We start from the raw sequence: 60948 nt of genomic DNA, 5'->3' as shown, positions 1-60948 counted from the left end.
TCAAAAAAATGGGGAGTTGGTTATCTGGGTGTAATGACTCAGCTCTTTGAGCCTGTGTGCCCTTCTCCACTGATGTATATGTTAGCCAAGGAGATGATGCTCATGGTCTCTGGTCTAGGAAACTTCTTGCTTGGCTCCAGGTAATGTTGGAGATATGCTGCTAATTTCTCCCTTAAAGACTCTGCTAGTTCTTGGTTACAAATGGAATGTTCTTTCTGTTAGCATTATTTTTTTTTCCATACAGGGGATAAAATACCTTGGTTGATGTCAGCTTTTTTAGTTAGTGACCTGCCAGCCTTGCCCTGATGGAACCATCCCCAGCCAGACTGCCATAATCACCTAGTGACAAACTCTTAGGGAACTGTTCTGGATGGCTCATTGAGATACACACACACTAGCTTAATGCTCTGAAAGGAACTTTCCCCACATGTTCTTCAATCACCTTCCTTCATCCCAATGTTATAAAAGTCAATCTGAGATTAAAATAAAAGAAAGCCAGGTTTTAATAGACTCATACACCTATATACAGCAGTGAAACAGAATGCTCCCCTTACCACCTTTAATGACTGTGGAGGGGAAATGACTGAGAGGGAGTAAGAAATAGAAAAGTTGATTTGGAGATTGGGAGTCAGAAAAGATAAAGGATTCAGGAATAAAGACAGAGAAAAATAAGAAGTGCTTCCAACAAGTTTTGACCTGTTAACTATTCCTATGTTCTCTTTATGAATGTGGTGTTGGCCTTGTGATGGACTCAAGTAAAGATCCTGGATTCTGACCTAATGAATGTTGATGTTTTGATGAGAGAGGCATGGAAGATTTAGAACATGGAATGCTGTTAAGGAGGGAGAATCAGGTGAGTTACCACAATGGAGAACCATAGAACCTGCTGGGCAGGGTGGAGAACTTCACAATTTTGGTAAGGGCCGAGCCCTTTGTAAATGGCGACGATTTCCTACCACACTGCATTTCTCTAGTGATTACATTTTCTAATCTACTTCCTCTAGTAAAATATAAATTCTAGATGGAATTCTCTCCTGCAAAGAGAAAAGGCAATGTTTATAGAAGTATATATTTAAATTCAACAAGACACAAGGAATTTAAAGGGCCCAATCCAGTTCCAATCCCAATGAATCAACCGTGGAAATGCATTTTTCATTAATTGAGCTTTGTCTTTTCCTTAATCCAATTGACATACCGGGATACCTTGGTATATATTCCATATTTGCCTTTCATTGCACATTCTTCACCCCAGCTAATAATGCCAGTTAAGAAACTGGTCCCTTCCACTTCAGTAACATGGGGTCCCCCACTATCTCCTTGACATGAATCTCTACCTCCATCATGGAAGCCAGCACAGAACATGTTATTATAGATGGTGAACTTTGTGGACCGAAGGCATGTGGCTCTGTCAACAAGTGGAACTCTAAGATACTGAAGAATTGAAGCTGATCTCCCTCTATTGAAGATTCTTCCCCAGCCACTCACGTAGCCAGATCCAAATTTGAGGAAGATATTTGTGTATTCCCTGTTGGCAATGCAAATAGGTGTTACGTAGCTGTTTAGTATTAAGGGTTCATCCAGTTCCAGAAGGGCAATGTCATGGTTGTACTTATTAATAGTTGCATTGTAGTTGTGGTGAGGAATAACTCGAATCACATTTCGCTTTTGCTCTGTATCTTCTTTCTCTTCAATGTTATATTCACCTATTGAAATAAATTTCATTTTCAGTCACGACTTTCATAGAAACAGATTTTCCATGTGTCTACTTGGTATCACTGAAAACTGGCAACCAAGTCTCAAAATGTTACCAAATCTTACATGTTTGGTGGGGAAATTGATACCACAATAAATAATTGCATCCTATTGAGATGAGTGCTTTACGTATTCATCAAAAGAACTGTGGGGCTTGAAGGATAGAGCAAGTTCCGAAATTATATTTCCTCTACCACTGGCTCAACTTAATTAGTAACAATCCTATTGGATCTTAGTAAAATATGATGTATCAATCACATAGAAGGTTTAGCAATTGTATAGATTATTATCCTTTTGTTTATTTACCTGCAACAACCTCAATTTTAACACCAGGCTCAATACAGTGGGCAGCAGTTACAACCCATTTTTCATTGATGATGGAGCCACCACAGAAGGCATTCATTTTACCATTCAAAAGGACCTGTGGAAACAAATTAAGAATCTTACTCCACAATATATTTGTTCCAGAACAAAATAAATACATGTGCTATTAACAGGAGTAGGCAGAAACTTGGCTTGTAGGCACTGGCAGAAATGGCGAATTTCTGCAAGGTGTCACCTTTGTGGATGAATTAGTGTTTCTGAAACTCAAACCAAAAAGCTATTTCTGTAACTATCTTGAGGAAAATGCACAATGAGAGACAGGAGAGATTTGGGGCCTTCGAGTTCCTTTCCCAGGTGAGTCAGATTTTCGGATGGCACAATTGCTTCATGGGATACAGCATGTATTTTAGGAAACACTGACAACTCCTCCAGATGAATAGGGACATTGAGTCTCCTGTCTCTGTGTGTGGAGATCTCTTTGCTATAAATCATTTGAAAAAGAAAAGATGATATATTCTTCCAGGAGTTCTTTCAAGCCCCTTCCAAACTGGAATAGTATGAGCTAGACTTAATGCCTCTATCAGGGCTGTGCATAAAGCCACCTAAGCGGTGGGGCACAGCAGGACTCGAAAGCTCCTTCCATTCTTTCCTATCCATACCCCACCCTGCCTGGCTGAATATGTAATCTGCCTTTGTCTTAAAAGGTCTAGTTAGCTGTGCTTTATTTTATTTGGGGGCAAAGTGGGCAAAGATATCCATTCATTCATCTGTATATTTGCTGCACAATCACAGAGGACAACGACTATTTCCAGCACCTTAAGGTCTAGATCTAGTTAGAGAATTTCAGGTCCAATGTAAGTGAGGGCCTTTCTCCATCTAAATTTTCCCAAGAAAGCTGAGATATGTGAACACTAGAGGGCACACTCAACATTCAGTAAACTCTTCAGGAGCCCATGAGCTCTTTGTGAATGGATGCACTATTCCTAAGGCACTGGTAGCCCTAGGCATAAAATCATTCATAAACCAGGGAAAGCAGATGGTCAACTCCTTTATGTGTGGGTCAGAGATAGTCCCTGGGGCATGTTCTTTTGAAAGTTCTTCCAGTCCTGAATTCAACTTACTGAACACCTACTATGTCCTAGACTAGACACTGAAGCACTAGCCTCTCACTGTGAGAGCTATAGGGATAGCTCATAATAGGCTTCATGATCTTTTCCAAACTCTGGCTCTCCCTTTCTGTTGCTTTTTATCTTAAAATCTGTAAAACTACTGAAAAACCTCAAATAATAATATAATAAACATCAGTGTGTCCACCACCCAGATTTAACAATTATTCTAATTTTTTGAATATATATTGAGTGCTTATTTGGGGCCAATCCTTGTACTGTTTTGTATACATTTTATATCAAAACATAACATCCTCAAAGAAAGGCAGTAATAAAAAATGCTATCTCACAGGGTTATTTTGAAGATTAAAGGAGATAAGTTGTGTACATTGCCCAGCACTTTGGCCAGTATACAGATAATACATGTTAACTATAGTAATATATCCATCCATAGATGTGCAAATTAAGGTTTAGAGATATATATTAACTCCCCTCAAGTTAGCTAGTGGGATATAGAACCAAGTCTGCCTGACTCCAGTATTTGTACCTCTGAGCATCCAGTATCTCTTTAAATGTGGTCTATGGACCAAGGCAGGAGAATCACCTGGAGTGCTTGTAAAGTGCAGATTTGCAGGCTTATTGAGACTTAAAATATTTACTGCTAGGGGCTGGGGAAAATGAAGCTCTCTAGCATATTCTTACGTACGATTAAGTTAGACAAGTGTATTGCACTACTGAATCAGAATTCCCAAGGCTTGGTAATCTTTGTTTTAATAATGCTCACCCCATTGTATCAACATAATTTTTTTTGTGGGGGGACGGGTATCAATGAGAAACGGAAATGTGAAGTCTTTTGTTCCAAAGCCAGGAAAAAAGTGTCACTGAAGATACTAAAATACAAAATTTTTATTTTCTTCAGTGATCTTTCTTGAAATGTTTATTTATTTTTCTTTTTTTAGCTTGATATTTAATATCATGCTCCCTTTGGCATGGGGATATTTGCTAGGAGAGTGTAGACCTTTACAGGTGCCCAGGGGTGGCACTCTACAGTTCAGCACACACACCCACAAGACTCCCTGTCTGCCAGCCACAGGTCCCTGGACTCTATCATGGGAGGGTAAGTCAATCTTTCTTTGCCAGGGGGCCTACGGTACTACTGGTTTCCTATTGCAGCAATCAAGGCAGAGAGATAATTCCCAAGGGATTGCAACATTCATGTCAGGATGTACCCAAAAGGGAAACTTGCAAGAGGCTTGCCCCAAGCATTAATCCTTTAATTGTTCTGTAGCCCATTTCTGGTCCAGAGATGCCTATGGCCATGCATGTCCCTTCCCCAGATAGCACAGAGCGTGTGCACCTGACCTCAATCCTCCTTGTGTCTGGGCCCAGGTCCTTGCCAGGGGAGAAGGGTGGCAACAGTAGTTGGGTAGAGACAAGGAGGAGGTGTATGTCTGGGCACCAGAGGTTGGGGGTGGCAGTGGTCATTGGGCAGGTGTGGAAGGGAGAGGCAGGGCTGGCTAAGGCACCAGGGGTAGAGGAGAAGGAGGTGAAGAAACTCTCTAGGAAGTGGTGAGAGGTGGAACTGCTTGGTAATCAAGCAGTTGGTAATCCCAAGTTCCAAGGCCCCAGTGCATGCTCTGTTGTCTCATCAGACTTCAGTTACACAGCACAAATGTAATGTATTAAACTCTAGATATGCCACCCTTCTCAGTATAGAGCCTTCTGTAAGCATGCTGGTTATAAGACCATGTGTGAACTCTGACCCCCAAGTGATTATTACCACCAAGAAAATGTGGGCAACATGATTCTATAATGGACGTGATGATTACAACTGAATGCATCCATTCAAGCAGGTGGAAATAAGAGTTTACCAGCCTGGATATCACATTGTTTCCCCTCCAGCCACTGTTTGAGGCAGGGCAGGGGTTTGTTTGTGGAAGCTGGGCATCTCTCAGTTTAGTGGGCTACTTAGGTCAGACTGAATGAATCCACAGCCTCTGGATACAGAGACTGTGATGTAGTTTGTCTGACTTCTGCCAAAGACTTGCTGCCTGATGTTTCTATTGCTTTCCAGTGGATGTCTGAGAAATATGGTTGTTCTTTTAAGCCCAAAGAGAATTCTTTGCCAATCCCTGATTGGTGTTAGAAATTTTAGCAAACATCTTTGCCAAAAAAAGACTTTAAATATATATTTTTGCATTTAAAGATATTACAATTGGTATGGTTTTGGAATGCTTTCTTGGCTACCCCTGGATCAAATCTATATAAATATTAGATATTTGGGGGATGAGCTTTGTACTTGGCCAAGGACAAGTTCATATTAAGACACCACTTCAGAGAATGATGGAGGAAATGGGAAGGCATATGTTGTGAGCAAGATACCTGAGTTCTGATCTGTTAAACATTTTCATGGTAGCCACAGCCTAACATGAGCCTGTTTTTCCTTTTTTGGACACACACACACACACACACACACACACACACATCAAACACAACTACATTCATCTACAAAATACATACTCACAAAATTGCACTTATACTCTTCATGAAAATGCCAGTCCAGAGTACCAGTGGTTGCCCTGTTGTTCTCTTTCCAAGTGTTAATTCCAACCTAGCCTTTCCCTGTGATTTCAGCAAAACTTTTATTCTCCTTCTGTCACTCACTCCAACTTTCCAATAACACCTTTTCTGTATCTTTACTCTCATATACAAAGTAAAACCATTTCTACATGACCTATAACTTGCTATGCCTGCAGGCATGATTTAGTCAACCCATGGCCCTATGTCATTTTACTGGGCATAGAGGGGATACTCACTTTGGTTTTTAGTGGTTAACTTGAAATATGACATTATTTCAAATATACCATTATTTCAATTAGTTAATATTGAAATATATTTCATCAAACAGTCTTAGAGTATAATAATCTAAATATTCTGTCCCAACTAGCTTTGTGGGGCCTGGTGTGATTATATATATCATGTTTCTATTTATCACCTGAGCTAGGAATAATACAGGGTCATCTTTTTTTCAAGAGACTATCTTTCTATTTTCATGTAACATACCCCTCCACACAAAAAAAGCTGTGATTAATGCAAATGGTAACTCCACCTGCTATCTGCTACTGACTTGTGTCCTATTTGAATCATTGTAGCTAGCAGTATAGGGCAAGAGTGCAGGCAAATTTAAAGATAGCTGAAAGCCAGAGCTGAGGAAAATGTTAACATGCTTTAAAGATTTAGGCTAAGAATAGAATAAAGAATGGACAAACTGCTTCTTCAGACATTTTCTATAGGTTAAAATAGTTAAATATTAGGAAATGCATATGATACAACATAATATGAGGACAGCTTAGTCACTTGGCTTCCATATTATTCCTTTTTCTTTCAATGTGGTAGAATGATCTTTAGACTATTAAATGTGGAATAAATATGCCTCATACAGAACTGAGGCTTATGATAAAACAGAAAATAGACCAGGTACTTCACCTACAGAACTAATCAGATCTTAACCCAAAGCAGTTCTTGGGTCAGTTTGTGCATGCTCAGAATTGTCAGGTGGCAGGATCATGGGCTTGGGACCAAAACCAAATTAAAGCTCTAGAATCCCTGAAAAACATGTCACTCCTTCAAACCTGTCTCTCCGTCTGTATGTATATACACACTTATATATGCACATATGTATATATGAAATATATACACATATGTATGTGTTTTGCAGTGCTGGGGATAAAACCCAGGGTCTCTAACATGCTAGGCAAGTGCCCTACCACTGAGCCACATCTCCTGCCTCAAACCTCTAAGCTTTTTTGTTTGTTACAAGAGGTTGAACCCAGAGGCACTTAACCACTGAGCCACAACCCCAGATCTTTTTAGAGAAGGGGTCTCGGTAATTTTCTGAGGACCTCAGTAAGTTGCTGAGGCTAGCTTCGAACTCGCGATCCTCCTACCTCAGCCTCCTGAGACTCTGGGATTAGCAGCGTGCACAGCCGCATTCCGCTCAAACGTCTCAGTTTTGCGCTGTTGATGAAACCAATGTGGTAATATAGGCGTTGTAATTTCCCTGTTCTCTATAATGTTCAAAGATTTTCTTCCCTTTGTAACTTGGGAAATTCAAGTCTTGTTTTAGTTCCCCATTCCATGAGATATGGTAACTCTAAGAAAATCTCCTTTCTGTTTCCATGTAGGGCACTTAACCTTTTACTTTCTTTCTTCTTCTTAAGTGTCCCTTCTGGGGCCTGCATTCTGCCCCTCCCAGCCCAAGCCAGCTGGGGGCGGAGGAGAAAGAAGGAAGAAGACCCCAGCTGTGACTCCTCCCCCGCCCCCCCCACCCTGCCCAGCCTAACAACTCTCCGAGGGGGAAGCGCCCGAAGCACTTGCGCCTCTGCCATTCGGGCTCAGCCCAGAATGGGGCGCGCTGCACCGCTCTAGAACCGTTGGGGGCTGCTGGGAGGCGACCATGTCCTGCGACGCAGCTGGGTTGGCACATTCCTCTGGCCCAGCAGACTGACGTGGAAGCCAGAGAGTGAGGTAAAAAATGAGCGCTAGCGCGAACAGGCTACGGTTGGGACGGCGTCCCTGCCGTCCCTGCCGTCCCTCAGCCTGCTCTGTCTCCCGCCAGGTGAACCAAGTCCTATGAACTCCCGGGGCCACGCAGCGGCTGCTGTCTGTTCCCAGGAACAGAACACCTTTTCCCGTAGGCAGTTCCACAAATATTTGTTCTACCCACGTTTCCTCCCAAAGCCACCCAGCCTACCACCCAGCAGTGGCCGGAATCTGCCTGCAAACTTCCCGCTAAGACCGCAGGGTGACCCCCCGCCCCGTGGGTCTCGGTGACAGCTCACCGACACCTTTTTCTTTTTGACAGACTAAAAAAAGCTTTCTCAGTCCATTCAAACTGTTCATTACTCCTGGTGAAAGTGAACTCTATGTCCTTCTTTGTGGGATTTCTTCACCCTGAGTGATCACTTTATCCCTCACCCCTGCCAATTTGAAAGATGAAAGAATCAATTCTGAATAGAAAGGCTTTTATGAAACATCAGCACTTCCAAACACACTCTTTTCCAGATGATATTCTAAGTAGTATTTCATATTTCAGAGCCAGAAGTATAATATGGTGGCCACTGAAACCCCAGCTGTTGTTTCCTTTCTCTTGGTCTTTAAAATTTTTTTTTAGATGTTGATTATTTTATTCATTTATTGTGGTGCTGAAAATTGAACCTAGTGCCTCACACAAGCTATCACAGTGCTACAACCCCAGACCCTGGTTGCAATCTTGTCTGCAACACATCTAGTATTTCCCATTCTACACATTAACCATGGTGTGGTCAAGATGGCCTTTCCACCAAGGAGGAAAGATTCTGGCTTGTTTTATTTACTGTTCATCTTTGTCTAAAAGTGCCTTTTGGACATTCAGATAATCTCCAAGTTTTAAAAACCAATAACCTTTCCTGGGGAACTGGGTAGGTATGGAGAGAACATTCTCTGTTGAGGAAGGAAACAGTGTAGAGTCTTTCTCAAGTATACTAGAAAAAGCTTAGTACTTTGCCTTTGGAAAAGAAGAAAAATCTAGTGCTTGGTACACCCATAGTCAGTAGTCTTAGTGCATATGGGAGAAACAGGGAGTGAACATGTGTGCACACATGAATTTGTGAGTAATCTTGAACATTTCAAATGATCTTAGATAGGCAGGACAGGAAAAAGACCACAGGTCTTCTGTAAGTGTGCAGTGAGAAGAATACAAAAAGATTTGGAATGATGAGTATCATATCTTCTCACAGAACTGCAACCACAATCTATTAGTCTTTTCTACTTAAAAAGGAAATAAAATGTCTGCCCGAGTTGCTTTCTTTTAGGAAACGCATTGCATTTGTTAAAACACTGCCAAGCATCTGGTTTAAAGAGGATTGGTGGGAAATAGACATTATGTGACTAAACAGAGATTTTATCCATCCCTTCTCCTGTTTTGGTTCTAATTTAATTATATTAGCTATTTCATTTCTGGTATGACAAGGGGGCAATGCTAAACTCACAATGCATTCATCCTGGGATTTAAAAAGAAGTTGGATTTTTTAAACAGGAAAGCAATGGGGCTAGGTATGTAGCTCAGTGGTAGAGCACTCCAAAAAAAAAAAAAAAAAAAAAAAGGAAGTGATGTTCTGAACTAATAACACAGGCCCCCTGGCTTCTCTACTATAAACACTGCTTTATGTCCCACAAGCCCAAGGAGGATAATTGTCATAAAGTAGGATCTTTTCTTATAACCACCTTATTCATGTAAATCAGATACTTAATGAATGAAAGTGCAAACAAGAAAAAGAGAATGAGATACGTGGATGTTAAGTAGAATGAAAATATAATCAGAGTGTACCAAAAAGAGGTTGTTCAAAGAAAGGTGAGTGGACAAGGTCAATTTTAGCAGGACGACGAAGAATGGTGAAGACGTGGATGAGTAAAGGAAGGGTGGTATGGTGGGTGAGGGAAAGGGCACTGGTAGGGTGCCTTTAAGTGGGGACACAGGGACATACAGTGTACTTTATTGGCTAGAAGATCAGGTCCAACAAAATACTGTATAAAAAAAAAACAAAGACAAAAGGAAGGAAAATATTATGTCTTGGTTGTAATGTTGTGTTACCCTGTGGTACCTTTCTCTACAATGTCCCCATGTCCTGAGGCCTATGTTTAATATCTTTCATTTATTATGTTGGAAAACGGCAAGCATTCTGAAGAATGGATAAATACATAGCTAGTCTAAGAAAATTTCAGTGGTGTTAAACCTGGAGACATTTATCTGGCTTTAATTGTTACCCATTTGATGATTGCAAAGTCTTTAAAGCTACTACTCTGTGATGGCAGAATTTCAAACCTCAGTAGAGAAAATATTTTGGAGTGAAGCATCCTTGAAATAACTACCAAATATGATCGTGGCCACTAGGGAGTTTTAAATTAGACTAAACTAATATATATATATATATATATATATATATATATATGCACTCTCCAATAGAAATTTATGCAGTGATGGAAGTATTCTATTTACACCTGCCCTGGTCAGTACAGTAGCACTCGCTACATGTGGCTATTATGCACTGGAAATGTGGCAGGTGTGATTAAAGATTTAATTTGTAAGTTTACTTACTCATAATTAATTTAAGTAACCACATGTGGCTAGTGGTTACCATTTTGGACAGCACAACTTTCCATAAGGACCAGCCTAGCTCCTTGCCTTGAGGTGGGGAGGAGGTGGCTTATCCCTTCTCACAGATGGACTCACTTAGGCTTTAGCTATAGGCATAGTTACAACCCTGGTTTTGCTACAAATCTAGCTGTTGGTAGTTACATAAAAATGTGCATAGGTACTTCTGTTTATGTAGGTTGTCTGTAGAACACCCTGGAAGAAACTAGGTAGAAAGAGTCCACTGTTTGGTGTTTTGAATGCTGGATTATGTAATATGTTTGTTTCCTTTGCACCAGTGATTTTCAAATTGTAAGTGTGCCTCAGAATCACCTGGAGGGCTTGTTTATACACAGATGCTGGGCCCCACACAAGTGATTCTGATTCAGTAGATCTGTGGTGGAGCATGAGAATTTGCATTATTAATAAGTTCCCAGGTGACTCTACTGCTACCACACTGAAAACCAGAGTAATGGATCAAGCCCCCATTTCATGTCCTGACTCTAAGAACCATTCTTGCCTTAATCCTTCCTACAAGAGTCCTTTGCTCCCTTAAAAATAATCCAGTTTCTCTGGGCCAAGAAACTTTTTGACTCTCACCAGTTTCCCCAGGGGCTGAGCTGGAGCAGTACCTTGAACTCTAGTACCTGTGACCTCTCTTCCAGACCTCCCTATTGTTGACCAGTTAATTGCTTGCTGGAATCTTGCTGTGTTCTTTCTTTGATGCCAAATTCTCTTTGACCTTTTATGGTAGCTGTCCCTGGACTTCTCTTTCCCCAGATGCTCATCTATCAGGACTGTCACGTTGCTTACTACTGAAACTTACCTAAATACTTGTCTCACCCTCACAGGTCTTGCCAGTGGCCTAGCTTCAGCTTCCCACCTGGCCTGTCTTTTGCCAGCTGAACTCCAGTTTTGACACACTATCAGTATAGAGTACCTGCCAAGGGAATTGACCTGGTTTGGCGTTTTCTCCACCAACAACCCGGGTGAAGTCATTAGATGGCTCGGTGCTTTGAGTGATGTTATCCAAAATGCCTTCTTCAGCTTCAGTAGAATTCTCATTGTCCATATTACAAAAAATAGTCTCAGCACGGGTGAGCTTCTTAGAAGTGTATGACACAGAAATTCTTCCACATGGAAATGGCACTAGAAAAATAGAAAAAAAATTAGTATTCCAATATTTTTCATTGGCTAATGGAAGATATATTTTGAAAATGGAGAATGAGGCCAATTCCTGTCACTTCTGAGAAGCAGGCCTATCAACATTAAAAAATCTAATCAATGAATATAGTTGATTGCATTATTTTCATGGAAAGTTTTCAAAACCTTCATGGAAAGAACATTTGGCTCCAGAATCCATAATCTTGATGGAAATCAGTGTTCTGGAATCAAATTTGGTAGGACTTTTTATAAAGTCTCATGACTTTGTTTAGTTTCTTTACTAACGTTGTACTTCCAGGTGCTGTCCCTGAATGGAAGTTGAATGCTTTGTGCCATTAGATTAATGGGACTAATTAGTGAATGGAACTTCTGCTGGTTATCATTAACAGGATTTCTTGACTAGAATGCCCTCTAGTATCCAAGGTGGATTTCATGTGTTTTTTGAAGTGAGATCATTTTGGTTCAATTACCTGGCTGTCAATTATTAACCAAAAAGTTTACTAATATGATTATCACAGCTGTATTTACCTGGAACTTGAACACCTCTTTGAGTTGGTTTATTCCCTATCCCCTGGCCCCCAATCATCTACAGCTACACTGGGGACTACCAAAATGGAAATTTGTAGTCAAACAAAGTCACCTTATACTTCATTTTCATTTCTCACTTTCCTCCTAGACACTTTCCTTATAACAGACATTTCTATAGCAACCAGCTGTGGGAAAGTATCATGAAGGCAGCATGTGGTTGAGAAAACAGGAAATTAGTTTCAAAATACTTATGTATAAATATACATGATCAACAATGGTGAGAGAAAAGGGACCATTATATTTGAAAAGGCAGAAAAGCTTATTTTAGGTTTGGCCTACTTATTCTGCTAAAGCAAAGGCTACATTCAAATATAACTCATAATGGTTGGAGGTGGCTCTCAATTCTTTTTCTCTCTTATAGAAGGGCGTATAAGGGCTTAGCTACTATGCCATTTGTCTACACTGGAAAGTAGCTTTGTAAAGTTAAATACACAAGTGTGTGTGTACACTCATATATACACACACTCCTCCCAGGAAGGCAAGCTTTAAGGCAGTATATGTGAAGAACCAGGCAGAAGATTAGGTGGACAGGCCCTAAAGCATTAGAGATTCTTTATTTTAGATGCAGTATGTATATTCCTGGATTCTGGTCCTTACTTTAATTTCCTCTGCCTGATGCATTGCTGAAATAGGTATTGAACCCAATTACAGAGGAATGGTGCATGATTTAATGCACCAATTTAATAAAATAGCAGGCTTTGGAAATGCAAAAGAAATTATGTGTAGCTTGCTTCAAAAAGTGTCTCATTCATCAAATATAATTAATCGTGCAGAGCCTAATGTTTTTCAGAACAAAGTTTCTACTGCTTTTGTCTTCAGAGAAGAGCAGCATGAGAGTGGAGTACAGATGTGCTGAATATACCAATCAACTGACAACATGGTGGCATGGTCAGCATGACTGAGAAACATTGTTTTATTCCTTCTGTAACATAGTGCTGATCAGCCTAGCAGAACTTAAACAGTTAGTTGCTGGAAACATTCTGACACTCTGTATAAACTCAGCTTAAGGCCCAAAGTCAGGAAATAACTTTCTTAGAGTACACTAGTCAGGCCCTGACAGTCTCATGCTTAAAATTCACCAGCCTTCTACTAGAAGTCCATCACTCAGTTATTTGTGTATCTTTTCTGGTACAGTACTATATTACTACATTAATTTGACTTGATGAATTACAAATATATACAGAAATCACACAAATCAATTGCTTTGTGATTTAAAGGTCAGAGAAAAAAATCGACACAAAAAAGACTCTGGATAATAACAAAATTTATATTTAAAACGATGATATAATTTTGAAAAATAATTTGTCCATTTCATGCTACTGTTCTTTTGTTTGATTTCAAAAGGAAGTACATACAAGTAGGGATTAAAATTAGGGAGTTAAAATGCCAAAGGTTCAAATATATATTTTCTTAAAAAAAAAAACTTATTTAGATTTTGACCTGCTGGTTCACACGACTTTTGGTTTTCTGCAAGTCGGTATCCCTCAGTACAGGAACAAACCACCTTACTATCAGGGCCTGTTTTACAAAACTGCTTGCATCTGCCATTCTTGATGTTGCATGTTGCATCTGGAAGAAAGCAAAATAGCACCATTTAACACGCCTTTCTAAAAAGTACATGGAACTACTGACTCACATATGGGTCATATATAAGCTGGGAGTATTCATAGTGAGAAGCTTGGGAGCCTGGAGCAAATAATGGGAAGAAAAATAAAATTTTCAGGCATAAAATAGTGGCAGTAGTATTTTGATTTGATGTAAAGCTAAATGACTAGATATTTTATTTTCATTAAATCATGGACTGCAATTAAAATCCTACTTATTGAAATGTAACACAAATTCAGAAAAGAATATAAAACTTTTGTATGAATTTTCACAAAGCAAATGAATCTGTTTAAATGCTGCACACATCAATACATAGGACATTATCAAAACCCGCCAAATTCTCCTGACGCTCCCTCCTAATCACTCCATCTTTCTTCCTTTTCAAAAGTTACCAGTTCCTGAACTTCATATAAATACTTACAATATGTACTCTTCTGTATCTTTCATTTAACATTTTATCTATAGGTTCATCTATGTGATTTTGTATTGCTATAGTTTATTCACATTGTTGTGTAGTATTCCATTGTATTACTATTACAACTTTATTCAGCCATTCTACTATTAATAGATATTTGTGTTGTTTTCAGTTTTTGGCTTTTATATATAATGGTTTAATAAACATTTTGTACATATATTTGGTAATATAAGAATGTGATTTTACTGGATTTATGTGTATCAGTCAAATTATTGGATCATATGTTTAGGTTTAGTAGATACTGCCAAGCAATTTTCTGAAGCAATTGTACAAATTTAAATTTCTACCATCAGTGTATAAGAGTTCTAGTGTGTGTGTGGCGGGGGTGGGGGGATATCTTCTTTCACTCTGCAGCTTGACTTTTCTCTCTAGTGTCATTTTATCAATTTTTCCTTTGTAGTGCATACTTTTTGTATGCTATTGAGAGAGATTTGCTTATCCCAAGTTCATGAATTTAAAAACTTATTGTTTTATAGTTCACATATAGATCTTGAATCCACTTGTATTTGATTATGATACATGTTATGTTGTAGGGATGTATTTGCCCTTCTATGGATATATAATTGATCCCTCACTATTTGTTAAAAGAGCAATCATTCCCTACAGTGGCACCTCTGTCATAAATCAAGTTTCTATATGTGTGTATGTATGTTTCTGAACTCTCTGGTGTTCCATTGATCTATTGTCTACCCTTGTGTTAATACTACACCATCTTAATTAACATGTCTCTCTAACTCTTGTAGTAGTACTTTTACTACTACAATTTTATTCCTTCTCAAAATTGTCTTGGCTATCCTTGGCCCTTTGTATTTCCATGTATTTCCATTTTAGAACTAGCTTGGTAGTCCTACTCCATGTATACAAAAAATATGCCTGCTGGAATTTTGATTGGTGTTGCACTAAATCCATTAGGAGATAATTGTTATATTTACTGTATTGTATCCACTAATCCATGAAGATAGCCTATCCATTCATTTATTTAGGTCTTCCTTAATTTTCTCAAAATTTTCCATATTTTTGTGTAGATTTTTTTTTACATTTTTATTAATTTCATTCCTAAGCATTAATCTTTTATTCTATTATAAAACTTCTTTTTAGTCTTGGTTTGACCATGTAACCAAGCTTGGACAACTGGATGCTCCCATCTGAGCCTCTGAATTTGGAGTGTATGATCAAAGAAGCTGACACATCATAGAGCTCAAACCCAGGGCAGAAGGGACACCCCTAACCCAACTGTCCTGTGTATGACTTCATTGTATTTCTTTCCTTCATTATAATATTGTTCCAGACTATTTTCTGAGCACAGTTCTCCAGACTGCTCATAAATTCTGTAAATTCTCCTTCCAATATATTTCTTTTTTGCCTAAGTTTCAAAAAAAATCTAGTGAGAATATATCTATATTTTACAGATAAGGAAAATTAAAAGTTCAGAGAGTTAAATTGATATGCAGTTCCATCCAGATTCAAAAGCTAGTGACCTTAACCAATACTCTATGATTTCGCCTTTATTTTGTTATTTATTGTTTGTTTGATCCATTTTGTCAACAGAATCACTTTTACTAGCTCCACATTGAAAAGCAAAATATCTGTACAAGAAAGCTACATGTGCATACATTAACATTCAATCTTCTCCCATAAATACCTGGAAACTGATATTTACTAACATGTAATTATGTACTCAGTGCTTTTAAAAATATGATTTAAATTTGTTGGTGACAATTATATTGCATACAAATGTAAATTTGTATTGCATACTACAGAAAATAAAATATATCCGGCAAATAAAAAAAAAACCAAACTTCTTTTTAAATTATTGCTGTATATAGGCACATAATCAATATTTGTATGTTGACTATATGTCCAGCAGCCTTTCTCTATATATTATTTCTTCGAATTATTTAGGTGCTTTGGGTTTTCTATATGTGCAATCATTTTTCTGAAAATTACACTTTTATTACTTTTAGCAAACAAGAAAAGCAGCAACAATCTCTTAATTTTCTGTAGATACTGCCTTTCTACACTGAGGTGTAGTATTTGTTGCTTAGTTATTCTAGAAGTTGCTTGGCTTCCAGAGCTAGCCAGTTTGACAAGTTACCTCCAGAAGTAGAAGCTGGAGATCTCTAGAAATAGCAGTATTGGGGAGTCCATAAGGGCCTATAGGCAATGTGAAGATAAGTATAAAACACAAGAGGACAAAATAGGATTTTTTTAAATGCTAAAGATATTATGTGTTGACAGTGCTAAGCATTCCATTCTTACTCTCCTGTGAAATCTCCCATATTAATATGAAATATCTTTCTTTGTCTCCTGTAAAGCTTTTCATCTTGGATTCTATTTTGTCTGATGTTAGGATTGCTTTGATGGTTTTATTTCTGTTAACATTTACCGGATAATTCTTTTTATATCCGTTTCTTTTCGTCTCTTGGTGTAATTTTATTTTAGGGATCTCTTTTGTCAACAATATGCAATTAGATTTTAGCTCCAGTCTGAACGTTGTCATTAATAGATTAGTTGAACCCCAATTCACATTAATTGTGATTCTTAGTATAGTCAGTTTATTCCTGCCATCTTGTTTTGTATTTTCAAATTATTGTGCTTTCTTTTGTTTCTCCTATGCCATCTCAATAACAGAAAGTAGCATGGTTCAGGGCTTGCTAGCTGAGACCTGCTGAGATAAGAAAAGTAGGCTCGGCCCTTGGGCCTCTATCTCTACCACAGTATCAGAATCCAGTGAATATAAGACACCTTCTACTTATATACTCAACTACTATACACCTTTCCATAGAAATGCTTGGTGCAGTTATCATGGACAGTTTGACAATGAGTGACTGTATTAGATGCCTCCTGTATACCACCTTTATTACTACCTCTCAACCTTATCTATGTCTTTTACTAGTACTATAGTGATGAGCTCTACATATACTTCTACTGACTTCACATGAGAGCAGCTTTGAATCATCTTGGCTTATATCTGGTCTAGGTGCCTTTCACATCTTGCCTTGGGGCTTCCCTGATGAGGTGTGGGATGCTATATGACTCTCTGGGTGCCCAAGCATACCCAGTTGGGAAATGGGGGATGGTAATGTCCCACAGGCTGAACTTTAGACCAATGGGAGAGATGCTGATGGATAAATTATTTCACCTCTTCTTGTCTTTCAGGTGGACTATCCTGAGATCAGTGCACCTGTCTTTTGGAGATAATCCCAGGAGATCCAGCAGACAGCTATAGTTATAGGCAAGTAATTGGATTACTGATTCTCTTATTGGTTCTCCTTTCCTCACAGACTCACTCTCCTGTCCCTTACACTTTCCCCCTAGGACTTCACATTCTAGTAAATAAACTTATGTTAAGAGGCTCTTTATTATGGGGGAACTCAAGCTAGCAGAGTGACTATATGGTATTGGAGAATATCATGAATTTTTAAGTGGTAAATCTAAATTTTAAAATTCTTGTTTATATATGCTAGCACACAGCTAAAGTAATAATTAATTCATAGTCCTTACTGATATTTTAGGAAATAAAGGGAGGCAAATCAGCTCTCATCAGGTGAACAAAGGGACCAGTCTGAGCTTTAATCTTTGCTACCAATAATCCACGAAGTGCATGACCCAAAAAGATGACATTTTGTCTTTTTTATTTACTTATTTTGAGGACTATTTTTCTTAACAAATGCTGATAATATCCCTAGCTCTTTGCTTGTTTCTGGCTATCATATTGTTGCTACAAGAAATGCTAAAGTGTTCAGCCAAATCAAATACCACCTGTGGAAAGTGTTCAGTCAATATGAGATTGTGATAAGTTAACAGAGGTGGGTGGTAGGAGTAGCCTTGTTTTGTCCCAGGGAATGCACAATGGGAATGAATAAACATGGTGTGTTTTTTTTTTTCCCAATTCCCATTCTGTGTCCTTGACTAAGTAACCAAACCTCTTGATCATTGGAAAAATGAGGAACATTTATCATTGCCCTTTGTGAACCAGAATGTTGCTGCCTCTCTTGATCTCTGGCTTGGTTTGTGCATGTGATGGGAAATATTGCTGCCTATTCAGCATTTTTTTTAACCTTCAGGTAAAAGGCTCAGGATTCTAGAAACAGAACAATAGCATAAGGAATTCTGGGTCAATAAAGGGTCAATAAGGCAGGACCTAAGAAACAATCAGAATGGCACTCATTCATCAGTTATTGAGCACTTAGATGTCACATACTATGTTGACCATGGGTTCTCTCTGATCTTGAAGTTGGTCTCTGTGCCTAGACATTCTGTTGAAGAGCATCAAGCTCATCACTACAGTACAAGCATATTACTATGAACACTTTCTAATTCCTTTTGTGCCTACTGACAAAAGTTATCACATTCTGTTTTATTTTACCCTGCTTTCACCTTCCCTGATATATCTACTGATGTGCCAAGAAAAACTTGAACAAAAGATTTTCTATTTAACAAGTTTACCACAAAGTGGTTAAATTCAACATTCTTCAGTTAAATTCAACATCCCTACCACCACACAGAAATACACAGTAAATAAGACAGAAGTGTCTGTGATGTGCTGCAAAAGTGAAAAAAAAACCCAAATATTTATTGCTTGTGAGTTTTTTCTTCTCATCCCTATCTTACTGTGGGAAAATGCTTCTTGTATTCTTTAGAAGTGGCAGAGATGACTGAATTCTTATGGACCTTGATCTCTTTGAAAGAGATTTGGATTTGATGTGCAGCTGGGAACATATGGAGGTCTTTATTCTAGCCAAAAGGACCCAGTAACCAATTAATTGCTATTCTTCTAACTAGAAAGAATGCCCTCAATGTTTGTACTTTTCTCCCCTGACGAAGAACTTGATTGCAAGGGAAAAAGAAAACAAAAAGGTCTTGACAATGGAAATCTCCTTTCCTTTTCCAAGACAGGGTAAAGCAAGACATTTGGGGCACAGATACTCTATAAACTGTGCTATCTAGTGGCTTTTGAGATTAGTCTTTAGTTCAGCTTAAGGCAACAAGCTAAAATGGGAGTTTGTATATGCTTTTGTTGTTGCTTTCTTAGAGTGTCTGAGATAAAGAACATTTTGAAAGAATTCCCAATTTGTTTGTGAACTAAAAGAGCTGAAAAGATTTTTCTAAACCTTGATCAGATTGATTGGGTGAAATCAATATACCATAGAGGCCAAGTGTTGTGTTGGCTGCGGAAATGTGGGAACTTGAAAGTATTGAGACAGTGCCAGTTGTAGATTTAGCATTTTTTCTCTGTGGGCCATGACCTCACAATATAGTAAATACGTTTACAGAAATTTTGTACCTAGATTTACTTACATTGCTTGAAGTGATTCTCTTTCTTTTTTAAAAACATCTGTATATTTAAGCTAGATATAGACATTTATGTTTTCAAGATAGTCTACTACCACATAGTAACTGAGACTAATTGAGTTATTCATTCCCTCAGCTCTAATAGTTTTATTATTTAAGCTGATAATGAATGATTACTCTAAGGATTTCTGTAGGTTTCCATAATAGCAGGATCAAATTTATCTAGATAAATCTGAATTTGAAATTATAATCTTTCAGATGAAAATAGCACTTTAGATATGTTAAACCCATGAACACACCCACAGGAAAGTTAACCCAGAAATTGGCTTGTCTCCACACTGGGAAACCTAAGGGAATGGGAGTCCACCACAGTTTATACTAATTCATCCACTTGCATTTGCTATTTTCTTTCCTTTTACCTGCTTTTTCCCTGTTACATTTTTCTTTTCTTCTAAGATCTTTTAGATCTTAAAGGAAGATGATCAATCAATTTCTCCTTAGTACTGAAAGGATTTCCGAACAACATTTCAGGTGACTTTTTTCCCCTTTCTCAATAGGACAAGTGCATTTCATTTCATTTTATTCCTTTTTCATCTGCCAGGTGGCTGGCTATGATGCCTTAACAGTGTCCTGCTAATTTTCTACTCTTTGTCAGTAGTCATGTAGCTTGTGGTATCAGATTCTTTCCCTGGGATTGCATCTCTATTCTTCTAGAGTTTTAGAGTAGAAAGAGTATTCTTTTGCAGAATTGTGTGCCAATCATGGTCACAATACCAGTACTATTGCATCCAGAGCTAATAATCAATTAGGTAAAGGGCTTTGTTCCAGTTACCAAAACCTGAAAAATATTCTCGGGTATAAGTATATAATAATCTTAGATTTTTTTTTATGTGACTAGTATGGTCGAACTTGGGAATGACCTGTAATTTTTGTCAACAAGTTTAACATGTGAAGTGATCTGTATGTGTAGAGCAGTTCCTATTGTATGGGATAGTTGGCCTATCATACCACTGGTTTTGTATGTAATTGACTTCTACTGCCTAGGCTGATAGCAATTTAGTCATGAGTTCAAACAATTTTATGGGTTCAATTTTCTTTGAGTTTCGAGCATAGTTGTCAGAAGCACAGATTTTAGTCAAACTGAAATTCAAGTCAAGCTCAACCACTTATGCTGAACCACTTGAGCTCTTGGAGCTGCAGTTTTCTCATGTGCAAACAGTGAGGATAATAATGGTACTAACCACACATGGTTGTATTGAGGATTAATAAATAAAGTGAGTGAAACAATATTATCATCTAATGTTAGTGACCAGATAGTGTTACTTCTCTGAATATAATTGCTTGAGCTTATATCCTGAAAACTGTGACTACAGATGAAGTAAATATTTATAATCTTTGAAAGTTTTTTTTTTTGTATTGGGGGCTGAACTTAGTAGCACTTTGACACTGAGCTGCATCCTCAGCCCTTTTTATTTTTGTTTTTTTTAATTTTGAGACAGGGTCCTGTTAAATTGCCCAGGCTGGCCTTGTGATCCTCCTGCCTCAATTTCCTGAGTTGCGGTATTACAGGTATATGCCACTGTACTGAGCCTGAAAGTATGTTTTTAAGAGAAGCTTATGATACATAAACATTGCATTTTCCAGTTTTATCTGGTTTCAAAAGGAAACTTTTGAACCACGAATAATCAAAAAATAATTACTCACCTAATTCACAGTTCTTCCCTTCAAATCCAAGTCGACACCAACATTCATAGGAATTAATGTCATCCTTGCAACTGCCACCATTTAAACATGGATTGGACTCACACTGATCTCCATCTTTGAGACAGGTTAAGAAATGGAAAATTATCAGATAAATTGCTTAGAGTGTCCATACTATGGAGATAAGAATCTGATTTTTGGACCAGAGCAGGATTACTGACTTGGAAGCCAGTTGATGCTTCTGTCTTACTTGGTTTCTAAAGCACACCCCAGCAAAGGTTTTCAGGTTAATACTGTCCCAGGAAAATGCCCCAACGAAGGCATGTACATAGTTTATGCAATCCAAGGAAAGAGGTAGAAGAATATCTTTGTATAAGAAATGCACCATATCAGCATAGTATGAGAAGAATTTTCAGTCCTTTCTTATAGAATTACAGCAGTTAATTCTACATCAAAGCAAATAATTTCAACGAATATTAGCTACATATCATACATAGTCTGATTTATTGCAGGTCTTGCTGAGCAAGCTGAGCTAGATAATAAACGGTGCTTGCACTCAAGGAACTGGTGACCTAGGCATGGAACAAATGTATTATCATTTAACCTTTAAGTATCATATATAGTAAGGGTTCAAGATAATAGAAAAGAAGCGGGAAGCATCTCTTACTACTTAAAGATAGTTTACTATCTTACAAGTTAGCTTCCAAATGATTTAGGTAAAGTGAAAAACAATGTTCAGTATATCATATGGAATTTTAAAAGATTCTGCAAGGTACTTTATTTGTGCATAGATTAGTTACTTCCATTATACCTTTTCTGAAGTTTCTTGAAAGTCTTTGAAGACACTGGTAGTAAGAAAGTAGGAGGAAGGCATAAGCAAGAGGGGATGGATCAGGATGAAAAGGGACTCTGTAAGTCTGATTTCTTCATTCTCTGTCTCAGTGCATACTTCCAAGGAAGCTTCAGGAGAAAAGAATGAATACAAACAGAAGGGAGAGTGGGTGCACACTTTGAGCTCAGAAAAATAGCCCTGAGGAAAAAAACAGGAGCTAGATCAGTAAGACTCGATATATGAGTAAGAAAAGAGTAAGAGACAATGATGACAATAAGAGCCAAAGAAGAGAAAAAGGGAAAATCAAAGAGAAACTTCTAATTATTAATTATACTTCAAAGCAAAACTCTCTGACATCCAATGTGTGGATACCTGCCCATTCTCCCTCCTCTCTGATGAAGCATGTATTCAGGTTCCATTAATTAAGGGACTAATATCCCTTTCTCAGAAGTAGCCACTCTGGAAAATCTGCTTGCTGTAAAAATTAGACCTTGTCCCCTCTGCCCCTTGATCCAATGTGCTCTTGCATGTATACTTCAATTTGTTCCAATTCTATGAAAACAAAATACGTTATCTCTGGTTTATTATTATTGATGTTCAGAACTGGTCTAAAAAACGAGCTACATTTGCACTTTATATTATAGACCAACAAATCTGAATTATTTAGGATGTTTCACTGAAAGGGTCTGGGCTTGCAGCCAGCTACACAGGAACTCGTTTGCTGAGACACATCTTTAAAATGAGTGTTGTTTTATCCTGCATTTGGTCCTCCTTTAGGTCCTTGTCTGTGTGTACTTTGGGCCTAGACAAAGCCATGGTCAGTAGGGGTCAAAGACAACAAGAGACAAGTGACAGATTCTCATTTAAGACTACTAGGTTCTTGTTTAATGAATAACTGTGTTTAGATTTGAAGGCCATGAAGTATAATAGAAAGCAAGGGATTGGGTTCTTTTCTGTGCTTCATGACTTCTAGCTGGGTGACCTTTGTCAAGTCTCTTTACCTCCTTAAGCCCCAGTATCCTTCTATGCAGAATGGAATTCATAATGCTTTGCTCACAGGGATGGTGTGAGGGTTAAATGTTATAGGAACACTATAAATTGCTTCTGAAAATAGCATTCTGTATAGTTTCTGACAGATGCCAATTAATGTGATTGGATGGTGATTCTTCTTCAACCAAGTCTGTGCATGATGAGTTAAAGGCAGAGAAAAGGACAGCAGTGAGGAGCCTGGATTCTTGCTATATATGAGAAAGTAGCATAAAGTAGCATAGGCTACTTTAGTGGTGGTTTGGAATCCCAGCTGCATGTGAAAAGAGACATGGAGTTTGTTTCCTTTTAGTTCTTGTTTTGGTTTTTTTTTTTTTTTTTTTGGTAGACAAAGTATTAGTGACAGAAGCATATCATTGATGTTTCCCAGGTATCTAAGCCTGAGGTATAGCAAACAATGTACCTGTGTGACCTAGAAGGCAGGCACCCAACTTCAAAATATGATACTGAAACTGTGGTATATGTGGGGTGGGCAATGAAGGAATCATGGGGATTTAAATACAACTAAGAATATTGTTTTTGGGAAAACAGATGTTGATTTGCTTTTAAAAATATGTTCCAAAGTCAAAGTTTTAAATTCATTAGGAGTAAAGCATTAAAAAGACTTATTTGGATGAATGTTATGGGGAATATTTCATAGAAACGGTCATGGTAGCATTCATCCCTAAGAATAAGGCAAGATAGATAAAGCAATGTAACAGAGTGAATGTTGTCTTTGCTCATGACTTGAAAACAAAAACAGGGAAATTATGAGTTAGGAAGGTATAAAAATATCTAATAATGTCTTCAGAATGGGAACTGTAGCAAATAGAAAGGGACTTGAATTAATGGACCTCAGTGAATTTGTGGTTCAGGCTAATTTGTTCCTGACCATGAAGATGGTCTTAGGTAAGTCAATCTGTGAGGCTTCCCTTGCCTCAAAATCCTGCTGTCTTTTAAGTTAGTTTTAAAATGAGTTGTTATTAAAGTATATCTTTTACTCCTTTTCTTCAATTTTGTAGACAAATATTTACTGAGTGCCTCTGTTCCAGATATTGTTCTAAGTGCTAGGAATATATAAATAAACAAAACAATTGAATCCCTGCCAAAATGAAGCTTGCATTTTTGGATGGGGTGGGAGGGGAGTGGAGGAAATCAAGGATAAATAGTATAAGTAAGAAAATGCTATGATACATCACATGGCAAAAAGTGTTCCAGGTTGAGTATCCCTAATCTGAAAATCTAAAATCCAAATTGCTCCAAAATCCAAAATCTCATGAGTACCAACATGACACCACAAGTGGAAAATTCTACCCCATAAAACTTTATTTCATGCACAAAATGGTTAAAAATATTGTATGAAATTACCTTCAGGCTATGTGTATAATGGTATATGAAACATAAATGAGTCCTGTGTTTAGAGTTAGGTTCTACCCCTGAGATATCTCATTACATATTCTACAGCAAATATTCTACAATCTGAAAAAAAAAAATCTTGAATCTGAAACAAACATTTTGGATAAGGATTATTCAACCTTTAGTACTAAAAATATAACAGGATATTATTGTCTGGAGTGGTGGGATTCCTGGGGGTAGGTTGAAGTATTAACAGATGATTAAAGTAGGCCTCATTGAGATGGTGACATTGGGGCAAAGACCTGAAGGAGACTAGGGAGTGAGCTAAGGGCAAGCTAGGACAAGCCAGCTAAAATAGCCAGGTAAAGTCTCTAGTGTGGGAGCATCATAGAGTGAAAAAGGAGCCTAGTGTGCAAGGTGGAGAGGATGTTAGAGGGGCATGCACACAAGGGTGATGGTAGGGGGCTGAGGTTGTAACTCAGTAGTAGAGTGTTTGCCTAGCATATGTGAGGCACTGGATTCTATTCTCAGCATTGCATGTAAATGAATAAAATAAAGGTCGATCAACAACTAAAAAATATTTTTTAAAAAAGGGTGATGGTGGAGGAACTTTGTAGGCCATCATAAGGAGGAAGACTTTTTTTTTTTTTTTGTACTGGGGATTGAACTCCAGGGCACTCGACCACTGAGCCACATCCCCAGCCCTATTTTGTATTTTATTTATAGATGGGGTTTCACTGAGTTGCTTAGCATCTTGCTTTTGCTGAGGCTGGCTTTGAACTTGCAGTCCTCCTACCTCAGCCTCCTGAGCTTCTGGGATTACAAGCATGCACTACGGTACCCTGCTACAAGGAAGACTTTTAAGACTTTTCAATTAGCATTCTCTGAATCTCTACTGAGGATTATAAAATCTTATTCAGTCCCAAGATCCAATCACTTGGTTTTCTTCCTTCCAGCTTCCTGGGATGGAATGCTGATCTTTGTGAAGCCCTGCAGAGAGTTTACTTATCTGCCAGCTGATCCCTCCCACACTGGCATAACCCTGTAGGATATCACTATTCAATCTTGGGTTAAAGAGTTGGATTTATTTTTCTGAGTTGTTTTGACAGAGTTTACTATATGATCTCTTTATTCAGAGAAAAAATGCATACTTGAGGATAAAATGAATTACTTACCAACATATTGCTTCCAAAATTCAGTCTATAAAGAATAAAAAGAGGACAAGTTAATAGTAGTATTTAAAGTGCTTTGATGTTGATTCCTTCTCTTATATAACATTTATAATGTAAATATATGCATGAATGTCATAAAATTCCAAAGAAAAGTTTTTGCCTTTTTTCTTTTTAAAAGGTATTCTGTCTTTGGTCTGCAACTGAAGGATATTATATGGAAATACTCACAGTTTTTTCAGTATTTTCAAAAACTTCTCGGGCTTCTTCAAAACTACACTTTTCTTCTATGCATTCTCTCTCAAGATTCCCTCGAACAAACTCTTCCAATTTCCCTGAATTATACCTCTTTGGCCGGCTCAGAATTTGGGTGGCATTTTCACGATCAAGAAACACTGAAATTTAAAAGAACTATTGTTTAGTTTTAAAAAAAGAAAACATCATGAAAATTAAATACATCTCTTAAGAAAGGCTTTGTTTTTAATCCAAGTAATCCCAAAGCCAATTTCTCTTTGGGGCATGGAGCCAAAATCTGTCATGCTCCTACAGTACTATATAAACATAGAGATTTAGGAATTAAAATTCAATTTTACTTTTAGTTAAGAGAGCTCCAATAATAAAAGGTCAGATTTTCAACCATATTTGAATTTACTTTGGATGAAAAATAAAGTTCTCAAATAAGCAGTTAACTTCACACTTTGTCATCACTTGAAAATAGCTCATTGCAGATCCTTGCAAGGTGATCCATCACCCTGGCTGGGCTGTGTTTTCAGGATGCAGTTGCCCAGTGACTTTGCAACAAATATCTCTTGAAGAGCAGGAGCCTAATTGTGGGTTCAGCTGCAAATATGACCCCAATGCCTCTCATTTGATGTTAAAATAAAACCAGTGCATCATTATTATTTTTTAATCTTCAGATTCATAACACCTTCAGTTGGCATATGTTATAGAAATTCCAGTGCTGTAAGCATTTGGAATTCAGGATGTGGTTTATTTTAACTGATTGCCTAGTCTATAGGGACACTCATAAACTCTGAAGGATTGAGGCCTCCAAATCCTTTCCCTCCTTCTCTCCTTTCCCTGCCTCTGTCTTTATCTCTGTCTCTGTCTTTTTCTCTCTCTTTCTCACCCCCCACACATATATGTACACACATATATATACACACACACTCTCATATGTGTATGTGTGCATGTATGTAATTAATACTAGTAACTCAAGAATCTGCCTGTAGTTGTTCCTTTCTTTAGGAGATCATGAAGGAAGGAAGGAAAAGGAAAAGAAAAAATGAAGGGAAGAAGGAAGGAAAGGGGAAGATCGAAGGGAAGAAAAAGAAATGAACTAAAGTACCTTATTTTCATAACATAATGCCTTGATACCCTTGTCCCCTTTAGGCTCACTTTTATTTTTTCTGAATTTAGCCTAGGTTTTTCTCCTCCCCATTACATTTGCCAACTTTCTCAAATTCCCTTCACTCCTTGTAACTGCTGCACCATCCTTGCAATCCCATATCCTAGAACAGTGTAGCCATTTGCCTTTTTCTTTTCTGAGGCAGCTGAGTACTTAGGGCTATGGATCACCAAATTGCACATGGGTACCATCACATACTGCTGCCTCGCAACGCCTCCAGGTTCATCTCTTTTCTCAGTAATTCATTTACTTGGCCGTAGGTACTGGTAAATAGAATCCATTTCTGCATTCATTTATAGTGTGGTTGAGTGAAAAAACAGTTTGGAATCAGATCAGATGGACCTGGTTTTGAATCACATATCTGACTCCTATAGACAAGTCACATGATCTCTGTACCTTAACTTTCAGAAATGTAAAATGGGATTAACAGCTATGTAATAAGAGTATTTACCAGGCTGAGGTTGTAGCTCAGTGGTAGAGTGCTTGCCTAGCATGTATGAGGCACCTGGTTTGATCCTCAGCAACATATAAAAAATAAATAAATTAAGTAAAGTTGTTAAAAAAAGAGTATCTGCCTTACCATATTGTTGACAGGATCAGTTAGATAACATGTAGACCAGTGTATGTTGGTTGTCTCTCTTTCTCCTATTTCTCTTATCTGGCCCTCCTTTCCTTCTTAATTTTTTCAGTTCTCTTTAGCTCTAATGCACTCTGGCAGCTCTTTTCCTTCCATGTTCCAATCCATATAATGAAAAGACTGTTGCAATCAGTAATGACCTTGTAAAGGATAATTTTTAACTTATGCATTTCCTGACTACTCTAAAACGTTTCTAACTGTTGATCTCTCCCTTTTCAGGAAACTTTTTCCATGAAAGCCCTCTATTCTGGTTCTTGTATTTTTTTTAATTCTTTTTTTTAAAGAGAGAGTGAGAGAGGAGAGAGAGAGAGAAAGAGAGAATTATTTTTTAATGTTTATTTTTTAGTTTTCGGCGGACACAACATCTTTGTTTGTATGTGGTGCTGAGGATCGAACCCGGGCCGCACGCATGCCAGGCAAGCGCGCTACCGCTTGAGCCACATCCCCAGCCCCTGGTTCTTGTCTTTACTCTAATTCTTGTAATCCATCTACCTCTTGAAGCAATTGACTTTCCTTCCTCTGACTGGTCCTTAAATGTTCAGGGCTGCTCCAGGCTTCAGCTGCAGGATTTTAGCTTTTTAACTTAACTTCAACATTGTTGCCAGGGCTGGGGCTAGAGTAAGGTATACAAGATGTGTAGTGTACAACATTGAAGGAATCCATTCCCACACCTCTAGATATACAAGTACATTTGTGTCCTATAGGCTTCATTTGCTGTGCCTTAGTTTGGCTCTAATCTTTTCAACAAAATTTATTGAGTACCCAATCAGTACTTCTAGACACTGGATAGGTGCCACAATGTCCACACTCACTCCCTGACTCCCTAGCTTCTTACATACATGTAGCTATAACTGCTGCTTACACCACACTGATTCCTGAATATCCATCTCTAGGCAGATATATCTTCTGAATCCCAGATCATCTTTCAAGCTTCCTAACTATACACTGTAATGTGGCTGGTGATAGCTAATGTTTATGCAGTGCTTCTGTTGTGCTGGATACTTCTCAGTCCTTTGCATTCATTATCTCACTTCATCCTCACAACAGTCCCATGAGATAGATACTGTCATCTCATTTTTGTAAGTGAGGAAAATCAAGGTTCTAAGAGATTAAGTAATTTGCTCAAGGTACCACACTAAAGCATCAGAGCTAGGATTTAGACTCTGGCAGTCAGACTACAGAATCTGTGCTCTTAGGCACTGTGTTCTTTCTGTGATCACACCAAACTCAAAATGCCCAAGATATGCTCTGTACACTTCCCCAGAACCTTCCATAACCCTGTAGTTATTAAATCATATCAGTTCTACTTCCTTAAAATCTGCAAATTCTCTCTTCTCTTGCAGCTATTATCCAGATTCCAGCCCTTGTGTCTCACCTGAATGATTACAGTAACCTTAGGACTGGTCTCACAGTCTTATCCTCACACTAGTTCATTAGAGTGTTATCAGATGAAGCATCTGAACTCAGCCATTAGTGTTACTCTTTATGTTTACACTTATGATACCTTCATATTATGTTCTATTTGTCCATCTTCTTAGTTTAGGGTCTTTATTATCTGATGACCTGGTCCTGCCTAGTTCCTGTCTCACTTGTCATAGTCAAGATGGAGCTCTTGAAATACCTCATATTGTTGTGAATCTGGATTTTTGCAAGTGAGGGATCCCCTCTGCATAGAATACCCAAGATCAGACATTTAAGGACAGTGGACTCCTATTCATCTCTTAAGACCCAGCTCCAAATATTGTCTGTTTCTCAGGTATTTCCCCATTTATTGTGTGCCTTACTCTGTACTCCCTTAGCATGTGTTACACATTTTATAATACGATATCAAAATCTCTCACCAAATCTCATGGTGCTTTAGGCCAAAGAGAGAATCTGGTTTATGTCCATGCCCCTGGTACCATGCTATAGTACCTAGACCATAACAGTAACTCAGAAATGTCTGAATGAGTGAAAGACAGTTTCAATCCATACACTTTTCAAAACTGAACAGATTTCATAGAATGATTTTGATTTCCAAATTCCAGATTGATGCAGTAATACTTAAGAGCATCAGCTATGAAAACACAATATCTCCTCCTTTCAGAAGCCAGTGGCAGTTTAACAGAAGAGAGTACTGCACCAATGCTGTCCATACTTAGAGAAGTTATCCTAGTCCTTTCCTCAAGGGCCTTTTAATTTTTACAACAGTGACACCAGAATCCCACTGACTTTCTCTTAGTGTTGTCTGGGGATTGTTTATTTAAATCCCCTTTCAGGATTATCTCTAGTCATTGTTTTCCCAGTTCTGAAACCTTGGTTTCACTCTTTTTTTCTATCGTTTTTTCCCAACTCCCTGAGGTTTTCAGGGAGTCAACAGCCCTCTTATAACCTCCATCATCTCACCATTTATTTCAAAGGAAGGGTTTGAATCCTTTGTCCTCCCATATGTCTCACTGATGTGATATGTCTAATGACGGCTTTATGTCCTGCTTTGTGAGTTTTCCAACATATTTTTTATTTAATTCTACCCACTTTGCTAGTTCGATTTAACCTTTGCATTCTCATATCATTATTTCTGTATTTCAGTCTGATTCCCTAGCTGACATCATGTCTAGAATAGGAACCAGAAGACCAGTCTGCTTTCTGGTGATGCTTTAGGGTTGGCACCCCTGATCCTGGCACTGTCAGCTACTAGTGTTGATTCTAGTAGGTTGGCAAGTAGTGATAAATGCTTCCTGTAAGAACATGCCATTTGCTTAAATGGAATAAGTTATTCCCTGTGTACCATCCCCTAGAGTGTATATAAAGAAACTGTAGTTGTAAAAAAACAAAGTGATATATATTACATTAACTAAGTTCCTACTCTTTTCATCAATTTGTGGACTTGTTTTGTCCCCTAGGGAGCTTATCTGAGTATCAGATATCAACTCTGAGACATTATGAAATCAGAAACAAAATATGATTTATTCCTAATCCACGAAAAAAAATATTTTCATGGCAAATAACAACTTACTAATGAAAAGTTAATCTTTTGGTATTAACTAAAGCTTTAAATGGACGGTGTATAACTTTTACAATTCAAGATATACCTCATTATATAGTTTTAAAATTTTGAAACTCATCGTGTATCTTCAGATAAGACTTTTTGTAAATAAAATCATTTGTAGTTTTGATGTTTTCCATTTTGGTTTTAAAATGGTGAATAAAAAAAGTAACTTTTTTGCATATTCTGCTGTTTCTTTGTTAAGATATCTTCCTATTTCCAATTTTTCTTTAAACCAAGGAGACAAACATTTTCTAAGAGGAATTACATCATAAGATCATAAGCTCAAGAGTGTCCACTAAATAAAAGTGCATCAAAAGCATTGTAAGACTATTTAGTTTTAAAAATGAAGACCCAGCTAGCAGAGAGCCAGCACTTATCAACCCACATGCTGGCTGCTAGAATGTTCAATCTATCAAATCATATAATCATTATTTAGCAAAGAAGACAGCACCAGACATTTTAAAATCTAAAATACAAGTGTATTCCAAGTATTTTTAAAAAGGAAACAAACCTGTACATTCAGCATTGAGTAGATATCCAAAAAGGCAGATGGCGATGAGGCCCGGTGATTCTGCCATGATCGTGTTCAGGCACTGCATAACCTTTGCTAGTAGATTGTGCAAGTGGCAAGGTTGATCAATTGTTCCAAAGTACAAGCAGTGCTCTATTGACTTCTGGGAATAATGTTCATCTCCCTTGGTGGGTCTTTGGGCTTTTTCCAGTGGCCTCATGGGTCAAGTGAAGAGAATGGGCAGTGGTTACCATTCAAATTCAACTCTGATTTCATACCTTTTGCAAGAGTGGCTGACTAGAGGCTGAAGCAGAAAGTGACGCATCTTCAGAATAGGGATAGGTGCCGTGGTACAGCTGCTGTGGGAGCAAATTCCATCAGTAGGACCCATTTTATCTTCGTCAAGTATCTGTATGGTGAAACATATGGACCTTGTCTCAGAATACATGTATGTATGTATATGTACATATGTGCATATGTCTATACATATGTACATATATACACATATGTATGCCTATCTACATACATACACACATTCATGCATATATACATACAAACACATGTTAATATATACAAGTAAATTTGTGAATATTTTATATAATAGTATATTAATATATGGTGTTATACTACTGCACATATAGTATTAAAAATATATACAAGTATGCTACCATTTACCTGCTATTCTTTGTGATATTGTTGTGATACATTTTACTTTTACATATGTTATAAATCCTATATTGTTATTCCGTTTGCTTTAAGCAATCAACAATGTTTGAAAGAAATTTAAAAAGGAGGCAATATCTATTATATTGGAATCATTTATTATCCTTCTAATACCCTTCATTTCTTTGTGTAGATCCAGGTTTCTATCTATTACAATGCAAAGGATTGAACTCTGAAATGCCTAACCACTGAGCCACATCCCCAATACTTTTTTATTTTGAGACAAGGTCTTGCTAAGTTGCTGAGGCTGGCTTTGAACTTGTGATCTTCCTGCCTCAGACTCCTGAGCTGCTGGGATTACAGGCATGCATCATTGCACCTGGCTTTATTAACAATTTTGACAGTGTAGATCTCATGATACATTTTCTCAATTTGGGTTTATTTGAAAATGTCTCCATTTTACTTTCATTTAAAAAAAATAATCTGGTTGAATAGAGAATATTAGGTTGTGCATTTTTCCGGGGGGACATATTGAAGACACTATCCCATTCTCTTCTGGCATTGATTGTTTCCAACTAGGAGTCAGTAAATATTCTTACCATTGATTTTTTTCGGGGGGTAATGGGGGTTGAACCCAGGGGCACTTAACCACTGAGCAACAGCCCCAGTCCCTTTTTTATATTTTATTTAGAGTCAGGATCTTGCTAAGTTGCTTAGGGCCTTGCTATGTTGCTGAGGCTGGCTTTGAACTATGATACTCCTGCCTCAGCCTCCTGAGCTGCTAGGCTTATAGGCGTGTGCAACTTACCTGGCCCTTATCATTGAGTTTTAAAATAATTTTAGAGTTGCAGGAAATTGCAAAAAAAAAAAAAAACCCAAAAAACAAAAAAACAGTACAAAGAGAATCCATGTACCTTTCACCCAGTTACTCCTAATGTTCACATATTATATACATATGACACAATATAAAAAAGATAATGGACATTAATATCATATATATATATATAATATATATATATATATTATATATATATATATATATATATATATATATATTTCCAAGTCATTTTATTACATGTTTAGGTTATTATAACCACCATTACAAAGATATGGCTTGTGCTACTATACTCCCCTCTCCCCTGCAATTATCCCTAACTCCTGGCACCACTAATCTCTTATCATCTCCATGAGAATGCTATGTGAATTGGAATCAGTATATGAGTGCTTCTTGAGATGGATTTTTTCACCCAGCATAGTGCCTTTCAGATCCATCTAGATTATTATATGTTTCAATAGTTAATTCCTTTTTATTGCTGAGTCGTATTCCATAGTGAGATTGTGGTATAGTTTTTTCACCTGCTAAGAGGCATTATGATTGTTTCCAGTTTTTATTTTTTGCTATTGCAATAATGTGCCAACAACATTCATGTATAGGCTTCTGTGTGAATGTAACTTTTATGTTTCCCTGGGATTAATGCCCAGGAATGCAATTTCTTGGTCATATAGTAGTTGTGTGTTTAGATTTTTAGTAAACTTCCAAACTGTTTGCAAAAATGGCTGTACAATTTACATTTCTACCAGCAATGTGTAAGTGACCCTGTTTTTTTGGCATCTTTGCAAGCATTTGATATTGTCACTATTTTTATTTTGGCCATTCATATATGTATGTAGTTATATCTCATTGTGTTTAAACTTGTGTCTTCCTAATGGCTAACAATTTAACACTATGTCATTTACTTGACATTTGCAGATCCTCTACTGTGAAATGTTTGTTCATGTCTTGCCCATTTCCCAATGAGATTGTTTGATTTTTTTACTGTTGAATATTTAAGGTTCTTTATTTTAGATATGAGTCCTTTGTTAGTTATGTGGTTTGTAAACATTGTTTCCAAATCTTCAGCTTTTCTTTTCATCCTCTTAACTAGGTCTTTCACAGAGCACAACTTTTTAGTTTTGATATAGTCCAGTGTCTTAATTTTTTTCTTTTATGGATTACATTTAGAAGGGTTCCACTAACACTAGCTTATTTTTTCTTCTTTGTTTTTCTAAATGTTTTATAGTTTACAGTTTGAGGTTTACATCCGTGCTCCACCTCATGATTTTTTTTTTTTTTTGTATAGGGTATGAGGTTTAGGTCAGGCTTCCCCTCTCCCCATGGCTGTCTAATTCCTCTAGTGCCATTTGTTTAAAAGACTATCCTATCTCAATTATAATAGTTTGTCTACTTTATTCCCAAACCATTTGAGCATCTTATTTAGGGTCTATCTCTAGGTCCTGTGTTTTGTTCCAGTGATGTACTTATCCTTCTGTCAGTACCACACTTACATGGCTACTCTAGATATAGAGGAAGCCTTTATACCGGGTTGGGTGATTCTGCCCACTTTCTTCTACTTTGGAAAGAGAATTCTATTCTAAGAGATTGTACCTTTTCATATAAATGTTAGAATTATCTTGTTGGTATCTAAAAATATCTGGGGTTTTGATAGGAATTATTTAAAAACCTGTATGTCATTTTAGGGGAATTGACATCATTAATGTGTTGAGTTTTCCCAGTTCATAAATGAGATACACACACACACACACACACACACACACACACACACACAATCTCCTTGTATTTGTGTCTTTGGTTTCTCACATCAGCATTTTGAGATTTTCAGCACCTAGACCCTGTAATTCTCTAAGGGTCTAACTATGTATATAATTTCTTTGGAATAATTATGCATCCTAATATGTTTCATTTAAATACTTCATATTTTAGAGAACTTTTAGGTTCACAGACAAATTGAGAGTAAGGTATAGAAATTTCCCATATATCCCCTGTGTTATTCAGTTTTTTCACTACTGCAACTAAAAGACCTGACAAGAACAATTAGAGAAGGAAAAGTTTGAGAGCTCATGATTTCAGAGGTCTCAGTTCATAATCAGCCAGCTCCATTCCTTAGGGCTCAAGGTGAAGCAGAATATCATGGCAGAAGAGTATGGTGGAGGGATGCAGCCCACATGATGATCAGGAAGCAGAGAGAGGCTCATTTGCTAGATACAAAATATGTACCCCAAAGGCATGTTCCCAATGCCCACCTCCTCCAGCCAAACCTCACCTACCTCCAGTTACTACTCAGTTAACCCCATCAGGGATTAATTGATTAGGTTAATGTTCTCATATCCCAATCATTTCTCATCTGAACCTTCTTGCATTGTTTCACACATGAACTTTTGGGATATACCTCATATCCAAACCATAACACCATGTGCCCTTACAAAGTACACAGTCTCCCCCATTATCAACATCCCCACCAGAGTGATACACCTGTTAAAATTGATGAACCCACATCACCACATCATTATTATCCGGAGTCCATAGTTTACATTAGGGTTGGTTAACCCTTGGTGTTATACATTCTATATGTTTGGGCAAATGTGTAAAATGACATGTACCCACCATTATATAATTATACATAAGAGTTTCACTGCCCTAAAAATCTCTGTGCTTTACCTTCTCTACCTCCTAACTGCTGGCAATCACTGATTTTTTTTTACTATGTCCAGTTTGCCTTTTCTAGAAGGTAATATAGTTGGAATTATATAGTATTATAGTCTTTTCAGATTGGCTTTTTTTCCCACTTAGTATTAAGCTTTTAAGTTTTCCCCATGTCTCCTCATGGCTTGATTGCTCATTTTCTTTTAGCACTGAATAATATTCCATTGTTTAGATGTACTCCAGTTTATCTATTTACCTACTGAAGGACATCTTGGTGGCTGCCATGTTTTGGCAGTTGTTAGTAAAGTTCCTATAAGGACCTGTGTGCAAGTTTTCATGTGGTTATAAATTTTCATTTACTTTGAGTAAATAATGAGGAATCTAATTGCCGGATTATATGGAAGAAACATGTTTAGTTTTGTGAGAAACAGCCCAACTGTCCTCCACAGTGGCTGTGCCATTCTGCATTCTCACTAGCAATCAATAAAATTCCTGTTGCTCCAGCATTTTGTATTGTGGTGTTCTTGTTATTGGTCCATTTAATAGGTCCATTTAATGTAGTAGCATCTCATTGTTTTTATTTGAAATTCCCTGATGGCATATAATGTCCCATATCTTTTCATATGCTTCTTTGCCATCTGTATATCTTATCTGGTGAGGTATTTGTTAAGGTAGAGGGATTTGTAAGGTCTGTTTTAATGAAACTATTTGTTTTCATATTGTTGAGTTTTAAGAGTTCTTTATCTTTAACAACAGTCCTTGATAAGATGCATCTTGACAATTATTTATCCAGTCTGTGGCTTTGTCTTTTCTTTTTTTGATAGTAGCTGTCACAGAGAAATTTTAAAGTTTAATGGACTCCAACTTACCAATATTTTCTTTCATGTATCTTTCCTTTGGTGTTGTATCTAGAGCCATTACCAAACCCAGGGCCATATAGATGTTTTTCTTGTTATCTTATAGGAATTTTATAGTTTTGCATTTCATATAGGTCTTTGATACATTTTGAGTTAATTTTTATGGAGGTTATAAAGTTTGTGTCTAGATTTATTGTTTTATATGTGAATGTCCCTTTGTTCCAGCATGCTTTTTTGAAAGGACTGTCTTTGGTCCTTTGTCAAAGATCAGTTAACTGGGGCTGGGGATGTGGCTCAAGTGGTAGCACCCTCGCCTGGCATGCGTGCGGCCCGGGTTCAACCCTCAGCACCACATACAAACAAAGATGTTGTGTCCGCCGAAAACTAAAAAATAAACATTAAAAAATTCTCTCTCTCTCTCTCTTAAAAAAAAGATCAGTTAACTGTGTTATGTAGTTCTGTTTCTAGGTTTCTATTCTTTTTCATTAATCTATTATATATTTGCTCATCAATACGATATTTCCTTGATTACTATAATTTTACATTAAGCCTTGAAGTCTGATAATGTCAGTCCTTTAGCTTTGTTCTCTTTCAATATTATGTTGACTATTCTTGGTTTCTTGCCTGTCTCTATGAACTTGAGAATCACTTATCAATATTCACAAAATAATTTGCCTTGATTTTTATCAGAATTGCATTAAATCAATGGTTCATATTGGAAAGAAGTGACTGACATCTTGACAATATTGAGTCTTCTAGCCATGAACATGGAATATATCCTCGTTTATTTAATTTGTCTTGGATTTATTTCACCAGACTTTTGTTTTAGTCAGCTTTTTCACTACTATGACCAAGAGACTGGTTTCAGAGGTCTTAGTCCATAGATAGCTGATTCCATTCCTTGGAGCTTAAGGTGAGGCTGAACATCATGGCAGAGGGATGTGGTGGAGGGAAGCAGCTCAAGACATCACAACAAGAATCAGAGAGAGACTCAGCTCAGCTCACTAAATATAAACCCCAAAGCCATGCCCCCAATGCCCACCTCCTGCAGCCACACCCTACCTACTTCAGTTACCACTCAGTTAATCCTTATCAGGGGATTAATACACTGATTTAGTTAAGGCTCTCATGACCCAATCATTTAACTTCTAAACTTTCTTGTATTGTCTCACACATGAGCTTTTGGGGGACACCTAATATTTAAACCATAACACTTCTGGAGTTTTCCTTATAAAAATCTTATACATATTTATTTAGGCTTATACTTAAATATTTAATTTTGGGGGGATACTAATGTAAATGCCAATTTTTATAAGGTTTATTTTTTAAAAATATTTTTTTAGTTGTTGATAGACCTTTATTTTTATTTATTTGTATGTGGTGCTGAGGATCGAACCCAGTGCCTCACGCATGCTAGGCAAGTGCACTACCACTGAGACACAAACCCAGCCGCGTAAATGCCATTTTTTAAAATTTTAAATTCTACTTGTTCATTGCTGGTATATAGAAAAGCATTGACTTTTGTATTCTACAACCTGCTGTAGTCAGTTACTAGTTCCAGGAGTTTTGTTATTGTGTTTTGAATTTCCATTGTCATAAGTTTTTTTTTTTACTAAATAGGAATGCAATTGCTTTTTGTTTATTGACTTTGTTATCTTTTCACTTTGCAGAATCATTGATCAATTTTAGTTGTTTATTTTTCCTTTTTTGTAGATAACTTGGACTTTTCTACATAGACAAGCAAGTTATCTGCAAGTAACATTTTTTTTCTTCATTTCCAATTTATATATATATATATATATATTTGCCTAGAGCAGTTACTAGGATATCCACTAATATGTTACAATGATAAGAGCAAACATCTTTGCTTTTTCCTGATCTTAGTGGAGAAAGCATTCAATCTTTCTATAATAAGTATGTTAGCCATAGGCTTTTTATATCATGGATGGGTACTGAATTTTGCTGTGCTTTTTCTGTGTTAACTGATATGACTTTATTTAGTACTTTCTTGATTATGTGGGTTATATTGATTGGTTATTGGATATTGAATCAGCATTGCCTAACTGGAAAAAGTTATATTTGTTTATGGTATACATAAATTATTTCCATCTTGTTATTTTGGTAAAAACACTTAACATGAGATCTACCCTCCCAATAGTTATTTCAGTGTACAATATTGTTGGCAGTAGGTACAATGTTGTACAGCACATTTCTAGAACTTATCTTATTTAACTTTATGCCTATTGGTTAGTTGCGGCTCTTCCCCCCCTTCCCAACACCTGGCTACTAGCATTCTACTCTTTGATTCTGTGATTTTGGTGTGTGTGTGTGTGTGTGTGTGTGTGTGTGTGTGTATGTGTATATATAAAATATATATAATATAAATGGAATCATAGAGTCTTTTTTGTGTGATGGGCTTATTTCGCTTGGCATAGGTACCCAAAGTTCATCCATGTCATCACATAGTAGAGTTTTTTTTTTTTTTAAGGCTGAGTAATATTTTGTTGTGTGCATGTAGCATATTTGCTTTATCCATCTGTCTGTTGTTGGACTTTTAGGCAGGTTCCACCTATTAAAAGAACATTGGTTGGGGGCTGGGGTTGTGACTCGGTGGAAGAGCACTTGCCTTGCACACGTGAGGCACTGGGTTTGATCCTTGCAGCACATAAAAACAAATAAATAAAGATACTGTATCCATCTATAACTTTAAAAAGAACATTGTTGAATTTAGTTTGCTGCAATTTGCTATTATTTTGTGGAGGGTTTTTACATCTAATTTCATGTGTGATACTGATTTTTAGTTCTCTTGTGTAGTTTGGTTTTGGTATTATGGCAATAATGACCTCCCAGTGGTTTAGGAAATGCTCTTTGTGGTTTGTTTATTTTCTAGAACAGTTTATGTAAATTTATGTTAATTATTTAGCTACAGTTAAACAATCTGGGCCTGGAGATTTCTTTCTTCTTAGATATTTATTTTTTAGTTGTAGTTGGATACAATACTTTTATTTTATTTATTTATTTTTATGTGGTGTTGAGGATTGAACCCAGGGCCTCACATGTGCTAGGCAAGCGCTCTACTGCTGAGCCATAACCCCAGCCCCTGGAGATTTCTTTTTCAGGATCTTTTAAATTATGAATTCATTTTCTTTCATTGTAGGGTTATTCAGATATTCTACTTCATCTTACTTGTGTTTTGTTAGTCTGTCATTTTCAAGGAATTTGCCTATTTCTTTTAAGTTGTTGAATATGTGAAAATTAAATTGTCATGTTCCTTTATTATATTTTAATGGCTGCAGGATCTGTAGTAATATCCTCTATTTCATTTCTGTTGTTGTTGATTTGTATGTTCTCTCTTTTCTTGTCACTATTGCTGGAGATTTCTCAGTTTTATTGATTCTTCCCAAGAACTAACTTTATAAAATATTTTATTTTTATTAACATCTATTAATTGTACATATTAATGGGTTTTGGTGTGCTATTTCATCACATGCACACAGGAGGCACCGATCAAATTCAGCCTCTCTTTATCTACTCCTTACCCACTACCCTTTCTAAACTCTAATAAATCACTATGCTACATTCAGATTGTCATTTTTTTAGCTTCTACATGTGAGAGAGAACATTGTTTCATTAACTTTCTCTACTTTTCTGCTGTTAGTATCATTGTCATTGGTTTCTGCTCCAGTGTTTAGTATTTCCTTCCTCATGATTCCTTTTGGAACAATTTCTTTAGGGGTTCTTTAAGGATAAGATTATTGGCAACAAATTCTTTTCATTATCCTTTCTCTGAAAATACCCTTATTTTTCTTTTATTCCCAAAGGAGAGCAAAGGAGAGTTTCATGGAGATAGAATTTGTGGTTGATACTTTTTTTTTTTCCTCTTAGGACTTGAAAAAAGTTGTGACACATCCCTGTGGCTGCCATGGTTTCAAATGAGAAACTGACTTATTAAAACTGGTCTTCCTCTATAGGTCATGTGTTATTCTTCTTTGACCACATTCAAGATTTCTTTTTCTTCAGTTTTAAGAAGGTTAGTTATGATATATTTTAGGATGCACTTCCTTGGCTTTATAGTATTTGGAATTCACTCACTTTCTTGAATCTGTAAGTTGGTCTCTATTGCCAAAATTTTTAAAGTTCAGCTATTATTTATTTGGGCCTATTTCTTTCTCCTCTCTTTCCAGGACTCAGGTGACATGATTATTCCATATATTTTGTGTCCCACAGGTTCTGAATCTCTTTCATTTTTATTAATTTTCTTTGTTCTCAAGTAAATTCTTTGAAGTTAGTGGTATTCAGTGAAGTCTCTTGAAGTTCAAAAATTGTATCTTTTGTCATACCCACAATGATATTGAGGCCATCCAGAGAATTTTAAAAATTGGTTATTGTTTTTTGTTTTTATTTGCTTTATTTTATTTTATTGAGACATAATTCTTGTACATCTTTATGGATATATTAGGACAATTCAATACATGTTTACACTGTATAATGATCTTTGTTTCAGTATCTAATTCACATTTTTATAACTTCTATCTTTTATTAAGATTCTGTGCTTTTTAGCTTTTTGAGATGATTTGTAATTGATTGTTGAGACATTTATAGGATGGCTATTTTAATACCCTTCTCAGATAATTCCAACATCTGATTTATTTCAATGTTGGCTCTCCTTGACTGTCTTTTTTCATCGTATACGATGTTCCTGGTTCTTGGTATGATAGGTGATTTTTATTTGTATCCTGGACATTTTATAATTTATGTTAATAGACTCTGGATCCTTTTTAACAGGCAATCAGCCTGTTTAGGGTTAACATCCAAGTTATGGACTTCTTCTCAGGCCATGATTCCAATTCCAATTTAATTTCCAGATCCTTTGTGGTGTTATTTTGACAATTAAAGTTCCAACTCGGTTGATGTTGTGATATAGAGATTATCTGGGTTAGCCTGACCTCATCATGTGTGCTCTTTTAAAAGCAGAGAGCTTTCTTCTAGCTGAGAGAAGAGGGAGAAATAATGGAAAATCAATGTACATGAAGGATTTGATGAAGCACCGGGACTCTGAAGATAGAGGGAGCTATATGAAAGGAAAAAAAGATTGGATTCTAGGAGATCATAGCAACCATGGCTAATAGCTAACTAGAAATCATGAATTGTAGTTCTTTTTTTGGGCAGGGGAGAGTACTGGGGATTGAACTCGGGGGCACTAGACCACTGAGCCACATCCCCAGCCCTATTTTGTGTTTTATTTAGAAACAGGGTCTCACTAAGTTGCTTAGCACCTCACTTTTGCTGAGGCTGGCTTTGAACTCGCAATCCTCCTGCCTCAGCCTCCTGAGCTGCTAGGATAACAGGCATGCACTACCATGCCCCACTCAGGGACTGTAATTCTATAGGCAAATGGAATTTAATATGTGAATAACCTTAATGAACCTGAAAATGGATTATTTCTCAGAGCCTCCAGATTGAAACTCAGTTACTTGATACTGGGACTTTTACCTTGGGAGACACTAAGCTGAGCTCTCATCTAAGTTCACTTCAACTATTGACTTATACAACCGTGATATAATAAAGAGGTATTGTATTAAGCCACTAAGTTTATGGCAAGTTGTTATGCATCAATAGAAAATTAACCCTCCATCATCAGTGCTTAATTTGTGCTAAATGTTGTCTTCTCTCTGAAGTTTTTTTTTTTTTTTAGAGAGAGAGAGGGAGAGAGAGAGAGAGAGAGAGAGAGAGAGAGAGAGAGAGAGAGAGAGAGAGAGAATGAGAATGAATATTTATTTTTTAGTTCTCGGCGGACACAACATCTCTGTTGGTATGTGGTGCTGAGGATCGAACCCAGGCCGCACGCATGCCAGGCAAGCACGCTACCGCTTGAGCCACATCCCCAGCCCTCTGAAGTTTTTTTGAACTATTGGTGCCAGTACAGTTCGATACCATCTTTATAACAATAGAGTTTATAAAAGCATTTATCGTATATCTTGAATAAGTTTTACATATGGAGTGAGACATGTTTTATACACATATGGAATTTTTCCAGCACTATTAATATCACTAGTAGTATTGCCTTGACACCTTTATAAAACATCAATTGGCTCTATACATGTGAGAGTTCTCCTGAACTCTCCATCTATTCTGCTTAGTTTTAATTTATATGAATGGAAGTAAATTATGTGTCAGTGTTTCTTTAATTTTAAAAATCAGGATAATTTTAAGGTCTATTTTTATTGCCATATGACTGTCTAGTCTAATGCTTCTGATTAGTGCCTAATACTACATATTTTCCTAACTACTTACCCAGTGATTGACAGATTGCCTAAAACTTCTTGCTTCTATAATTCATCTACAATGGATACCTTCATAGTCCTGATTTGTCTAAGCACTAGTAGTTGCTCTCCAGATTAGCTGCATCATTTTGCAACCTTATCAGCAATACATATAGATTTCTATATTATATATTTCTGCCAAAGCTTGGCATTATCCTCCTTTACATCTTTTGCTAGTTTAAAATAGGTAAAGTGCTGTTTTAACTGATATTGCCTTTTTTACATTTTAGAATAGAATATGTCTCTGTATACTTTCACACTTTTGTGTTTCCCTTTTTGTGAATTGCCTGCTCACATCTTTTGCCCATTTTCTACTAGTTCTGTTAGTTATGAAAGTACAAAAATTTACCTGAAAGGATATTTATTATAGTTATTATAATAGCATAAAAGCTGAAACCACTCAAGTGTCAGTCAATGGATTGATGGATAAAAAATGTGGTCTGATTGATGCAATGTAATGTTATTCAGCCATAAACAAAGATGAAATATTTATTAAATTCTACAACATGGGTGAAACTTGAAAAATTATGCTAAACTCATAGAAGCCAGTCACAAACGGCCCATATTGTATCATTCAATTTGCATTAAACATCCAAAAGAAGCAAATTTCTAGAGACAGAAAGTAGTAGTTTCTGGGAGATTAGGGGGATGATGAGGGGGAAAGGGAGTAACTGCTTATGGAGACAGACTTTCTTTTGGGGATGATCAAAATGTTTGAGAATTCATTGTAGTGACAGTTCTAGAGGGTTCTGTGAATATACTAAAATCATTAAATTGTACACTTTGAATTGGTGAATAATATAAAATATGAATCATGATCTTAATACAAATAAATTGACTAGATCTAAAAATTAATGTGGTTTGGAATAATCCTAAACTGGAACATTCATTTTATTTTCAAGAAAGCTTCTAACAAAGTCTTGGATTTAAAAACAATGATAAGGTAGAGTATTTGACATGGAGATGCTCACAATTGTTAAGCAAGGGAAAAACATCAGCATATTAGTGTTATTATATTTACCATGGTTTTGTTCATGTGTATGTAAATGATTCTAAGACATGTACATTTATAGACATAGTAGGTTATCCCAACATTTTCAAAATATTTTTTTATGAAGCTGAGTTACAGGTTTTTAGTATCCTTTTTTCATTGTTCATAATTTCTTAAAATTTTGTATTCAGCATATATTATTTAAAATTCAGAATGAAACTGCAGGAGTTTCTATACTCAGATATAGTGGAGAAGTGCATTGAACTTCAGCTTTCCCCTGACATATCTCCTCTGCTCCAGGGCAAGTATTATGGAAGACAAACCTAGCATCAACTGATAAGAAAAAATGAGCCTGCTCCCTTCCCCATGTTCAGTGAAAGGATGGGGGAATAATGGGCATAGGTTCATGTTCCTATTTATTTTGGTGGAGAGGGGGGACTCTCAGTATAGCAGGCATATTCACAATCAAATGAAATTTCTTCAAACACCTACAGCTGAGTGGAAATGCATTTAAGAATGCCTATTATTTTTCTGAGTGGGTTCCCTGCATCAGTAAAATTGATATGTTATTTAATATTTGTAGGTTTTATTTGTATATGTTTTGTTTGTATATATTTGGTCCCTGAGCAACTTGTAACTTGTTTTAGGGTAGATTCTTGTCTTTTCCCCTGTTTTTGCTCTCCCAGAACCTAATAATTGTGCTTTGCACATAGCTGGGGCACAGACAATGAAAATGAAATGGTTGCACTAGCATAAAGCAAGAGAAATTTTGATCATCAACTAGTCTTTCTGTTGTGACCAGCAAGATTTTCTGTATTCTCAAACTAAAGGTTTCCTTGTTGATAGATGTTCCTTATCCTTTAACTGACTTGTAGTTAACAAATAGACTGCTATTTTGCCATTTTTGAACAAATCTATGAGATGATTTTGGGTACCAATTCCTGCAAAAACAAATCATCATAAACTTAGTGGTTTAAAACAACATTCATTTAATATTTCAGTTTTTGTTGTTCAGGAGTCTAGGCATGGTTGTTTTTTTTTTTAAAGAGAGAGTGAGAGAGGAGAGAGAGAGAGAGAGAGAGAGAGAGAGAGAGAGAGAGAGAGAGAGAATTTTTTTTTTAATATTTATTTTTTAGTTCTCGGCGGACACAACATCTTTGTTGGTATGTGGTGCTGAGGATTGAACCCGGGCCGCACGCATGCCAGGTGAGCGCGCTACCACTTGAGCCACATCCCCAGCCCTAGGCATGGTTTTAATGGGTCTTCTGCTTAAGAACTTACAAGGCTGCAATCAAGGTATGAGCCATGCTGTGAAATCATTTTATACTGAACTAAGGAAGAATCTGCTCCTGAGTTCATTTAAGTGGTCACCAGGATTCATTCTCTTGGGGTTTTAAGGACAGAAGATACTGTTTATGTTGGGTGTTGGCTGGATGCTACCTATACTTCTGAGGGGCTATCCTAAGTTCCTTCACATGTGGGCTTCCCTTTAATTCATCAAGTCAGGAAGAAGTTTCTAGAGCCAGACTGATAACAAAGTGAAACCTTATACTATGTAATCTAATCATAAGAGTAACATCCTATCATTTTTGACATATATTTTGGTTAGAAACAAGTCACAGATCCCATCTTTGTTTATTTAGAGCATGGCTGTCAGGAAGAGCACATCACAGGAGTTACCATTTTATTTATTTATCTGACACACCATTTATTTTAAAGTGTATACCAGAAACTAAATTGTTCTAGATTAGGCATTTTATGATTATTTTATATTTCTAAATAGCATGGGTATTTCATTCACTATAGGTAGATTTACTGTTAAAGTACATGGTTCAATTTTAACTGGTAGTCTAAAAGAGCTTCATGGAAGTGACTTATCAGGGAATATGTACAGACTTACTGATGCTAAAAATGAAAACTCAGTTGTAGGAACCATATTTATGGAGGATTACTTAAAAGTTATATTGTTTACCCATTCCTACAGAAATTCTAAAATGTTTCTCTAAATTAAGTGAGGCTTTTGGAGAGCTACTGACCTGGATCTGTTCATTCTGACTCCCTGTAGAAGCTGGATTGTGCTTTGGCCTGAATCCATCAACCAGCAGGAGTGGCCATAGAGGAAACAGTTCTATGAAATGTGTTGCTGTAGATAATGTGATGCCTGGATTCAGTACCAGGAATACTCATATTTCTTTTGTTTGGCTTACTTCCTACGGGCACTGTAAATCTTGTAACCATTTTTCTTCCTTCATTCTGGTGAACTTTGTGGCTCACCAATTAGCAAGTGTTCCAAACTTTCAGTAGACATTTTGAATACTAACGTTACATATGGCCCTATTTTAATCTTTCAACCATTATTTTCATCTTACTTCAATTTCTTCACTTTTTATATTCTTACTTACAATTTTAATTATATTGTGAAGTAAAATGAGATAAATAAAATAATATAGTAAGCTACCTTAAATTCATTTGGTAACAAAAGGAATGATAAATAACTTGTTTGAATGCTGCAGAAATCTCAAAGTGTACACTGTAACTATGCCCATAGAAGCCAAAGGATGTGTCTTAAATGGAATATGTTTTAGTCAGCTTTTTCACTGCTGTGTCTAAAACACCCGACCAGAACAACAGTAGAGGAGGAAAAGTTTATTTGGGCAGGTCTCAATCCATAGGCAGCTGGCTCCATTCCTTCGGGCTTGAGGTGAGGCAGAACATTATGACAGAAGAGTGTGATGGAGGGAAGCAGCTCACATGATGATTGGGAGGTAAAGAGCGAAATTCTGCTCACCACATGCACAATATATACCCCAACGTCCACCTCCACCAGCCACACCCTATCTGTCTTCAGTTACCAGTCAGATAATAATCCCATCATCAGATTAATTCACTGATTAGGTTAAGGCTCTCATAACCCAATTATTTCTCCTCTGAACCTTCTTGCATTATTTCACATATGATCTTTTGGGGACACCTCATATCTAAACTATAACAAAATGTAAATGCTGTTGTGCTAAACCATTCAGCCAAGCCTGCTGAAGATGCTAGTGTGAAAAGCATCAACTCTGAAGGATATTTCTTTAGTAGCTGTCCCTTATATTGACTAATGGGAATACCAATCCAAATGGCTATATGCTGAAAGAAGAATTAGGGGGAAGATGTTGAATTTGGGTGAGTGTGAGGATTGATCTTAAAAGAAATTGGAACTGGGATAATGTTAGGGGGAAGAGTGAAATGGGATGTGGATGGACCCATGGAAAAAGTTTTATTCTGTAAGAATCTCATTTACCTTCAAGTTCAGATTTTTTTTTTTTTTTTGCATAGAAGACTGTTGGATTGTTGACCCCTGGGTTCTACATTGCTCATTCATGTCAGTCCAGGGCCGTATGCAAGGCTGTGGTAGAATAGGCTTAGGAAGCTGCAGGCTGGGGCAGTGTATAGACAGAAATCTTCTAGGGAGACAAACTGATCCAAAAAGGATGTTTATTCTGCAAATTATCAGAATTCATGAAGTATGGAGATAATGGAAACATCAGCTATGAAGAAGCCAAGGAGGGAAGTCTAGATGGATTAGATTATCTGTTCAGCTGAAGAGGTGATTTACTTTTAAAATTTTGCCTTCCTAATTGACACATGGTTTTATATATTTATGGGATACATTGTGATGATTTAATTGTTGGAATGATCACATCAGACTAAAGTATCCATCACCTTGTACAGTTATCATTTCTTTGTGATTAAAATGTTGAAAGTCAACTTTGTAGGAATTTGGAATAAATATACATTATTATTGACTCTCATTACCATGCTATGAAATATATCACTAGTATTTATTCCCCTTAACTGAACTCTGTACCCTTTGATTAATGTCTCTTTTTCATCCACTCCCAATTCCCCATTGAGGGGGTTATTTAATGTTTAAATGATGAAGGGCCGGTGGATGAAAGGAGTCAGAGTAAGGAAGGAAAAGGTATGGAGTGAATGAAGTGGGTAGTTGAGGAGATGAGTTTGTGAACACTGGGCATGTGGCACATTGTGGCCAGGATAGCTTGTAAATGTTCTGTCCAGGGCTGAATCATGTCTTGCTGGGAAGGGGCCAGTTAGAATGTTTCTGGGAATTGATAGCTAAGGTTTCATACCATTAAGATGAATTTAGCCACTGGGTTGATTTCTGACTCTGCTTCCCCGACATCTACATTGTCTATATTTAGCCAAAATTGATCTTCTAAAATGGTTTATTCAAATGTCACAATATGTTTTTTTCCCAGTAAACACAACCCCAATGAAGAACTACTGAAATAGTTGTCAAGTGAATAAAATTGAGTAATAACACCACATTCAAGTAAAAATAGTACTATTTTCAGGAGTAATTTAGAAAAGCTGAGATCAAAATCTCTTTTTTTTTTCTCTCCACTTCTTCCAAGAAGGCTTGACGTTTTCCATTTTTTTCTTGGCTGTCTTCTTACAAATCCTGGCTTAATCTGTAGATTTAAGGAATGATAAGGTAATATAAAACTCCCACATTTGTCCTTTTATTATTAAATTGTAAAAAGAGAAGGAAGTTGTCTAACATTGAACACAAATTATGTGCCAGGAACTTTATTTATGCTATCCCCTTGATTTCTCACAAGAGCACCATGAAGTAGGAATTAAATTTTTGTTACAGTTGGGGAAATTGATACTCTGTAGCTAAGATAGGTACTATATCTCCTCTGAGATCATATGCCTATTATGTGGGTAAAACCACAATTCAAACACAGGTCTTTCTGATTGCAAAATCCTGTGGTTAACTATTTTGTTGGTACCACCTTGTAGAATGGTTGTCCGGGTTAAATAAGATGAACTAAGACAGTGAATGTAAGGCACTTAGCAGAGCAATCCAAGTAGTATTTGAGGTTGACTGGACTTGAGGATGTGTGATCAACTCACTGCAGAGTCTGTGAATAATTAAAATATTTGTAACTGTATCAGTAGTGCTCATTTGTTGAATATGAGTCAAACACCAGAGCTTATCTTCAGTTCTTTTCAAACTTATTATATTTTCATTTTTATAACATTTTGAAGTTGACCTTTTTGCTTTTTTCAATTTACAGATGAGGAGACTGAGACTCAGAGAGATGAAGTTTTTGCTAAGTCACAGCTGGGAAATGATATAACTTAGATCAAAGTTTGTCTGACTCCCAAGCCTATGTTTTTTAAACATTACCTTCTTCCCTCCCTGTAATTGTAACACTAAATTACTGAAGTTTTTTTGTAATAACCTCACTCAATTGTTTCACTGTAGAAATAATATCCTCCTTGCACTAGGCCATGATTGACATGGGTTTACACGAAGTTTCACTACAGAGAGTTTTGGTTGTGATGGCAGATTTCCAAGGACCATATTGAGTTTCACTCAAACTGATTGGTTCAGTTATTCTGTAAAGAGACAATCAATTGGCAGAAAATTTGTGAGTATTAAATGCTCTGATTAAATCTTTGTCAACCACCAGCCTGATCTTTGTGACTGCAAAATGGGATTCAAGGATGGTTCAGAAATTAATGTGGATACAGCTCTCAGAACATGCTAAGGGTTCAAAGAGGTACCCCAAAATATGGTACTGAGAAAATTCCACATTGAATATTTCTGGTAAAGATAACTCAAAGTAGGCTGGGGATGTGGCTCAAGCCGTAGCATGCTTGTCTGGCATGTGCGGGGTGCTGGGTTTGATTCTCAGTACCACATAAAAATAAAAGATGTGTCCACCAAAAAACTAAAAAATAAATATTAAAAAATTCTCTCTCTCTCTCTCTGAAAAAAAAGATAACTCAGAGTCCTGAATAGTGAGTTGTTTGCATGTGAAGCACCTATAATCGACTCATAAATAGTTTTTTTTAAATTAAAAATGGTTGGTAACCAGTTACTTTTCTTTGCCAAATCCTGTGGAACAAGAATGATGTTAAGCATACAAAGGATACTAAAATACATGAAGTATTCTGTATTTTGGGGGTTGAGAAAACAATTACTGAAAATGGCATTAGAACAACTGTTAAGGGGAAAAACTGGTATTAGACTTATTCTCTCAGATGGGCTCAGCCATCTACAAAATAAATAGCCCTCACGCTATACCTGGGAATCAATTATGGCTGTCACATGGCCTATTGGTAATTATGGCTGTCAGATAGCCTCTTGGTTGTTAGAAGACAAGCCAGTATACTTAGAAAATGAAAGCCCAGAGAGACAGCCTGTATCAGGCTGGGTAAGCAAGTCTCATGCCAAGAGTGATCTCGTGGGATTTTGCTGGCAGAATTCCATCTCCTCCTTTTCACTTCTCTCTGAGGCTTGCCTAGCTTAGGGAATGAATGCCTACAGCATTCTCTCTCAGTAGATGTTTCCTGAAACACTCTCTTGCATTTTGCCAAGAGAAGCAGCCATAAGATATAATGGAAGGCTGAGCATGGTGGCATATACCTGTAACCCAGTGGCTTGGGAGATTGAGGCCAGAGGATCACAAGTTCAAAGCCAGCCTCAGTCACTTAGTGAGGCCCTAAGCAACTTAGCAAGATCCTTTCTCAAAAAAAAAATTTAAAAAGGGCAGAGGATGTGGATCAGTGATTAAGCACTCCTGGGTTCCAACACTGGTACTAAAAAAAAAAAAAAAAAGAATGTCTCAGAAATGAGTGCACTATTTTTAAAAATATTTTTTAGTTGTAGATGGACACAACACATTTATTTTGTTTAATTTTTTAATATGGTGCTGAGGATTGAACCCAGTGCCTCACAAGTGGAAGGCAACCAACCACCCTACCACTGAGCCACAATCCCAGCCCTGAGTGCCCTGTTTTTTAACAATGAGTTTATGTTATAGGAACAAAATGTTAGGTCTTTGATTTGCTCCTTTCCCATACATCAGACTCTGTAGGAAAACGATATTATTATCTTCAATAAAGTGCTGAGCTTTCTTTCTGCTGAAAACTCTCACAATTAACCTCTGCCTCTCCAGTCTCCAGGCTATGGATTTAGCCCAAACCAGACCTGAGGCAGAAAGTATAATAAGTCCCATCCCTGCCATCAGGTGAGGCCTGGACCTCCTTCTGTTGCCAGGGCCTGTATTCACTGTGCCTGAGGTGAACCCTTTGAGTAGACCATCTCACTGGAGTTCTGCCTCATTTTCTTCCATATGGCCCACCAGTTTTCCTCTAAACTCTCTTCTACCAGTCTATAGTCTACTTTACCCTCACTTTCCATGGATCTGGGAGCTGGATTTTATTACCTCAGCTGCTCACAATTTTCAATTCTGATGTGCTAATGTGTGACCTCTGGGGCTATGTGCATTGGACTATTGATCACTCTGCTCGGGGATCATTCCTCTGTGTGTTTAGAGCATGCTTCTCCATCCTACTAGATGGAGGCCTTCATTCCGCAAGCTAGGTAAGCCTCAGAAAGAAGTGAAAAGGAGGAGATGAAATTCTACTGGCTATGTAAAAAAGTGGATGTGGAACCAATGTGAATCTGCAGTCTGTATACGGGGTAAAATGGGAGTTCATAATCTGCTTGAATCAAATGTATGAAATATGATATGTCAAGAGCTTTGTAATGTTTTGAACAACTAATAATAAAAAAATGTTTAAAAAGAAATACAAAAAAAAAATAAAGAGCTGGTGATATGGCTCAGTGGTTAAGTGCCCCTGTGTTCAAAAAAAAAAAAAGAAAAAAGAAATTCCACTGGCTCCCTGCAGAGGTCTCAGTGTGCCTCCTGACTGAACCTGTATTAATTAATGATCATTGTGCATACATAGGTGGGCACTTGCCATCTCTTTCACATGATGGAGGCAATATAATAATATGGCTAGAGCAGGAAAAGAGTGGTTTCTCTAATTACAGTTAGCAATTCTTTTTCTTCAAAAATATTTTGTGGAAATTATAACAATTTCTCTTTCACATGCCACTTAGTGATGGGCCTCAAAAATTAGGTTATATTAGTAAACTGGAGGCAGACTGTTGAGACCAAAGATCTACGTTCAATTTGCATTTTTGTCATTTATTGTGTGAGATCTTGAGTCATATGCATCACGTTTCTGGGTCCTAGTTTCCTCATCATAAAAATGTAAGTGATAATGACTTTATACCTCATGATAGTATAAGAGGATTAAATGAAATAACAGATGTAAAAACATTTTGTGAACTATTCTTATCTTGTGGAGGATAATGTTGTGTGCAGGATAAAATTGTAATATTTTGGTCTGGAGATATAGCTCAGTGGTAGAACCTTGATTGGTATGCATGAAGCCCTGAGTTCAATCTCCAGTAGAGCACCTCCCCAATCTTATGATATTTTATGTATAAAATTTTAGGAACTGTTCCTTACATGTAAAGTAATGCATTAGGGTATTAGGACATCTAGTGACTAAAAAGTTTTACTACCACCTGACTTATGCTTAGAAGACCAATAATGGGGGCTGGGGCTGTAGCTCAGTGGTAGAGCACCTGCCTTGCGTGTGTGAGGCACTAGGTTCGATCCTCAGCACCACATAAAACTGAATAAAGATATTGTGTCTAACTACAACTAAAAAAAAAATTAAAAAGACCAATAATGGAGTTTCATTTCTTAGCTTATGGAGTGATTCTATGACTTGGTGTACAGAAATTCAAAGATTATGCATTTGACTACAGATAGTTTGAGGAGGCAGTATATAGTGGTGAAAAGAATGCACTTTAGAGTTCAACAACCTGGGTTCAAATGTGAGCACAGCCTCTTTGTGGCTTGGTGCTCTTGGGTGACCAATCTCTTTGAATCTTTTTTTTTTTTTTTTTTACCATAATAGCACTGTGCCCATACTACTTTCAGTGTTTGCATTACAATTTACAATATACATTCCTAAACTTTATCAGTTTATTTAAAATATGGTACAATTTCATGTAAAACATAGAAACTTATTAACCATGTAGATCCTTTTAAACCAGTGTTACACTTTTTGTTATAATTATTATGTGTATTTCACCTACCTACATTGAAAACCACATAAAATGTTATACTTTTTCTTCAAAGAGTAATATTTATATATTCAATATTTAAAAACATATATTAGGGACCTGCGACCACCAGCAGAACAGGCCCAGCAACCCACGCAGGGGCAGAGCCGCCCCAGCGCCTGCAAGGTAGGCGGACCTGCAACCCACCGGAAGAACAGGCCCAGCAACCCGCGGAGGGGCAGAGCCGCCCCCCATGCCTGCAAGGTAGACAGACCTGCAACCGACAGACAGATCAGGCCCAGCGGCCCGTGGAGGGGCAGAACCGCCACCCGCACCTGCAAGGTAGGCAGACCTGCTACCGACCGGCAGAACAGGCCCAGCGGCCTGCCGGCGTGGTAGGCACATTGTCCCAATTGGAGGAGGGGCAGAGCCGCTGCCTGTGCCTTTGAGGGAGACTTTGCAACTATACAAGAGCAATATAAATATACAGGGGGAAAAGTCAATAACACAACAGTTTCACCAAGCAGAAAGAAACACGAGCAGTATGAAAAGACAAGGAAAGAAGGGACCACAAGTGAAAATAGGTTCAACATGTCGGCCGGCGAGGAGGCAGCACTTTCAATACATCCACAGTAACGGGATCAGAGAGACCCATTAATACACCTACATGCTACCTGCTGAGAAACTTTTAGCAAAATTCCGCTGAAAGGAGACCTGCCGGGAATTAGTAAGTTTATTGTAAGTGTCAGTTTGTCCCAGACGAGTGAATCTCGGCCACGCGGCGCAGGGGCCCAGTCCCGCTGGCCGCCGCCGAAAGGCCGCTGCTAGCCCGGCGGCGAACGTTCAAACAGCCACTGCCTGCCCGAACCCCTGCCGGCCCGGCTCTGTGAACCGCCCCCGGCGGTTCGGCACTGCAAACTACACACCCCCCGTTCAGCGCTGCAAACGACCCCCCTCCCCCCCCCCTCGGGTGAACAGCTCCCACCCGCCTAGCTCTGCGAACAACCCCGCCCAACCGGCGAAAGGCCCCACCCGCCCGGCTCAGGAGGCGACGTGAAGGGACTCTAACCAAGCCTTTATGAAATAGCGAACTGGGAGCTAAACCAGAGATTGACAAGAGACAAGCCAGTCCCACCCCTCCCTTCGGATACTCCAGCAAGGAGCCCGGGGTCCGCCATAGCAGAAAGGGGAAGTCACCAGAGTTTGGCCAACAAGATTCGTTCCCAGCAGAATCAACTTTACCAGGTGTGTGACTCCCACCAACACCAGATACAAACAACCGGGAAACTTCAAAAATCTCTCCGTGGGCATGACCGTAAGGGCCAAGGGACTCCCGACCCCCAACTCCCCCTACCGCCAGTGACATGGGCGTGACTGTAGGGGCGGAGGGAAGCAGAGAAGACTTCCCACCCCCAACTCCCCCAACGGCCAACAGAGAGGGCGTGACAGTAGGGGCGGAGGGAAACAGAGGGCACTCCTGACCCCCAAATCCTCCTACCGCCAGCGGAGTGGTCGTGATTGTAGGGGCTGAGGGTAGCAGAGGGGATTCTCGACCCCCAACTCACATTACCACCAGTGGCGAAACCCAAGGTCTTAGCTGCCAGCTTCCCAGGGCGTGCCCACCAAAGGGGTCCGGAAAAATTAAACTATTGACTCCCAGACCACAGCTCCACAGCACTGGGGCTTAGATGAATGGTAGAGAGAGTGCTCAGTCGTTCGGGAAATAGGGCACGCAGTGGGGCTGAAAGTGTAACCAGATCCTGGGGGAACCGCTTCTGGTGAGCAGGACCTGGCTGGCTGGCAGGAGGAAGGGGAGGAGGGGGCGGAGAAGTGGAACGACTCTGGACTAACAGGATCGAGAAATTCCCAGGAGCCGCCTTACAGGGATTGCTGTCGACACATAGAGGGCAAAACTCAGCTCGGAGGGCACAGCTCTGCCTATGGGAAGAGAAGAAAATGGATCTCTAAGACCTAATTTAATTTCTTATTTTATTTTATTCTATTTTTCTCTCCCCCTTTCCTTCTTTCTTTCCCCTTTCAAGTTTTATTGTTCTTTCCATTCTCCTCTATTCTATCTATCTCCCTCTCCTTCTTTCTTTACAAGAGCACCTTTTTTCCCCTTCTCCCCAACTTTCATCCCAAGCATTACGTCCTCCATTACGTGTAATTGTCTAAATGCAAATAGGTGAATGTTTCGAGGCTGTCTATAGGGCTCCTAAATACCTAGCTACTACCAACACCCTGATCCAATCGACGGTTAGTATCCCCCTTCAGTAGAGCAACCTTCTAAAGTAGCCAAGACATACTAACCCTTATACCTTCATAGCACCTAAGCTAAACATAAAGTCCTAAGAACAAACAACAAATCACTATATGCATACAGAATCCGGAAGCCATTTATAAATTGAATGAATCAGCTTTAAAGTACAATAAAGCCCAACATCTCTAGGCATAATCTCCCACCATGAAGGAGAGACAACAGAGATATACAAAGACAAAACAAATGTATAGCAGAAAACAGTTACAAACCAGTCAAACAGAGCTGGAAAGTAACGTGAACATCATGAAAAAACAAGGGAAAAAAGAGTACAAACAATGCAGGACAACTTAAGTCTACAGGAGGACCTAGAAGCATCAGAAGCATGGATAGGGAAAGAACTCAAGGCATACCTAACTCAGATGGAAAGGAATATTAGAGAAGACATGAGATAGCAAGTCCAAGCAATAAAAGTATATTTTGAAAATGAATTAAACAAACAAATTCAAATGGCAAAGAACGAGCTTTACCAGGAGATAGAGATCTTAAAAAAAAACAAAAACCAAACAGTAATCCTAGAAATGCAGGAAACTATAAACCAAATTAAAAATTCAAATGAGAATATTACAAATAGACTAGATCAGGTAGAAGTCAGAACATCAGATAATGAAGACAAAGTTTATCAACTTGAAAAGAATATAGTCAACACAGAAAAGATGCTTAAATCCCATGAGCAATCTATTCAAGAGATATGGGATGTCATAAAAAAAAACAAATTTGAGAGTCATCGGGATAGAAGAAGGCATTGAGATTCAAACAAAGGAATGGACAATATATTAAATGAAATAATTTTAGAAAACTTCCCAGAGATGAAAGATGGAATGGATTGCCAAATCCTGGAAGCCTACAGGACCCCAAACATTCAAAAACATTATATACCAACTCCAAGACATATAATTATGAAGATGGCCAACATACAGAACAAGGAGAGAATATTAAAAGCTACAAGAGAAAGAAGGCAGATTACATTCAGGGGTAAACCAATTAGGTTAACGACTGATTTTTCATCACAGACTTTGAAAGCCAGAAGATCCTGGAACAATGTATTTCAAATGCTGAAAAATAATGGATTCCAACCAAGAATACTGTATCCAGCAAAATTAAGCTTCAGATTTGACAATGAAATTAAAATCTTTCACGATAAACAAAAGCTAAAAGAATTTGAAGCCAGAAAACCAGCACTGCAAAGCATTTTGAGCAAAATACTACAAGAAGAGGAATTGAAAAATAGTGCCCAAAACTAACAGCGGGAGGTATCTCAGTAAAGGGGGAGGAAAATAACCAAAAAGTAAAAACTAGCCAAACTAAAATAAATAAATAAATAAACATTACTGGAAGTACAAATCATATTTCAATTGTAACATTAAATGTTAATGGCCAAAACTCACCAATCAAGAGACATAAGCTAGTATCCTGGATCAAAAAAACGAATCCAACAATATGCTGCCTTCAGGAGACTCATATGATAGGAAAAGACATACACAGGCTGAAGGTGAAAGTTTGGGGAAAATCATACCACTCACATGGCCCTCGGAAGCAAGCAGGAGTGGCCATACTCATATCGAATAAAATCAACTTCAAACCTAAGTTAATCAAAAGGGATAAAGAAGGACACTATATACTGTTAAAAGGAACAATCCACAAAGAAGACATAACAATTATCAATTTGTATGCACCAAACAATGGTGCGGCAATGTTCATAAAACAAACTCTCCTCAAGTTCAAGAGTCAAATAGACCACAACACAATAATTATGGGTGACTTCAACACACCACTCTCGCCATTAGAGAGATCCTCCAGACAAAAGCTGAATAAAGAAACTAGAGAACTCAATAACACAATCAATAACCTAGACTTAACTGACATATATAGAATATATCAACCATCATCAAGTGGATACACATTCTTCTCAGCAGCACATGGATCTTACTCAAAGTAGACCATATATTATGCCATAGGGCAACTCTTAGTAAATATAAAGGCATGGAGATAATACCATGCACCATATCTGATCATAATGGAATGAAACTGGAAATCAATGATAAAAGAAGGAAGGAAAAATCCTGCATCACATGGAAAATGAACAATATGTTACTGAATGATCAATGGGTTACAGAAGACATAAAGGAGGAAATCAAAAAATTCTTAGAGATAAATGACAATACAGACACAACATACCAGAATCTATGGGACACAATGAAAGCAGTTTTAAGAGGGAAATTCATTTCCTGGAATTCATTCCTCAAAAAAAGAAAAAAACAACAAATAAATGAACTCAACTACATCTAAATACCGTAGAACATGAATAGCAAAACAACAGCAAATATAACAGAAGACAAGAAATAATTAAAATGAGAGTGGAAATCAATGAAATTGAAACAAAAAAATCCATTGAAAAAATTGATAAAACTAAAAATTGGTTCTTTGAAAAAATACATAAGATCAAAAAACCCTTGCTAACGAAGAGAAGAAGAGAGAAACTTCAAATTACTAACATACGGGATGAAAAAGGCAATATCACAACAGACACTTCAGAAATACAGAAGATAATTACAAAGTATTTTGAAACCCTATATTCTAATAAAATCGAAGACAGTGAAGATATTGATAAATTTCTTAAGTCATATGATCTGCCCAGATTGAGTCAGGAAGACACACACAATTTAAACAGACCAATAACAAAGGAAGAAATTGAAGAAGCCATCAAAAGACTACCAACCAAGAAAAGCCCTGGACCGGATGGGTATACAGCGGAGTTTTACAAAACCTTCAAAGAAGAATTAATACCAATACTTTTCAAGCTATTTCAAGAAATAGAAAAAGAAGGAGCTCTTGCAAACTCATTCTATGAGGCCAACATCACCCTGATCCCGAAACCAGAGAAAGACACTGCAAAGAAAGAAAACTACAGACCAATATCTCTAATGAACATAGATGCAAAAATTCTCAATAAAATCCTGGCGAATTGAATACAAAAGCATATCAAAAAAATTGTGCACCATGATCAAGTAGGATTCATCCCTGGGATGCAAGGCTGGTTCAATATATGGAAATCAATAAATGTTATTCACCACATCAATAGACTTAAAGATAAGAACCATATGATCGTCTCGATAGATGCAGAAAAAGCATTCGACAAAGTACAGCATCCCTTTATGTTCAAAACACTAGAAAAACTAGGGATAACAGGAACCTACCTCAACATTGTAAAAGCTATATATGCTAAGCCTCAGGCTAGCATCATTCTAAATGGAGAAAAACTGAAGGCATTCCCTCTCAAATCTGGAACAAGACAGGGATGCCCTCTCTCACCACTTCTATTCAATTTAGTCCTTGAAATACTAGCCAGAGCAATTAGAAAGACAAAAGAAATTAAAGGCATAAAAATAGGAAAAGAAGAACATAAAATATCACTATTTGCGGAAGACATGATCCTATACCTAGAAGACCCAAAAGGGTCTACAAAGAATCTACTAGAACTAATAAATGAATTCAGCAAAGTGGCAGGATATAAAATCAACACGCATAAATCAAAGGCATTCCTCTATGTCAGCAACAAAACTTCTGAAATGGAAATGAGGAAAACCACCCCATTCACAATATCCTCAAAAAAAATAAAATTAACAAAAGAGGTGAAAGATTTATACAATGAAAACTACAGAACCCTAAAGAGAGAGAGAGAAGATCTTACAAGATGGAAAAATGTACCCTGTTCATGGATAGGCAGAACCAACATCATCAAAATGGTGATATTACCCAAAGTTCTCTACAGGTTCAACACAATGGCAATCAAAATCCCAACGGCATTTCTTGTAGAAATAGAGAAAGCTATCATGAAATTCATATGGAAAAACAAAAGACCCAGAATAGCAAAAGCAATTCTAAGCAGGAAGTGTGAATCTGGAGGTATAGCGATACCAGAGTTCAAACTGTACTACAAAACAATAGTAAAAAAAACAGCGTGGTACTGGTACCAAAACAGGCGGGTGGACCAATGGTACAGAATAGAGGACACAGAGACCAATCCACAAAACTACAACTATCTTATATTTGATAAAGGGGTTAAAAGCATGCAATGGAGGAAGGATAGCATTTCAATAAATGGTGCTGGGAAAACTGGAAATCCATATTGAATAAAATGAAGCTGAACCCCTTTCTCTCGCCATGCACAAAAGTTAACTCAAAATGGGTCAAAGAGCTAGATATCAAATCAGAGACTCTACGTCTGATAGAAGAAAAAGTTGGCTCCGATCTACATATTGTGGGGTCGGGCTCCAAATTCCTTAATAGGATGCCCATAGCCCAAGAGTTAAATACAAGAATAAACAAATGGGACTTACTTAAACGAAAACGTTTTTTTCTCAGCAAGAGAAACAATAAGAGAGGTAAATAGGGAACCTACATCCTGGGAACAAATTTTTACTCCTCACACTTCAGATAGAGCCCTAATATCCAGAATATACAAAGAACTCAAAAAATTAAACAATAAGATAACAAATAACCCAATCAACAAATGGGCCAAGGACCTGAACAGACACTTCTCAGAGGAGGACATACGATCAATCAATAAGTACATGAAAAAATGCTCACCATCTCTAGCAGTCAGAGAAATGCAAATCAAAACCACCCTAAGATACCATCTCACTCCAGTAAGATTGGCCGCCATTCTGAAGTCAAACAACAAGTGCTGGTGAGGATGTGGGGAAAAGGGTACACTTGTACATTGTTGGTGGGACTGCAAATTGGTGCAGCCAATTTGGAAAGCAGTATGGAGATTTCTTGGAAAGCTGGGAATGGAACCACCATTTGACCCAGCTATTCCCCTTCTGGGTCTATTCCCTAAAGACCTAAAAAGAGCATGCTACAGGGACACTGCTACATCGATGTTCATAGCAGCACAATTCACAATAGCAAGACTATGGAACCAACCTAGATGCCCTTCAATAGACGAATGGATAAAAAAAAATGTGGCATTTATACACAATGGAGTATTACTCTGCATTAAAAAATGACAAAATCATAGAATTTGGAGGGAAATGGATGGCATTAGAGCAGATTATGCTAAGTGAAGCTAGCCAATCCCTAAAAAACAAATGCCAAATGTCTTCTTTGATATAAGGAGAGTAACTAAGAACAGAGTAGGGACGAAGAGCATGAGAAGAAGATTAACATTAAACAGGGATGAGAGGTGGGAGGGAAAGGGAGAGAGAAGGGAAATTGCATGGAAATGGAAGGGGACCCTCAGTGTTATACAAAATTACATACAAGAGGAAGTGAGGGGAAAGGGGAAATAAAAGCAAGGGGGAGAAATGAATTACAGTAGATGGGGTAGAGAGAGAAGATGGGAGGGGAGGGGAGGGGTGGGGAGGGGGGATAGTAGAAGATAGGAAAGGCATCAGAATACAACAGACACTAGTATAGCAATATGTAAAACAGTGGATGTGTAACCAATGTGATGCTGCAATCTGTATACGGGCTAAAAATGGGAGTTCATAACCCACTTGAATCAAAGTGTGAAATATGATATGTCAAGAACTATGTAATGTTTTGAACAATCAACAATAAAAATTAAAGAAAAAAATAAAAATAAAACATATATTAAAAATAAATTAATGGAAGACCAATAGAGTAGATCAAGGGAATCAGGGGGAGGGAGAAGGGAAGAGAAGGGATAGTCCTGAAGATTTAAATGGAACAAATTATGTGTATTTATGAATATGTCAAAATGAACCCCACAATTATGTAAAACTATAATATACTAATGAAAGCATAATAATAAAAAGTTAAGAAGTAAACCATTTCTAATTATTTTCATTTGTTCTTGAAGATTCAATCTTCCTTCATTTTCCTTTAGTCTAATGAACACTGCAATATATTTTCTTAATTTTCCTTTTTCTCTGAAAAATGTATTATGTCGTCATTCCTGAATGATGTTTTCACTGGATACAGAATTCTATGTAGCCTTTTTTTCCATTTATCATTTTAAATATGCTATTCCATTATCTTACTTCATATTTTCTGATGAGATAAGAAAGCAATGGTCATCCTGCTTCATTGTTGTCAGATAAAGAATGGAATTAAAATCACAATGTGGGATGCCTAGCTTCTGTTATGAGGGTTGTAACCCCTTTATAGACCATTTCTCTCACTGCCAACTATTCTCTCTAGATAAAATACAAAGATAACTGCCTGAAGATTCTGAGGGAAAATATAGGTAG

General features: G+C 37.4%; 1 protein-coding gene across 1 annotated transcript; it reads right to left on the bottom strand.

Moving 5' to 3' along the window:
* Positions 1 to 1155: 1155 nt before the first annotated feature.
* On the bottom strand, positions 1156 to 31251 carry F9 (coagulation factor IX; the record flags this gene model as incomplete). Its single annotated transcript, XM_081277758.1, has 8 exons — positions 31149 to 31251; positions 25796 to 25959; positions 25571 to 25595; positions 21185 to 21298; positions 13546 to 13674; positions 11294 to 11502; positions 2059 to 2173; positions 1156 to 1703 (listed from the first exon to the last, which is right to left on the bottom strand). The coding sequence occupies exons 1-8, from the start codon at positions 31234 to 31236 to the stop codon at positions 1156 to 1158; spliced, it is 1392 nt and encodes a 463-aa protein (XP_081133884.1). The 5' UTR covers positions 31237 to 31251.
* Positions 31252 to 60948: the final 29697 nt, after the last annotated feature.

The sequence above is a fragment of the Spermophilus citellus genome, assembly GCF_964194105.1.
Source record: "Spermophilus citellus genome assembly, chromosome: X".
Taxonomy (NCBI): Eukaryota; Metazoa; Chordata; class Mammalia; order Rodentia; family Sciuridae; genus Spermophilus; species Spermophilus citellus.
The sequence above is the reverse complement of the archived record's forward strand: the minus strand, read 5'-3'. Positions and strand labels throughout refer to the sequence as shown.